At 31.8% G+C, this 72,089-nt stretch overlaps 4 protein-coding genes across 8 annotated transcripts; all 4 read right to left on the bottom strand.

Annotated features, from left to right (window-relative positions):
* Positions 1-10,919: 10,919 nt before the first annotated feature.
* On the bottom strand, positions 10,920-33,215 carry LOC109804511 (guanosine deaminase). 2 transcript variants are annotated; one of them, XM_083059803.1, is made up of 6 exons: positions 33,075-33,215; positions 32,917-32,972; positions 32,302-32,361; positions 32,030-32,220; positions 11,316-11,420; positions 10,920-11,221 (listed from the first exon to the last, which is right to left on the bottom strand). In XM_083059803.1, the coding sequence occupies exons 2-6, from the start codon at positions 32,942-32,944 to the stop codon at positions 11,033-11,035; spliced, it is 573 nt and encodes a 190-aa protein (XP_082915929.1). In that variant the 5' UTR covers positions 32,945-32,972; positions 33,075-33,215; the 3' UTR covers positions 10,920-11,032. The 2 variants fall into 2 exon arrangements, with proteins under 2 accessions (XP_082915929.1, XP_029125900.1); XM_029270067.2 differs by having other exon boundaries at positions 32,917-32,958; positions 33,075-33,108.
* A 537-nt stretch (positions 33,216-33,752) lies between these two features.
* LOC109795138 (guanosine deaminase) lies at positions 33,753-36,282 on the bottom strand. Of its 2 annotated transcripts, none has more exons than XM_020354561.3 (4): positions 36,123-36,282; positions 34,870-35,060; positions 34,265-34,369; positions 33,753-34,175 (listed from the first exon to the last, which is right to left on the bottom strand). In XM_020354561.3, the coding sequence occupies exons 1-4, from the start codon at positions 36,145-36,147 to the stop codon at positions 33,969-33,971; spliced, it is 528 nt and encodes a 175-aa protein (XP_020210150.1). In that variant the 5' UTR covers positions 36,148-36,282; the 3' UTR covers positions 33,753-33,968. The 2 variants fall into 2 exon arrangements, with proteins under 2 accessions (XP_020210150.1, XP_020210151.1); XM_020354562.3 differs by lacking the exon at positions 36,123-36,282 and adding an exon at positions 35,861-36,083.
* Positions 36,283-41,428: 5,146 nt separating this feature from the next.
* On the bottom strand, positions 41,429-43,313 carry LOC109789871 (Ribosomal protein S24e family protein). The gene is made up of 5 exons (XM_020348916.3): positions 43,158-43,313; positions 42,819-42,860; positions 42,494-42,664; positions 41,808-41,894; positions 41,429-41,714 (listed from the first exon to the last, which is right to left on the bottom strand). The coding sequence occupies exons 1-5, from the start codon at positions 43,227-43,229 to the stop codon at positions 41,673-41,675; spliced, it is 414 nt and encodes a 137-aa protein (XP_020204505.1). The 5' UTR covers positions 43,230-43,313; the 3' UTR covers positions 41,429-41,672.
* An 8,527-nt stretch (positions 43,314-51,840) lies between these two features.
* Positions 51,841-55,755, bottom strand: LOC109814649 (serine/threonine-protein kinase WNK1). 3 transcript variants are annotated; one of them, XM_083059804.1, is made up of 8 exons: positions 55,056-55,755; positions 54,935-54,972; positions 54,523-54,750; positions 54,197-54,417; positions 53,861-54,018; positions 53,347-53,776; positions 53,042-53,245; positions 52,840-52,935 (listed from the first exon to the last, which is right to left on the bottom strand). In XM_083059804.1, the coding sequence occupies exons 1-8, from the start codon at positions 55,128-55,130 to the stop codon at positions 52,850-52,852; spliced, it is 1,440 nt and encodes a 479-aa protein (XP_082915930.1). In that variant the 5' UTR covers positions 55,131-55,755; the 3' UTR covers positions 52,840-52,849. The 3 variants fall into 3 exon arrangements, with proteins under 3 accessions (XP_020234716.2, XP_020234723.1, XP_082915930.1); XM_020379127.3 differs by having other exon boundaries at positions 51,841-53,245; positions 55,056-55,734; XM_020379134.3 differs by lacking the exons at positions 54,523-54,750; positions 54,935-54,972; positions 55,056-55,755 and having other exon boundaries at positions 51,841-53,245; positions 54,193-54,334.
* Positions 55,756-72,089: the final 16,334 nt, after the last annotated feature.

The following is a 72,089-nucleotide window of genomic DNA, read 5'->3' on the forward strand; positions in this document are numbered from 1 at the left end:
TTTGTGTCTGACTTATTTAGATCATTGCCCTACCCTTGTGTTGTGTGGTGATCTAAAAGATAAATGAAGGGACCATTCATTTTGTTTTCAGACTACTTGGTCCATGCATAAGGGGTTTGAGAAGGTGGTCCGCGAGGCTTGGATTAGGAGCACCCTTATCCTTGCTCATATATTGAAAGATGTTAGGACTAATGCATTAGAGTTTATTTGTGTGTTTAGAAATATTACAACCTGGAAAAAAACTGTAAAGGCAAGGTTGAAAGGGGTTTAGTTAGAGCTTGAGAAGAGGGGGTTTGAGAGCCTTTCCTAGCTGGAAGGTACTCTCCAAGTTGAGTTGGAGGAGGTTTTATTGCAAGAAGAATTTTTATAGTTTCAAAAGTCTATAAAGAAGAAGGTGAAGTTTGGTGATAGGAATACTAGCTATTTCCATGCTCAAACCCTTGCCTAGAGAAGAAGAAACAAGATTCGAAGCTTGTTTCTACCATATGGCACGTGGTATACAAATCTAGATGTCCTTAACAACGAAGTTTTTCGCTTCTATTAGGAGCTTTTCAAGAAGGAATCACATGGTGCTTTTGTGGACATGCATTTAGGTGTTCCTTCGATTTTGAGATAAGAGGTTGTAGCCACCTTCTTGGCTTTGGTATCTAAAGAAGATGTTAAAAGGGTTGTTATGAGCATGAAATCTTTTAAGGTGCCTAGGCTAGATGAATTTCAACCGTTCTTTTATAAAACAATATTGGCACATTATGGGTGACAAACATTGGATGACAGTGTGTGAAACATTTCTCCATGACTTCTCAGATGGATCTTTTCTTGAACGTTAATCGTGCTCATCTTGAAGATAGACAACCCGTCTAACCTTGAAGACTTTCGCTTGATCAATTTGCGTAATGTAGCGTATAAGGTTATATCAAAAGTGATAGTGATACAATTGTGTCCTTATCTCTATAATATCATTGGACCTTTCCAAGGAAGTTTCATACTAGGAAGAGGAACACTTGATAATATTATCCTTACACAAGAGACTTTTCATTTTATATCCGAGGATAAAACTGCTACGAGAACTATGACATTGAAAACCAACCTTAAGAAGGTGTATGATTGTGAGTTAGGATTTTCTTTAGGCTACCCTACATAAATTTGGTTTCTTGCTCGTATCATCCAATTGATCAGTGGAGAGTTGATAACTCTACATTGTTAGTGCTTTAGAATGAAGAAAAGTTGCAACCCTTTCAACCTTCTTGGGGTCTTAGGTACAAGGATCCTCCCTCCTCATATCTTTTCATGCTCTACATAGAGAGACTTGTTCTTTGCATCCATGAGCTAAATAAAGAAGAGTCTTAGGAAGCTATTCAAATATCACAGGGAGGTCCACCTTTGTCTCATTTGTTATTTGCAAACAATATTTTCTTATTTTGTTCTACCATGGAATAATAGGTGCAACTGGTAGCTTCAATCTTAGAGGTCTTCTATGCTACGTTGAGTTTGAAGGGAAATTATGACAAGTCTAAATTCATGGTGTCTAAGAAGGTGGGAAGCCCAAGAATAGAGAGGTTTCAACAAATTCTAAATATGTACGATAATAGTTGCATGAGGAAGCATTTGGGTATGCCAATGATTCAGGGAAGGGCTAAGTTGCAAATTTATAACATGTTGTTGATTGTATGGGTGGGAGATTAGTTGCCTGGAAATGAAGGTTACTGAATAAAGTTGGTGAGTTATGTCGCATCAAGTTCACATTAACCTCGATTCCTGTTTATAGTATGCAGTCTTTGTGGTTCCTGCAAGGTATCTATAACATTATTAGCAAAGTGTGTCAATCGATGCTATGGGTGAAAGATTGCATTTTTTGGTTATGGGCTTTGGTGGGATGGTTCATGGCCACTCAAATGCTTGTGCATGGTGGATTAAACATACGAGGATTACAATTGGTGAACATAGCCCTTCTTAGTAAGTTGATCTAGGAGCTATTGAGTTCACCATATATGCCTTAGGTGCAGTTCTTATGGAATAAATATTTGAGAGGTCACTCAGTGTTGTCTAAGGTAGAACAACACAAGCAATCTTATGTTTAGAAATGCATTCTTAAAGCATTATCATTTATTAAGGATGGCTTTACTCCTTGTCTTGATTTAAAAAGTTCCTCTTTTTAGTATGAAAATTGGTTGGGAGTGGGATTACTATGTTAGCTGGTTCCCTACGTACACATTAGTGATTTTGAGATCAAAGTTGCTGAATACTGCCATGAGGGTTCTTGGAACTTGAACAATTTGTATACACATTACTCCCTCAAGATGTGGCTAATTGCATTTTACAGGTGCATATACCTATGAATTCGTTAGGGGTTGTCATGTTTGATTAGATGGATGACCCATCACATAACTATACTGCAATAATGGGATTCCAATCATTATGCATGGAGGGACAAGTTGGGAAAACTTCAGATTGGAAACATCTTTGGAAATTGTCTATATTGGAGAAGATGAAGTTCTTTCTTTAGTATGGTCTGCATAATTCCTTTCCAGTTAATGAGGTTTGACTATGAAATAATTTAGCTGAGTGGAGTTTGTATGAGATGTTCACACGGGATGTAATCTATACTACATGTTGTGCATGACCATCCTCATTCGAGAGAAATGTGGATGCAGATAAGAATTATTATGGCTCAAGAACTTAGTTAATCATCTAGATGTAGCGAGGTTAACAATTAGGACATGATGGATTTGGCATTTTAATATTAGAGAATTTTTAGCTGGTCATTGACAGATGTATTGCGAAAATATTCCTAAAGAAAGTAATGTTGTTACTCATGGGTTGGTCGGATGAAGAGTAAAATTTTGTTCGATGTTTGTTAATTAGAGAAGTCCTCCAAATTTCATTTTGCATGAAGTTGGTTTTAATTTTATGTATTTCTCTTTGTTTATTTTTATTCATCAATATACCCAAAAAATTATCAATATTTAAAACTAATTTATAATATAATTTAAATTATTTATTATAAATATAAAATAAAAATAATATATTTTAAAAATACTATTCATTAAGTATTTGAATTATGATATAATTTATTTATTATATAAAAAAACATCTATTTTAAACCATTTCAAAACTAAAATATTAGTTTAATGACATTAAATATTAATCATAAAATATAATTAATATTTAATGTCATTTATACACTCAAAATTATATATATATAAAATAGAGAGAAAAAAATGGAAACTCGGCTACGATGGAAGGAACTTGAAACCTTCCCTGATTTTAAATTTGTTGTGTTGCGTGTGTGCATGTAATAGTGTGTCTATATCAAAATCCAGATGGTAGCAGTTGAAACTTCAAACCTTCAAACATTGCCGAAACTCCGTGCTTTTTAGATTTGAGCAATTACCTGGTGACGTTTTCCGTTCACGTAATCAAGTTACCTAATACCTTCTTTATATTTATCGGTATTTTAATACGATCAATATACAAATTAAATGTATGTTATATAAATTAAATTATATTTTTTTATTTTATTTATTATATTCATTTTGATCTTTTATTTTTTTAAATGTTCAATTTGGTCATCTATTTCCTAAATTTGAATAAATTTAATCCTTTTAAAATAATAACAATTTTTTAATTTTGAGACATAATTTTGAATTATTTTTTTTATTAATTTAAAACTTGAAATTTATCTCATTAGATTCACTTATATAAAAAGATATTGAATGCAGTGGAAGTTTAAACAAAAAAAAATTATAAACAAGTGAAAATCATATAAAAATAAGTACAGAAAGTAATTGAATTTTTTTAAAAAAATTAATTTCACATTATTTTTTAGTTGCTTGTGTGATAGTTTATATACAATTTTCATTATGTTAATAGTCTTTTTTGGATACAAATATCAATTTAATTTCATAATTTTCATATAGGTAAAGTTAATGCTAAAAGTTTCACATATTAAACTAGTCATAAATTGAATCAAAATTATGTCACAAAATTAAAAATTATTATTGTTTTAAATGCACCAAATCAATTCAAATGTAAAAAATAAGTGATGAAAATGAATATTTTAATAGATAAGGGATAAATATGAATTTAAAAATAAGATAAAAGAGGAAAAGTATAATTTGACATATATAATAAATTATATACAAATAAATACTATACATTTAAATATATAAGTTATATTTAAAATTTGTATAAAATAGATATTTTTAAAATTAAAAATTATATTTTAGATTTATAATAAACTATTCATATTATAACATAAAATTATTTTTATTAATAATTTATTTTAAAATTAATTAATTATAAAAATTAAATTAGATAAAAGATAAAAAAACGTTTAAAATAATTTTCTCAAAGATAACCATTTATATTTAATATTAAAGTTTATTTATTATTTAAGTAAAGGAACATTTTGGAATGTGACGTTAGTCCTTAATTTCGTGTAACAAAAAATAATCCCTAAATTTAGAAGTCGTTTATCACGTTAGGGTATCTCCAATGGAAGCACCTCATTTGAGTTGCTTCATGCATTGAAAAATGAAAAAAGTGATCTCGAGTGTGCCATGTCAGTATTAAGCAACTCAAACACAAATTTACTCCAATGGTAAGAAATTTTAAGAAATTCAACTTTTAGAATTTTTTTTCTAATCATTTATGAACCAATTTTAAATTTTTATTAAAAAGGATAATTGCACTACAATGAAAGAAAATAAATTACGAGAAAAAATACACAATAAGTAGATATTAAAAATAAAATAAAATAATAATAAATACATAGATATTATACGAAATTAATTTTCATCATTATTATTTTCGAAACGTTCCCAAATATGTTCAATAAGATTTGCTTGAAATCTCGTAAGGAACAGTTGCTTGAGGAAGCAACTCTCTCTCTTCTTCAAGCAACTCATGGTGCCACGTCAGAATCCTCCAATAGTAAGAAATCGGGGCTTGAGTTGCTTCATGGGACAAGCAACTCCCGTTGGGAAACGATTTTATTTACGTGGACTGTTAAATGTGGACCTACCATTGAGTGAACATAAAACAAGACACGTACTTCTCCAAATTAATGGACATCAAAGTGAAACTACAAATTTTTATTTCCAGCTTTTTAGAGGGTTTAACGTAGTCCTTTCTGCTAAAAAAAAGAAGACGTTAGTCCTTTCATGTGAATATTCGATACTCTCTAAACCTAATATCCTTCGAAGGAAAACCATGGGGTTCTTCCCATTTTTTGCTCGTTTTATGCTACAGTGGCTGAAGTTTCTACACAAACCAAGGTTCAGCCTTTCGAAAGCGAAGACATAAAATCAATGTGTGTGAACATACGTTTAGTTAAATGATCTAGATGCGACAATTTTGATGGTGTTAAGATGGTGAAGATTATCAGTCCTATATAGAAGAGCAATGAAGACATCTAATCAATATTTTAAAAACTGGTATAGTAGGTTAGAGGTTAAATTGATGAATCATTAATTAAATTGTATGATTCAATCTTTATTAATTTTTTTAAAAAAATATTTATGCTATTCAAGGGAAAATCGCAGTCCAGTTTCTCTAGTGTTCTCTTTTTGTGTATCCATTTTCTAGATTCTGTTCTCTTTCTCGTCCAATCCGAATACCATCATGGAGGATGCTGCTACTGCTAATGGTAAGTAAAATTCTTCATACTTATCGCTTTTGTTTTAGGTTCTGCTTCCCTTTACTTAATGCTCTTCAATTGTTGTCGTTAGTGTTCAAGTATTTAATGTTATATTGTCAACTTGCACTATGGAGGCAAAACCATATCCTGATCTCTGCTGTCTCATCTCCAAAAACACCAAGCTTTTTATCAAAACATGTTCTCCGCTACTTATGCAAAAAACACCACCATACTCCAACTGACAACAAAATAAATCGTGATTCCAGGAAAGTCAGTAAAACATGCCTTTGAATCACAGTACCAGATTTACATCTTATGAAAACCTGAATATGAGTTTCTTATCTTTGGAAATCACACCTTAATTAGTAATATGGTAAAAATAGAGTATAGAAGTAAGTGTAATCATTAACTTACAACTTAATTTTGTAAAGTTGAATTATCAAACTCACATTTTAAAAAAAAATATAAGAGTCTATCTTATCAATTATTTTTATGAGTATCGATCCATCCCACTTGCTTTTAGGCCTTTATAATTAGATGGGATATAATGTCTAGTGAATTCAACACTCAAGTGCTTCGTATGAGAGAGTGTGTAAGAAATTTTATATTGAGTGACTAGTGATATAACCAAAATAAAATGTATAAGTGAAGACAATTATCTCTCCTTACAAATTAAATTTGTAAGGTTGGGTTGGGACTTCGATCGAAAATTCACATTCTTAAAATAGTATTAGAATTTATTTTAATTATTGTTGTTGGATCTATTGTGTCATGAATTATTTACAAATGTTAAGTCTCGCAAATTTTAACATCATATTCAAGATATTTAATCCTCAATGTAAAGAGTAGTATTGAAAATATCATATCAACTTATTATATGACAAAAATAGAGTATATAAATGAGGATAATTCTCACTTTAAAAATCAGTTTTATAAGATTGTGTTGTGCCTAAAAATCACATGCTATTTTACCTGTGTCAACATGTGATATTGTTAAAATAGAACATATAAATGTTAATATGCTATACTTGAAATTGTGATTCAATTCAAAGAGTTTGATGCACATCTTGAGTGATGATTCCTCAATTTTTCTCTACAGTATGTAATAAATTTATTCGATATTTACCAAATTTGTGAGTGGTTGCTTAGCAGTAGACACGTTCTTCCATTGATTATCTTATTGGTGTTATTTTCTCTTGTTATACCTGCTGCGGAGGATAGAAAAGACAAGTTCCTAATAATAGCAATTGAAGAAGCATATAAGGCAGTTGAAAGCGGAGATGGTTTTCCATTTGGTGCAGTTATTGTTCAAAATGATGAAATAGTTGCAAGTTGCCATAACATGGTTGTAAGAAACACTGATCCCAGGATTCCCAGTGCCCATGCTGAGATTATTGCTATTAGAGGTTAAATTAATAATTATTATTTTTTCCGTTATTAATTTTCTTGTTGATTTCTGAAATCTTTCGTGTATTACATATTCACATACCTAAAGAATGAACGGAATATCAAAGCAAAGAGGCCTTGAAATTGTAATCTTTATATCCTGCCATTCGGATAGGTGTCTAGATTTAGTACCAAACCATGCCTTTAATAGGATTGCTTTTGAAGGAAGATAAATGTGGAAAACAAAAAAATCGAAGTATCAAAACAAATAACAGGAAGTTTGAGCATTCTTTAATCTTTAGTTGCATTCCTTAATCAAAATTGTCAAACCTTGATTAGGTTATTTGTGAGTTTACATTGTTAGCTTTAATAATAAAGGTTTAAATATGTTTTTAGTGTTTCAAATTTAGGATAAATTTTATTTTGGGTCTCTCAAATTTAAAATTATTGTTTTTAGTCCCTGAAAATTTAAAAAAATCGTGTTTTAGTTGTTTATATTACTAGTAACACTTTATGTATGAGGCCTATGGTTATTTTTATATGGGAAACCACATTTATATTTCACAAACCATATCACTTTTCTACTGTTTTTCTTTAATATACATCATTTTGCACCTCATGTTATAACTAACTGGATGCCATCTGCTCTAAAGCTGAATCAAGTTCAACTTGCTGACTGTGAAATCTATGTTTCTTGCGAGCCTTGTCCAATGTGCCTTACTGCAATTCATTTTTCAAATATTAAGGTGAGCATGCCTCATTACTCATATTATCCTCTCACCACGTTTTTATTAAATTGATCACATTGTTCATTCTGTTTACGTTGAAACAGAAACTGATTTATGGAGCTAAAGCAGAAGCTGGAGTAGCAATTGGATTTGATGGTATTATTGCTGTGCACTGAGAAACACTGGTTTTTATGAGCAGTTCAACTTAGAGATCAAATAGGCTGATGGCAGTGTTGCTGAAATGGCAGAACAAGTATTTGAGAACACCAAAGACAAGTTTAAAATCTGAATGCAAGTTTCCATTGTTTAGGAAAACATAAATTTCTTACTATAAGTAGGTTCATGAATTCGAGAAATAAATTGTACTTGGTGTTCATCTGCTCATGTAGTATTTGTTTAAGGCGTCGGAAACGATTATTGATACGTTAAATTTATGAATGATCTCATTTTTACAGGATACAGTTTTTAAAATAAAAAGTGAGAAGATAATCAACCAGACTTTTAAGTAAACTGATTTTGAATTGTTTAGATTTCATTTAAATTTGATTAAACAGAAAGTTTACAATAGTTTAGTTCACCGAAAGTCTACTATCATATTAGTTTTGTTGTTAACAATACTTGGTAATCTTTACTTTAATACAGTATTTTGTGAATAAAGCTTAGAAAAAAAACTATTTCATTTAAAACTTAAAAGGCTAGAATGTACTAGAACTTGCAAGAAAGTTTCCCGTGTTATTACATGCATGTGGAGTTTTAAAATGACTTGAAATAGATGCTCACAAGTTTTGAATAACATAAGTGATTTAACCATTAACATTGGGATAATAATAAAAAAATAAAATAAAAACTTAGATAGATTGAACGGATCAGTTGTGAGTAAAAAATGGAAAATGGATGAAAAGTAAGAAGGAGCATGTACATAAATGCTTCTCAATACTAATAGTTAATAAGAAAATGAATCACCGCCAAATTCTTTGACATATTGACAAAATTTAAACAATTAAAGTATTAATATGATACGAGTAACCTTATCAATACCGATTACTATTCAAAATATATTAAGATAAATATAACGTTGCAAACTTTTTTTATGTTAAATAAATTATTTCAAGAGAAAATACTCACTTTATATATGTTTATTTTATATATATTTACGGTTCGTAATAAAAATTAGTCATTATTTTTTAATTTTTTATAGTAAATATTTCGTATTAAGATTATTTAAAAAAAATAAAAAATTATACTTTCTTTTTACTTATCACAAAAAACCGACAAAGACTGTGAAGCAGCAAAAACGGAATGTATATTTATAATTATTATTTTTTGTAATAAAAAAAAAATTGGGGGAACATAATTTTTCTAGTAAAGACATGCAAAAATTCTAAAAGAAACTAATTACAGCAAACTGGTAGAAAGTCTATAGAAATATATATGAGAAACGCAAGTTTTGTTTTAGGCCGAATGACTGCGTTAGTCAACAAATCATATTTGAAACAAAATCGTAATATAAATGATTTTCTAACATGATATTTTGTTGTTGCTCTTTAATTAAAAGAAAAATAATAAGTCGTGAATCTAAAAGGAGATGTTTCTTTTCCCTCAGGTTATAGGCAAAGACATGCATCGTATTTATAGTAAATGCATAACTGCCATAAACGAAGAAACGGCTACCTTGATACTCTAATATGCGCAAAAAGGAACTCTGCTTTCTCCTCAACAATTATGCTTTCCTCCTTCGTTTCTTGGATCTTGTCACCCCCCTCTTCCTCCTCCTCTTCCGAACAAGAACAAAATCTAGTTGATAATGATGACGACAATAACAATGATATTAACCACCAAAGGTTCAATGTGCAAGATGATGAAAACGACCATTTTCTAACTTCATACGACGTGGATGACACCATTCCCATTGCTCTTGCCGTTCCCAATGCCTCCCCCGCCGTCACGGTCGCCTTCCCGGCCGAGGATGACAGAAACACAGCTGCAGCCACCGCCAGCGCCACCACTATAGTAACACGGGCCAAAGGACAGCGGACTGCCAAGTATTCCGGCATGGTGAGACAATATCATAGGCTGTGGACAAAGCAGGATGAGATGGAGCTCTTGAAGGGATATCTTGATTACCTCAAGCAACATGGGGGGGCAACCACTTCTCTCCAAAACGACGTAGCCTCGTTGTATGATCACGTTAGGCCAAAACTGAACGTGGATTTCAACAGGCACCAGCTTGTTGAGAAGCTGCGAAGGTTAAAGAGAAAACACAAGTTGGCTTTGGACAAAGGTAGGGACAAGGAGGTTTCCTTTAGGAACCCCCAGGATCAGGCCATTTTCGAAATTTCGCACAAGATTTGGGGCAATGATGCAGATAATATAATGGACCATGATTGTTTGGATGGTTATGAGTCAGGACGCACTCCTGAAAGTCATCATCATGTTGGCAATGATGATGTCAAGGTGGTGAGGATTGAACAAGTTGACAACAGTGATGAAATGGACAATAGAGTGGCAAAGCGGTTGCGGCTTGATGCAGATTATGTGGACAGAACAAATGAGCAGAATCATGGTGATACTGCTACTGCCATTCAGGGCTTCGTTGAGGAGACAATGAGGTCCTGTTTCCCACCATTGCTGAATGAAGTGTTGGATGAAGCACAGGAAGGGCCACTTCCTGAGCTAGCACCAAACCCAATGCCGTTGTGCCTGGAGGAAGTGGACCATGAGCAATGGAGGAAACGGAGGATTTTGGAGCTGGAGGTGTATTTGAAGCGGTTGGAGTTGTTGCAGGATAAGATCAAGGCAAAATTGGAGGAGTTGCGATCTAGCTGATGGTGACTCAAGTTTTATACTACTCACAGATGTGCAGAAGCAGTTGTGCTTTCTTCAATAGCAACAATTGCAATGAATAGTAGAATAGCTGTAGCAATTCTGTAATCTTATATAGAAGAGAAGAAACTTACTTATATATATATATATGAACGACAAGCTTGGATTCTTGTGCATGACAGGCTTGTCATTTGTAGATTCAGTGTCTCTCTCTCTGGTTTGAATTACCTTCCCTCCTCCTACACAACTCTTCAACAATCAAACAGATCATTCATAAATTTAATGTATCAATAAGCATGTGCAATGCCTTAAGCAAACAATATGAATAAACGAACACCGACATAGGAGTACGTAAATAGTGCATTTATTGAATTCATGAATGTAGTTATAGCAAGAAATTGAAATTTTCCTGACCAATTGTATATTGTGTTAACTATAACAAGACTATCGAAGCAAATCAATACATAGGAAACTTGGCTTTTGTCTTCTCAAATACTTGTTCTGCGATAACAGCACCGCTGCCATCAGCCTTTTTTATCTCTAGCTGGGCTTTCTGATAAAAACCAGTGCCCCTCAGTGCATCGGCTATGAAATCATCGAAACCAATTGCTATTGCAGCTTCTGCTTTAGCTCCGTAAACCAGTCTCTGTTTGATGTGAACAGAATGAACAATGTGATCAATTTAATAAAAACTAGAGAAACGTGGTGAGAGGAAAATATGAATAGTGTGGCAGGCTCACCTTAATTCTTGAAAGATGAATAGCACCAAAGCACATTGGACAAGGCTCGCAAGAAGCATAGATTTCACAGTCAGCAAGTTCAATTTGATTCAGCTTTTGACAAGCCTACAGATGATATCCAGTTATAACATGAGGTCCAAAAATCAAAAGGATGTATATTAAGAAAATAAGTAGAAAAAGTGATATGGTTTAGGAAATATAAATGTGGTTTCCGATATAAAAGTAATCAGAGCCCTCATAGTCATACATATATTATAGACTAATATATATACCAGGATGAAGGGAGTCAAATGATTGCTTTTAATGTTAGCAAACAATATAAACTTTAAGCAGCATGAACTCACACACAACGTCTTCAAGGTACCGAACGGTGTTTTTCAAAACTCCCAAAGTTTGAGATCCAAATATGTCTGAGACAACCAGAGCCAATAATAGATGATTGCAATATAAAATTAAAGAATGTTCAAACTACAAGTTCTTTGGTTTGATACTTTGATTAAGAAAATTAAAACGCCAATGTTTTTATCTGTTAGGTCCAGAGTAGGCTTAATAGTTACTCACAACTAAAACAAGAGATGAGTAAAAAGAGACAAGGGAGAAAATAACCACAGTAAAAATATTATTTACTGAAAGGGAGGAAATTACAACACTTCTCTCTCTATAACTTACTCCTTTGAATTAGGAGACTACTACTACCGAGAACAGATCTCAAGGTGTATAAGAGAGGAAGAGAGAAGAGAAGAAGATTTGGGATGAAAATTATGATTTTCAACTTCCCTATTTATAGGAAAGTCCCAATGGCATTTTCGTAATTTCTCCTAAACTTTTAATATTATTTTATTATGTGGGACCCGCTTTTTAATTAAAAAACCACCGAAAGTTTTTCCTTTCGGTGCAGCTGTACCCAACATTTCTCCCACTTGAAGATTATGATTAAGTTAATCATATCTTCACACCATTGATACTTCATGTTGCTTATGTCTCCAATAGGCCAAATAAGGATCGACACCATGTAAACTTGTCAGTGTTGACAGGCTTTGTCATTACGTCTGCTATGTTGTCTTTTGTATGGATCTTCTGCATATCCACTTTTCCTTCTTCTACTACTTCACGAACAAAGTGATATTGAATTCCTATGTGCTTTGTCCTGGAATGAAAGGCTGGATTCCTTGCAATGTGCAAGGCACTCTGACTGTCACAATACACAGTAATTTTCTCCTGCTTGTGCCCGAGTTCTTCCAATAACCTTTGAATCCAAATTGCTTCCTTGCATGCTTGCGTAGCTGCCATGTATTCAGCTTCTGTAGTAGATAGAGCTACAACAGTCTGTAACTTAGACAACCAGCTCACTGCTCCTCCAGCAAGTGTAAACACATAACCAGTAGTAGATTTTCTTTTATCCAGATCTCCTGCAAAATCTGAATCAACATAGCCTCTGACAAAAAACTCCGATCCTTCAAAACATAATGCAACATCTGAGGTTCCTTTGATGTATCTAAGGATCCTCTTTACAATACTCCAGTGCTCTCTACCAGGATCTGCCATAAACCTACTGATCGCTCCCACTGCTTGTGCAATGTCTGGTCTCGTACAAATCATGGCATACATAAGGCTTCCCACCGCTGATGCATACGGCACTCGAGACATTTCTATCCTCTCTGCTTCGTTGCTAGGACTCATACTTGAGGATAATTTGTAATTGACAGGAAGTGGGGTCGAAATTGGCTTACAGTCTTGCATGTTGAAGCGCCGCAAGACTTTCAATAAATAATTCTTCTGAGAAAGCCAAATCTTCCTATCCTTTTTATCTCGGTGAATTTGCATCCCTAAAATCTTGTTTGCCGGTCCCAAGTCCTTCATATCAAACTCCCTAGCCAATTGTGCCTTTAATTCTTGGATCTGATCTTTGTTGGGGCCTACCACCAACATGTCATCCACATACAACAACAAGATGATGAAATCATTGTCATCAAACCTATTGTAGTACGTACAATGGTCTGAACTCAGTCTGTTGTAACCAAGGCTAATTATGAAGGAATCAAATCTCTTGTACCAGCATCTTGGCGCCTGTTTTAGACCATACAGAGATTTGGTCAACCTACAAACCAAGTTTTCTTTTCTTTTTTCTTTAAAGCCTTCTGGTTGGAGCATATATATTTATTCTTGGAGTTCCCCATGAAGAAAAGCAGTCTTTACATCAAGTTGCTCAAGATGTAAATTAAATGCAGCACACATAGCTAGAACAACTCTGATTGTGGTTAATCGAACAACTGGCGAGAATATCTCGTTAAAATCAATGCCCTCTTTCTGAGCATATCCCTTAATCACCAATCTTGCACGATATCTCTCCACTTGATCATTGCCATCACGTTTGATCTTATAGACCCATTTGCAACCAATGGCTTTTCGACCTTTTGGAAGATCAACAAGTTCCCATGTTTTATTTCTATGTAAGGCCTCCATTTCTTCATGCATTGCTGCCATCCACTGAGAAACATCAGAACTCCTCAACGCCTCTTGAAAGGTTGATGGTTCTCCTTCTTCAATTAAGAGACAGTACGCATCATGACTTGCCATAACATAGTCTGAATGCCAAGATGGTTTCTTCGTCTGACGTGTTGTTCGTCGAACATCTCCATCATTGTCCTCATTTGGTTCTTGTTCATCGTGCTCTTGTTCTGCTTCAGAGGTGTCATCTTCTTTAGATTTTCCTCCTATCTCCACTATACTAGTGTCTTTGATAGTGCTGTCATTCTCCTGCTCCTTTTGCAGTTCAGTTTCTGCAAACACTACATCCCTGCTAACAACAACCTTGCGGGCAGTGGGATCCCACAAGCGATACCCCTTAACATTGTCAGCATAACCCAAGAATATACATTTCCTGGATTTTGGGTCCAGCTTTGTTCTTTCTTGGGAGTTGTACATCACGTACACAGGACATCCAAACACATGTAACGAAGAATAATTAGGTGGTTTTCCACTCCACATCTCCATTGGTGTCTTTAAACCAATTGCTGTTGATGGTGAGCGATTGATCAAATAACAAGCAGTTTTGACTGCTTCTGCCCAGAAAGACTTGGCTAATCCTGCAGTTCTCAACATAGCTCTTGTCCTTTCTAGGAGAGTTCGATTCATCCGCTCTGCTACCCCATTCTGCTGAGGTGTATGAGCAACTGTAAATTGCCTCTTAATACCCTCTTGCTTGCAGAATGCCAGAAAATCACCATCTATATATTCTCCTCCATTATCTGTCCTCAAGCACTTAATCCTTTTTCCAGTATCAAGTTCCACTTGTGCTTTAAATTCCTTGAATACTGGTAACACATCTGACTTCTTCTTGATTGGGTACACCCACAATCTCCGGGAATAATCATCAATAAATGATACAAAATATTTTGCTCCTCCCATGGAAATTTCTGGTGATTCCCAAACATCAGAATGGATCAAGTCAAGTATGTGTTTGCTCCTTGTAGTTACTTTGGCAAATTGTAATCTATGTTGCTTGCTTGTCACACAGTGCTCACAAAATGGTAAGGTTACCATTTTAAGCCCTGACAAGAGATTACGTTCTGCAAGAATTTTCAGGCCTCGTTCTGACATATGTCCTAGTCTACGATGCCACATCATCGTTGCCTCTTCTTGACTTATTGCTGCAACTGATGCATCTGCTTCTTGCAACGTTTCTCCCAAGAGCAAGTATAGATTTGATGTGATCTTCTCAGCTTTCATCACCACCAAATTGCCTTTAACTACCTTCAAGATTCCACCTTCAACGTGGATCTTGCACTTGAGATCATCTAGTTGCCCAATGGACAATAGATTCTTTTTCAAGCCCTTCACATGTCGTACCCCTTGAATTGTACGAATAGTACCATCATACATTTTTAATTTGATAGTACCAACTCCAGCAATTTCCAAAGCATGATCATTTCCCATAAATACGGATCCTCCTGAAATTGGTTCATAAGTACAAAACCAATCTCTATTTGGAGTCATGTGCCAGGTTGCACCTGAATCCAATATCCAACATTCATGGAGTTGTTTTTCGCCTCTAGAACTTATTGCTTCACTGTACAATATTTCTCCATCTTCTTGGGTACTAGCAACACAACCTTGAGAGGTTGACGCTTCAGAATTCTTCCCTCCTCCACTCTTCTTGTGCCAACAATCTTTCTTCATGTGCCCTCTCATGCCACAATTATAGCATTTGAGGTTCTTCCTTCCTCGAGATTTTGATCTACCATGATTTTGACTCCCACTGGAGCCACGTTCCATTGATCTTCCTCTCATCATCGTCAAAGCTTCTGCTTGCTTTGAACTTTCCAGTCTGTCTTCCTTATTCTTTCGCCTGGACTCTTCTTCAAGAATAGCTCCGGCAACATCCTCAAAGGATAGACGACCAACAACATTATTGTTTGTTATGTTGATGATGAGTTGATCATATGAATCTGGTAAACTCTGAAGTAGAAGCTCCGCACGTTCATTTTCCACTATGTTGAAATCAGCTGTTGAAAGCTGAGCAAATAGCGTATTCAGATTGTTGATGTGGTCCGTCACTGCTGTGGACTCACTCATTCGAAGAGTGTAGAGTTTCCTCTTTAAGAATATTCTGGTGTGAAGTGACTTGACCTCGTATAATTTTACGAGCGTGTCCCAAATCTCCTTTGCAGTTGTCTTCTCTGTTATGCTCGACAAAACTGAATCAGCCATTGCTAAGTGCAAATTGGCAACAGCATTGTCATCCATTTCTCTCCACTTTTCATCAGTAATATCTGATGGCCTGCCTTCAATTGCTTTAAGACAGTTGTCTTTTCTCAAAATTGCTGCCATAATTTCTTCTATTAAACCGACTTAAGTAACTTCCACTAGAATAGTACCGCCTACTGGAACAATGATAAAATCCAGTAACAAGAATAATTCTTTTCTGATGTGACTGATCAGACAATATTGCAGCCACAGAGCATACTAAGAATTTTCTCCGATACTATACCAATGTACACCACAGCGGAATAATAAACAACCTAGTGGTAATGTTGGGTACAGCTGCACCGAAAGGAAAAAACTTTCGGTGGTTTTTTAATTAAAAAGCGGGTCCCACATAATAAAATAATATTAAAAGTTTAGGAGAAATTACGAAAATGCCATTGGGACTTTCCTATAAATAGGGAAGCTGAAAATCATAATTTTCATCCCAAATCTTCTTCTCTTCTCTCTTCCTCTCTTATACACCTTGAGATCTGTTCTCGGTAGTAGTAGTCTCCTAATTCAAAGGAGTAAGTTATAGAGAGAGAAGTGTTGTAATTTCCTCCCTTTCAGTAAATAATATTTTTACTGTGGTTATTTTCTCCCTTGTCTCTTTTTACTCATCTCTTGTTTTAGCTGTGAGTAACTATTAAGCCTACTCTGGACCTAACAGTGGTATCAGAGCCACTAGGTTGTTTATTATTCCGCTGTGGTGTACATTGGTATAGTATCGGAGAAAATTCTTAGTATGCTCTGTGGCTGCAGTATTGTCTGATCAGTCACATCAGAAAAGAATTATTCTTGTTACTGGATTTTATCATTGTTCCAGTAGGCGGTACTATTCTAGTGGAAGTTACTTAAGTCGGTTTAATAGAAGAAATTATGACAGCAAAGTTTGAGATAGAGAAGTTCAACGGGAACAATTTTTCCCTGTGGAAATTGAAGATAAGAGCAATTTTGAGAAAAGACAACTGTCTTAAAGCAATTGAAGGCAGGCCATCAGATATTACTGATGAAAAGTGGAAAGAAATGGATGACAATGCTGTTGCCAATTTGCACTTAGCAATGGCTGATTCAGTTTTGTCGAGCATAACAGAGAAGACAACTGCAAAGGAGATCCATACAAAAGACAACATAGCAGACGTAATGACAAAGCCTGTCAACACTGACAAGTTTACATGGTGTCGATCCTTATTTGGCCTATTGGAGACATAAGCAACATGAAGTATCAATGGTGTGAAGATATGATTAACTTAATCATAATCTTCAAGTGGGAGAAATGTTGGGTACAGCTGCACCGAAACGAAAAAACTTTCGGTGGTTTTTTAATTAAAAAGCGGGCCCCACATAATAAAATAATATTAAAAGTTTAGGAGAAATTACGAAAATGCCATTGGGACTTTCCTATAAATAGGGAAGCTGAAAATCATAATTTTCATCCCAAATCTTCTTCTCTTCTCTCTTCCTCTCTTATACACCTTGAGATCTGTTCTCGGTAGTAGTAGTCTCCTAATTCAAAGGAGTAAGTTATAGAGAGAGAATTGTTGTAATATTTTTCCTTTCAGTAAATAATATTTTTACTGTGGTTATTTTCTCCCTTGTCTATTTTTTACTCATCTCTTATTTTAGCTGTGAGTAATTATTATGTCTACTCTGGTCCTAACAGTGGTATCAGAGCCACTAGGTTATTTTATTCCGCTGTGATGTACATTGGTATAGTGCCGGAGAAAATTCTTAGTATGCTCTGTGGCTGCAGTATTGTCTGATCAGTCACATCAGAAAACAGAGTAGACATAATAATTACTCACAGCTAAAATAAGAGATGAGTAAAAAAGAGACAAGGGAGAAAATAACCACAGTAAAAATATTATTTACTGAAAGGGAGGAAATTACAACACTTCTCTCTCTATAACTTACTCCTTTGAATTAGAAGACTACTACTACCGAGAACAGATCTCAAGGTGTATAAGAGAGGAAGAGAGAAGAGAAGAAGGTTTGGGATGAAAATTATGATTTTCAGCTTCCCTATTTATAGGAAAGTCCCAATGGCATTTTCGTAATTTCTCCTAAACTTTTAATATTATTTTATTATGTGGGACCCGCTTTTTAATTAAAAAACCACCGAAAGTTTTTCCTTACGGTGCAGCTGTACCCAACATTTCTCCCGCTTGAAGATTATGATTAAGTTAATCATATCTTCACACCATTGATACTTCATGTTGCTTATGTCTCCAATAGGCCAAATAAGGATCGACACCATGTAAACTTGTCAGTGTTGACAGGCTTTGTCATTACGTCTGCTATGTTGTCTTTTGTATGGATCTTCTGCATATCCACTTTTCCTTCTTCTACTACTTCACGAACAAAGTGATATTGAATTCCTATGTGCTTTGTCCTGGAATGAAAGGCTGGATTCCTTGCAATGTGCAAGGCACTCTGACTGTCACAATACACAGTAATTTTCTCCTGCTTGTGCCCGAGTTCTTCCAGTAACCTTTGAATCCAAATTGCTTCCTTGCATGCTTGCGTAGCTGCCATGTATTCAGCTTCTGTAGTAGATAGAGCTACAACAGTCTGTAACTTAGACAACCAGCTCACTGCTCCTCCAGCAAGTGTAAACACATAACCAGTAGTAGATTTTCGTTTATCCAGATCTCCTGCAAAATCTGAATCAACATAGCCTCTGACAAAAAACTCCGATCCTTCAAAACATAATGCAACATCTGAGGTTCCTTTGATGTATCTAAGGATCCTCTTTACAATACTCCAGTGCTCTCTACCAGGATCTGCCATAAACCTACTGACCGCTCCCACTGCTTGTGCAATGTCTGGTCTCGTACAAATCATGGCATACATAAGGCTTCCCACCGCTGATGCATATGGCACTCGAGACATTTCCATCCTCTCTGCTTCATTGCTAGGACTCATACTTGAGGATAATTTGTAATTGACAGGAAGTGGGGTAGAAATTGGCTTACAGTCTTGCATGTTGAAGCGCCGCAAGACTTTCAATAAATAATTCTTCTGAGAAAGCCAAATCCTCCTGTTTTTTCTGTCTCGGTGAATTTGCATCCCTAAAATCTTGTTTGCCGGTCCCAAGTCCTTCATATCAAACTCCCTAGCCAATTGTGCCTTTAATTCTTGGATCTGATCTTTGTTGGGGCCTACCACCAACATGTCATCCACATACAACAGCAAAATGATGAAATCATTGTCATCAAACCTATTGTAGTACGTACAATGGTCTGAACTCAGTCTGTTGTAACCAAGGCTAATTATGAAGGAATCAAATCTCTTGTACCAGCATCTTGGCGCCTGTTTTAGACCATACAGAGATTTGGTCAACCTACAAACCAAGTTTTCTTTTCCTTGTTCTTTAAAGCCTTCTGGTTGGAGCATATATATTTCTTCTTGGAGTTCCCCATGAAGAAAAGCAGTCTTTACATCAAGTTGCTCAAGATGTAAATTAAATGCAGCACACATAGCCAGAACAACTCTGATTGTGGTTAATCGGACAACTGGCGAGAATATCTCGTTAAAATCAATGCCCGCTTTCTGAGCATATCCCTTAACCACCAATCTTGCACGATATCTCTCCACTTGATCATTGCCATCACGTTTGATCTTATAGATCCATTTGCAACCAATGGCTTTTCGACCTTTTGGAAGATCAACAAGTTCCCATGTTTTATTTCTATGTAAGGCCTCTATTTCTTCATGCATTGTTGCCATCCACTGAGAAACATCAGAACTCCTCAACGCCTCTTGAAAGGTTGATGGTTCTCCTTCTTCAGTTAAGAGACAGTACGCATCATGACTTGCCATAACATAGTCTGAATGCCAAGATGGTCTCCTTCTCTCACGTCTTATTTGTTGAACTTCTTCATCATTGGCTTCATCTGGTTCTTGTTCCTCATGCTCTTGTTCTGCTTCAGAGGTGTCATCCTTTTTAGACTTTCCTCCTATCTCCATTATACTAGTGTCTTTGATAGTGCTGTCATTTTCCTGCTCCTTTTGCAGTTCAGTTTCTGCAAACACTACATCCCTGCTAACAACAACCTTGCGGGCAGTGGGATCCCACAAGCGATACCCCTTAACATTGTCAGCATAACCCAAGAATATACATTTCCTGGATTTTGGGTCCAGCTTTGTTCTTTCTTGGGAGTTGTACATCACGTACACAGGACATCCAAACACATGTAATGAAGAATAATTAGATGGTTTTCCACTCCACATCTCCATTGGTGTCTTTAAACCAATTGCTGTTGATGGTGAGCGATTGATCAAATAACAAGCAGTTTTGACTGCTTCTGCCCAGAAAGACTTGGCTAATCCTGCAGTTCTCAACATAGCTCTTGTCCTTTCTAGGAGAGTTCGATTCATCCGCTCTGCTACCCCATTCTGCTGAGGTGTATGAGCAACTGTAAATTGCCTCTTAATACCCTCTTGCTTGCAGAATGCCAGAAAATCACCATCTATATATTCTCCTCCATTATCTGTCCTCAAGCACTTAATCCTTTTTCCAGTATCAAGTTCCACTTGTGCTTTAAATTCCTTGAATACTGGGAACACATCTGACTTCTTTTTGATTGGGTACACCCACAATCTCCAGGAATAATCATCAATGAATGATACAAAATATTTTGCTCCTCCCATGGAAATTTCTGGTGATTCCCAGACATCAGAATGAATCAAGTCTAGAATGTGTTTGCTCCTTGTAGTTACTTTGGCAAATTGTAATCTATGTTGCTTGCTTGTCACACAGTGCTCACAAAATGGTAAGGTTACCATTTTAAGCCCTGACAAGAGATTACGTTCCGCAAGAATTTTCAGGTCTCACTCTGACATATGTCCTAGTCTACGATGCCACATCATCGTTGCCTCTTCTTGACTTATTGCTGCAACTGATGCATCTGCTTCTTGCAATGTTTCTCCCAAAAGCAAGTATAGATTTGATGTGATCTTCTCAGCTTTCATCACCACCAAATTGCCTTTAACTACCTTCAAGATTCCACCTTCAACGTGGATCTTGCACTTGAGATCATCTAGTTGCCCAATGGACAATAGATTCTTTTTCAAGCCCTTCACATGTCGTACCCCTTGAATTGTACGAACAGTACCATCAACAACAACAACAACAACCAAGCCTTTATCCCACTAGGTGGGGTCGGCTATATGGATCAAACGACGCCATAAGGATCTATCATAAATCATCTCTCTTGATAAGGCATTGATCTCCATGTCCTTTAGCACTGTTTCCCCTATAGTTTTCCGAGGCCTTCCTCTCCTTCTAGCTCCAACAGTAGCCTCCATCTCATCGACCCTCCTCACCGGTGCGTCAGCCGGTCTCCTCCACACATGCCCAAACCATCTAAGACGGGACTCAACCAACTTCTCCACAATAAGTGCAACCCCCACACTTTCTCGGATGCATTCATTTCTAATCCGATCTTTTATCGTGTGTCCGCACATCCACCGTAACATCCTCATCTCGGCTACATGAAGTTTATTCTCGTGTTTCCCCTTTGCGGCCCAACACTCGGTCCCATATAATATAGCCGGCCTAACAGCAGTACGGTAGAACTTTCCTTTAAGCTTAAGAGGCACCTTTTTATCACATAGCACCCCGGACGCCCTCCTCCATTTCATCCAACCCGCTTGGATCCTATGATGCACATCGCCTTCCAACTCTGCATCTTGCTGAACAATAGATCCCAAATACTTAAACCTTGGGACTTTTGTTATTGCTTGCTCTCGAATCTTCACCTCCTGAGTTGCCCTTGTGTTCCGCATGCTAAACTTACACTCCATATCATTCATTGATGATTATTCCAGCAATTTCCAAAGCATGATCATTTCCCATAAATACGGATCCTCCTGAGATTGATTCATAAGTGCAAAACCAATCTCTATTTGGAGTCATGTGCCAGGTTGCACCTGAATCCAATATCCAACATTCATGGAGTTGTTTTTCGCCTCTAGAACTTATTGCTTCACTGTACAATATTTCTCCATCTTCTTGGGTACTAGCAACACAACCTTGAGAGGTTGACGCTTCAGAATTCTTCCCTCCTCCACTCTTCTTGTGCCAACAATCTTTCTTCATGTGCCCTCTCATGCCACAATTATAGCATTTGAGGTTCTTCCATCCTCGAGATTTTGATCTACCATGATTTTGACTCCCACTGGAGCCACGTTCCATTGATCTTCCTCTCATCATCGTCAAAGCTTCTGCTTGCTTTGAACTTTCCAGTCTGTCTTCCTTATTCTTTCGCCTGGACTCTTCTTCAAGAATAGCTCCGGCAACATCCTCAAAGGATAGACGACCAACAACATTATTGTTTGTTATGTTGATGATGAGTTGATCATATGAATCTGGTAAACTCTGAAGTAGAAGCTCCGCACGTTCATTTTCCACTATGTTGAAATCAGCTGTTGAAAGCTGAGCAAATAGCGTATTCAGATTGTTGATGTGGTCCGTCACTGCTGTGGACTCACTCATTCGAAGAGTGTAGAGTTTCCTCTTTAAGAATATTCTGGTGTGAAGTGACTTGACCTCGTATAATTTTACGAGCGTGTCCCAAATCTCCTTTGCAGTTGTCTTCTCTGCTATGCTCGACAAAACTGAATCAGCCATTGCTAAGTGCAAATTGGCAACAGCATTGTCATCCATTTCTCTCCACTTTTCATCAGTAATATCTGATGGTCTGCCTTCAATTGCTTTAAGACAGTTGTCTTTTCTCAAAATTGCTCTTATCTTCAACTTCCACAAAGAGAAATTATTCCCTTTGAACTTCTCTATCTCATATTTTGCTGCCATAATTTCTCTCTATCAAACCGACTTAAGTAACTTCCACTAGAATAGTACCGCCTACTGGAACAATGATAAAATCCAGTAATAAGAATAATTCTTTTCTGATGTGACTGATCAGACAATACTGCAGCCACAGAGCATACTAAGAATTTTCTCCGGCACTATACCAATGTACATCACAGCGGACAGTCTATCCTTTGAGGAATAAGAATAAGGAAGAGTCCAGGCGAAAGAATAAGGAACAATCCCTATGTTAAGAATAATTCTTTTCTGATCCTTAAAATCTGAATCAACATAGCCTCTGACAACAAACTCCGATCCTTCAAAACATAATGCAACATCTGAGGTTCCTTTGATATATCTAAGGATCCTCTTTACAATACTCCAATGCTCTCTACCAGGATCTGCCATAAACCTACTGACCGCTCCCACTGCTTGTGCAATGTCTGGTCTCTACAAATCATGGCATACATAAGGCTTCCCACCGCTGATGCATATGGCACTCGAGACATTTCCATCCTCTCTGCTTCATTGCTAGGACTCATACTTGAGGATAATTTGTAATTGACAGGAAGTGGGGTAGAAATTGGCTTACAGTCTTGCATGTTGAAGCGCCGCAAGACTTTCAGTAAATAATTCCTCTGAGAAAGCCAAATCTTCCTATCCTTTTTATCTCGGTGAATTTGCATCCCTAAAATCTTGTTTGCCGGTCCCAAGTCCTTCATATCAAACTCCCTAGCCAATTGTGCCTTCAATTCTTGGATCTGATCTTTGTTGGGGCCTACCACCAACATGTCATCCACATACAACAGCAAAATGATGAAATCATTGTCATCAAACCTATTGTAGTACGTACAATGGTCTGAACTCAGTCTGTTGTAACCAAGGCTAATTATGAAGGAATCAAATCTCTTGTACCAGCATCTTGGCGCCTGTTTTAGACCATACAGAGATTTGGTCAACCTACAAACCAAGTTTTCTTTTCCTTGTTCTTTAAAGCCTTCTGGTTGGAGCATATATATTTCTTCTTGGAGTTCCCCATGAAGAAAAACAGTCTTTACATCAAGTTGCTCAAGATGTAAATTAAATGCAGCACACATAGCTAGAACAACTCTGATTGTGGTTAATCGGACAACTGGCGAGAATATCTCGTTAAAATCAATGCCCTCTTTCTGAGCATATCCCTTAACCACCAATCTTGCACGATATCTCTCCACTTGATCATTGCCATCACGTTTGATCTTATAGACCCATTTGCAACCAATGGCTTTTCGACCTTTTGGAAGATCAACAAGTTCCCATGTTTTATTTCTATGTAAGGCCTCCATTTCTTCATGCATTGCTGCCATCCACTGAGAAACATCAGAACTCCTCAACGCCTCTTGAAAGGTTGATGGTTCTCCTTCTTCAGTTAAGAGACAGTACGCATCATGACTTACCATAACATAGTCTGAATGCCAAGATGGTTTCTTCGTCTGACGTGTTGTTCGTCGAACATCTCCATCATTGTCCTCATTTGGTTCTTGTTCATCGTGCTCTTGTTCTGCTTCAGAGGTGTCATCTTCTTTAGATTTTCCTCCTATCTCCACTATACTGGTGTCTTTGATAGTGCTGTCATTTTCCTGCTCCTTTTGCAGTTCAGTTTCTGCAAACACTACATCCCTGCTAACAACAACCTTGCGGGCAGTGGGATCCCACAAGCGATACCCCTTAACATTGTCAGCATAACCCAAGAATATACATTTCCTGGATTTTGGGTCCAGCTTTGTTCTTTCTTGGGAGTTGTACATCACGTACACAGGACATCCAAACACATGTAATGAAGAATAATTAGATGGTTTTCCACTCCACATCTCCATTGGTGTCTTTAAACCAATTGCTGTTGATGGTGAGCGATTGATCAAATAACAAGCAGTTTTGACTGCTTCTGCCCAGAAAGACTTGGCTAATCCTGCAGTTCTCAACATAGCTCTTGTCCTTTCTAGGAGAGTTCGATTCATCCGCTCTGCTACCCCATTCTGCTGAGGTGTATGAGCAACTGTAAATTGCCTCTTAATACCCTCTTGCTTGCAGAATGCCAGAAAATCACCATCTATATATTCTCCTCCATTATCTGTCCTCAAGCACTTAATCCTTTTTCCAGTATCAAGTTCCACTTGTGCTTTAAATTCCTTGAATACTGGGAACACATCTGACTTCTTTTTGATTGGGTACACCCACAATCTCCGGGAATAATCATCAATGAATGATACAAAATATTTTGCTCCTCCCATGGAAATTTCTGGTGATTCCCAGACATCAGAATGAATCAAGTCTAGAATGTGTTTGCTCCTTGTAGTTACTTTGGCAAATTGTAATCTATGTTGCTTGCTTGTCACACAGTGCTCACAAAATGGTAAGGTTACCATTTTAAGCCCTGACAAGAGATTACGTTCCGCAAGAATTTTCAGGTCTCACTCTGACATATGTCCTAGTCTACGATGCCACATCATCGTTGCCTCTTCTTGACTTATTGCTGCAACTGATGCATCTGCTTCTTGCAATGTTTCTCCCAAAAGCAAGTATAGATTTGATGTGATCTTCTCAGCTTTCATCACCACCAAATTGCCTTTAACTACCTTCAAGATTCCACCTTCAACGTGGATCTTGCACTTGAGATCATCTAGTTGCCCAATGGACAATAGATTCTTTTTCAAGCCCTTCACATGTCGTACCCCTTGAATTGTACGAACAGTACCATCAACAACAACAACAACAACCAAGCCTTTATCCCACTAGGTGGGGTCGGCTATATGGATCAAACGACGCCATAAGGATCTATCATAAATCATCTCTCTTGATAAGGCATTGATCTCCATGTCCTTTAGCACTGTTTCCCCTATAGTTTTCCGAGGCCTTCCTCTCCTTCTAGCTCCAACAGTAGCCTCCATCTCATCGACCCTCCTCACCGGTGCGTCAGCCGGTCTCCTCCACACATGCCCAAACCATCTAAGACGGGACTCAACCAACTTCTCCACAATAAGTGCAACCCCCACACTTTCTCGGATGCATTCATTTCTAATCCGATCTTTTATCGTGTGTCCGCACATCCACCGTAACATCCTCATCTCGGCTACATGAAGTTTATTCTCGTGTTTCCCCTTTGCGGCCCAACACTCGGTCCCATATAATATAGCCGGCCTAACAGCAGTACGGTAGAACTTTCCTTTAAGCTTAAGAGGCACCTTTTTATCACATAGCACCCCGGACGCCCTCCTCCATTTCATCCAACCCGCTTGGATCCTATGATGCACATCGCCTTCCAACTCTGCATCTTGCTGAACAATAGATCCCAAATACTTAAACCTTGGGACTTTTGTTATTGCTTGCTCTCGAATCTTCACCTCCTGAGTTGCCCTTGTGTTCCGCATGCTAAACTTACACTCCATATCATTCATTGATGATTATTCCAGCAATTTCCAAAGCATGATCATTTCCCATAAATACGGATCCTCCTGAGATTGATTCATAAGTGCAAAACCAATCTCTATTTGGAGTCATGTGCCAGGTTGCACCTGAATCCAATATCCAACATTCATGGAGTTGTTTTTCGCCTCTAGAACTTATTGCTTCACTGTACAATATTTCTCCATCTTCTTGGGTACTAGCAACACAACCTTGAGAGGTTGACGCTTCAGAATTCTTCCCTCCTCCACTCTTCTTGTGCCAACAATCTTTCTTCATGTGCCCTCTCATGCCACAATTATAGCATTTGAGGTTCTTCCATCCTCGAGATTTTGATCTACCATGATTTTGACTCCCACTGGAGCCACGTTCCATTGATCTTCCTCTCATCATCGTCAAAGCTTCTGCTTGCTTTGAACTTTCCAGTCTGTCTTCCTTATTCTTTCGCCTGGACTCTTCTTCAAGAATAGCTCCGGCAACATCCTCAAAGGATAGACGACCAACAACATTATTGTTTGTTATGTTGATGATGAGTTGATCATATGAATCTGGTAAACTCTGAAGTAGAAGCTCCGCACGTTCATTTTCCACTATGTTGAAATCAGCTGTTGAAAGCTGAGCAAATAGCGTATTCAGATTGTTGATGTGGTCCGTCACTGCTGTGGACTCACTCATTCGAAGAGTGTAGAGTTTCCTCTTTAAGAATATTCTGGTGTGAAGTGACTTGACCTCGTATAATTTTACGAGCGTGTCCCAAATCTCCTTTGCAGTTGTCTTCTCTGCTATGCTCGACAAAACTGAATCAGCCATTGCTAAGTGCAAATTGGCAACAGCATTGTCATCCATTTCTCTCCACTTTTCATCAGTAATATCTGATGGTCTGCCTTCAATTGCTTTAAGACAGTTGTCTTTTCTCAAAATTGCTCTTATCTTCAACTTCCACAAAGAGAAATTATTCCCTTTGAACTTCTCTATCTCATATTTTGCTGCCATAATTTCTCTCTATCAAACCGACTTAAGTAACTTCCACTAGAATAGTACCGCCTACTGGAACAATGATAAAATCCAGTAATAAGAATAATTCTTTTCTGATGTGACTGATCAGACAATACTGCAGCCACAGAGCATACTAAGAATTTTCTCCGGCACTATACCAATGTACATCACAGCGGACAGTCTATCCTTTGAGGAATAAGAATAAGGAAGAGTCCAGGCGAAAGAATAAGGAACAATCCCTATGTTAAGAATAATTCTTTTCTGATCCTTAAAATCTGAATCAACATAGCCTCTGACAACAAACTCCGATCCTTCAAAACATAATGCAACATCTGAGGTTCCTTTGATATATCTAAGGATCCTCTTTACAATACTCCAATGCTCTCTACCAGGATCTGCCATAAACCTACTGACCGCTCCCACTGCTTGTGCAATGTCTGGTCTCTACAAATCATGGCATACATAAGGCTTCCCACCGCTGATGCATATGGCACTCGAGACATTTCCATCCTCTCTGCTTCATTGCTAGGACTCATACTTGAGGATAATTTGTAATTGACAGGAAGTGGGGTAGAAATTGGCTTACAGTCTTGCATGTTGAAGCGCCGCAAGACTTTCAGTAAATAATTCCTCTGAGAAAGCCAAATCTTCCTATCCTTTTTATCTCGGTGAATTTGCATCCCTAAAATCTTGTTTGCCGGTCCCAAGTCCTTCATATCAAACTCCCTAGCCAATTGTGCCTTCAATTCTTGGATCTGATCTTTGTTGGGGCCTACCACCAACATGTCATCCACATACAACAGCAAAATGATGAAATCATTGTCATCAAACCTATTGTAGTACGTACAATGGTCTGAACTCAGTCTGTTGTAACCAAGGCTAATTATGAAGGAATCAAATCTCTTGTACCAGCATCTTGGCGCCTGTTTTAGACCATACAGAGATTTGGTCAACCTACAAACCAAGTTTTCTTTTCTTTTTTCTTTAAAGCCTTCTGGTTGGAGCATATATATTTCTTCTTGGAGTTCCCCATGAAGAAAAACAGTCTTTACATCAAGTTGCTCAAGATGTAAATTAAATGCAGCACACATAGCTAGAACAACTCTGATTGTGGTTAATCGGACAACTGGCGAGAATATCTCGTTAAAATCAATGCCCTCTTTCTGAGCATATCCCTTAACCACCAATCTTGCACGATATCTCTCCACTTGATCATTGCCATCACGTTTGATCTTATAGACCCATTTGCAACCAATGGCTTTTCGACCTTTTGGAAGATCAACAAGTTCCCATGTTTTATTTCTATGTAAGGCCTCCATTTCTTCATGCATTGCTGCCATCCACTGAGAAACATCAGAACTCCTCAACGCCTCTTGAAAGGTTGATGGTTCTCCTTCTTCAGTTAAGAGACAGTACGCATCATGACTTACCATAACATAGTCTGAATGCCAAGATGGTTTCTTCGTCTGACGTGTTGTTCGTCGAACATCTCCATCATTGTCCTCATTTGGTTCTTGTTCATCGTGCTCTTGTTCTGCTTCAGAGGTGTCATCTTCTTTAGATTTTCCTCCTATCTCCACTATACTGGTGTCTTTGATAGTGCTGTCATTTTCCTGCTCCTTTTGCAGTTCAGTTTCTGCAAACACTACATCCCTGCTAACAACAACCTTGCGGGCAGTGGGATCCCACAAGCGATACCCCTTAACATTGTCAGCATAACCCAAGAATATACATTTCCTGGATTTTGGGTCCAGCTTTGTTCTTTCTTGGGAGTTGTACATCACGTACACAGGACATCCAAACACATGTAATGAAGAATAATTAGATGGTTTTCCACTCCACATCTCCATTGGTGTCTTTAAACCAATTGCTGTTGATGGTGAGCGATTGATCAAATAACAAGCAGTTTTGACTGCTTCTGCCCAGAAAGACTTGGCTAATCCTGCAGTTCTCAACATAGCTCTTGTCCTTTCTAGAAGAGTTCGATTCATCCGCTCTGCTACCCCATTCTGCTGAGGTGTATGAGCAACTGTAAATTGCCTTTTAATACCCTCTTGCTTGCAGAATGCCAGAAAATCACCATCTGTATATTCTCTTCCATTGTCTGTCCTTAAGCACTTAATCCTTTTTCCAGTATCAAGTTCTACTTGTGCTTTAAATTCCTTGAATACTGGGAACACATCTGACTTCTTTTTGATTGGGTACACCCACAATCTCCGGGAATAATCATCAATGAATGATACAAAATATTTTGCTCCTCCCATGGAAATTTCTGGTGATTCCCAGACATCAGAATGAATCAAGTCTAGAATGTGTTTGCTCCTTGTAGTTACTTTGGCAAATTGTAATCTATGTTGCTTGCTTGTCACACAGTGCTCACAAAATGGTAAAGTTACCATTTTAAGCCCTGACAAGAGATTACGTTCCGCAAGAATTTTCAGGCCTCGCTCTGACATATGTCCTAGTCTACGATGCCACATCATCGTTGCCTCTTCTTGACTTATTGCTGCAACTGATGCATCTGCTTCTTGCAACGTTTCTCCCAAAAGCAAGTATAGATTTGATGTGATCTTCTCAGCTTTCATCACCACCAAATTGCCTTTAACTACCTTCAAGATTCCACCTTCAACGTGGATCTTGCACTTGAGATCATCTAGTTGCCCAATGGACAATAGATTCTTTTTCAAGCCCTTCACATGTCGTACCCCTTGAATTGTACGAACAGTACCATCATACATTTTTAATTTGATAGTACCAACTCCAGCAATTTCCAAAGCATGATCATTTCCCATAAATACGGATCCTCCTGAGATTGATTCATAAGTGCAAAACCAATCTCTATTTGGAGTCATGTGCCAGGTTGCACCTGAATCCAATATCCAACATTCATGGAGTTGTTTTTCGCCTCTGGAACTTATTGCTTCACTGTACAATATTTCTCCATCTTCTTGGGTACTAGCAACACAACCTTGAGAGGTTGACGCTTCAGAATTCTTTCCTCCTCCACTCTTCTTGTGCCAACAATCTTTCTTCATGTGCCCTCTCATGCCACAATTATAGCATTTGCGGTTTTTTCTTCCTCGAGATTTTGATCTACCATGATTTTGACTCGCACTGGAGCCACGTTCCATTTGTCTTCCTCTCATCATCGTCAATGCTTCTGCTTGTTTAGAAGTCTCTAGTCTATCTTCCTTATTCTTTCGCCTGGACTCTTCTTCAAGAATAGCTCCGGCAACATCCTCAAAGGATAGACGACCAACAACATTATTGTTTGTTATGTTGATGATGAGTTGATCATATGAATCTGGTAAACTCTGAAGTAGAAGCTCCGCACGTTCATTTTCCACTATGTTGAAATCAGCTGTTGTAAGCTGAGCAAATAGCGTATTCAGATTGTTGATGTGGTCCGTCACTGCTGTGGACTCACTCATTCGAAGAGTGTAGAGTTTCCTCTTTAAGAATATTCTGGTGTGAAGTGACTTGACCTCGTATAATTTTACGAGCGTGTCCCAAATCTCCTTTGCAGTTGTCTTCTCTGCTATGCTCGACAAAACTGAATCAGTCATTGCTAAGTGCAAATTGGCAACAGCATTGTCATCCATTTCTCTCCACTTTTCATCAGTAATATCTGATGGTCTGCCTTCAATTGCTTTAAGACAGTTGTCTTTTCTCAAAATTGCTCTTATCTTCAACTTCCACAAAGAGAAATTATTCCCTTTGAACTTCTCTATCTCATATTTTGCTGCCATAATTTCTCTCTATCAAACCGACTTAAGTAACTTCCACTAGAATAGTACCGCCTACTGGAACAATGATAAAATCCAGTAATAAGAATAATTCTTTTCTGATGTGACTGATCAGACAATACTGCAGTCACAGAGCATACTAAGAATTTTCTCCGGCACTATACCAATGTGCAGGGATTGTTATGTTTGCATATTGGAAAAGAATAACTTCCTCTCTTATACACCTTGAGATCTGTTATCGGTAGTAGTAGTCTCCTAATTCAAAGGAGTAAGTTATAGAGAGAGAAGTGTTGTAATTTCCTCCCTTTCAGTAAATAATATTTTTACTGTGGTCTTGCTTAATAATTACTCACAGCTAAAATAAGAGATGAGTAAAAAAGAGACAAGGGAGAAAATAACCACAGTAAAAATATTATTTACTGAAAGGGAGGAAATTACAACACTTCTCTCTCTATAACTTACTCCTTTGAATTAGGAGACTACTACTACCGAGAACAGATCTCAAGGTGTATAAGAGAGGAAGAGAGAAGAGAAGAAGATTTGGGATGAAAATTATGATTTTCAGCTTCCCTATTTATAGGAAAGTCCCAATGGCATTTTCGTAATTTCTCCTAAACTTTTAATATTATTTTATTATGTGGGACCCGCTTTTTAATTAAAAAACCACCGAAAGTTTTTCCTTTCGGTGCAGCTGTACCCAACATTATCTGCCTAACATGCCAGGTTATACAGACCTAGATGACATGATGTTCCTTTAAACAGTTTTTTGCCACACTTATAAAAAAAATTGTATAGTCAACCCATCGCTTAATCTGTCTCCATGATTGGAAACCAAATGGCAGAATTATCATGATTACAATTCCACAACCTCTTGTTTTGATAATCCATTCATTCTTGAGGCATGTGATAGACCTCAGATTTCACTAATCAACAATAAAATTCTTAATGGAAAGAATAGCTGTTAATTTAACCTCTCTTATAGCAGTAACCTCAGCATGGGCAGTGGGATCAGTGTTTCTTAAAACCATGTTATGACAGCTTACAACTACTTCATCATTTCGAACAACAACTGCTCCAAATGGGCCACCATCACCACATTCAACCCCCTTATACGCTTCTTCAACTGCTTTTGTTAGGAACTTGTGGTCTCTATCCTGTACAGCTGGTATAACGAGAGAAAATAATGTTTGGAAAAAGAAAAATGTAGGAGGGAGGGGGGGAGATGAGACAAAAATTACATTACCTTCTTGATGACCAGGGAATGCTGAAGCAACAGAAATAGTTCCGTCTTTGGTGTCCAACACTATAACAAAAGCCAGGTAAAAGAAAGTATCAAACAATCAGATCCTTCCAGCTCTAGAAGCAAAATCAACAAAGAGCATTATTATACTAAAAGAGCAAATCAAATGATATAAAAACAGATATACACAACAAGCAACAAGCCGTGACCCTAGCATAGCTAAATCTGAGTATACTTTAAAAATAACAAATTAACAACAAGAATTAGGGTCAAATTTTCTTGTAAAAATATCCCATGCGAATGGGATAAGGGAAATGATTTTAGCCTATATATGCATACTATCTCTCATATTAACTGCATAAAATGCGTTTGGAGTTTGTTCAGTCCTGCCTTTACACTAAATAAATTCTGCTCTGATCTCTCTCAACTCAGATTCTTACTTCCTTCAATAATGTAAAGTGTAAACATTTAATCTGGTTTTCACCCATAATGAAAGCACATAGTTGAATTGAAGACACTAACGACACCAATTAAAGAGGACAGGAATTTAGTGTATAATGAAGCATAAGGGAAACAGAATTAGCTAGAAGCAAAAGCGATAATTATGAAGAAATTTACCATTAGCGGTGGCAGTAGCATCCTCCATGATGGTACTAGGATCTGACAAAAAAGATCTAGAAAATTGGAAGTGGTGGAAAGTAAAAACGATAGAGAAAATAGGACACCAAGTTCCCTTCAAAAGTGAAGCAAAGGCAGAAAAAGTGGTAAGGACGCACAAGTACACAGTGTTGTGTTGTGTTGTGTTGTCAATGTTTCTATCTCATCTCTTTTAGGACTGTAACCCAACCACGCAATTTCGCTATTCCAATGGACCCAATACCCAACCCGTTTTCGCTGCGCTGCTCTACATAGTCTCTGTCGGTTTTTTTGTGCCAAATAAAAAAATATGTTTACACTGTTAGATTTATCTTACTATTTTTAATGGATATTTGTTATTTTTAATGTTTACTCGTGTCATATCAATATTTTAATTGTTTAAATTTGTCAATATGTGAAAGAATTTGGCGGTGGTTCATTTTCTTATTAACTACTAGTATTGAGAAGCATTTATGCACATGCTCCTACTTACTTTCCATCCATTTTCCATTGTTTTACTCACGACTACGTTCAATCTATGGAAGTTTTTAATTTTTTAATATTAGCCCCATCTTAATGGTTAAACCCTTATGTTATTCAAAACTTGAGATCGTCAATTTTAAGTCATTTGAAAACCCCTCATGCATGTAATAACACAGGAAACTTTCATTCAAGTTGAAGTAAATTCCAGTGTACTAAAGTAATGATTATCAAGTATTATTAACAGCAAAACTAATATGATAGTAGACTTTCGGTGAACAAGACAATAGTACATTTTCTGCTTAATCAAATTTAAATGAAATCTAAACAATTTAAAATCAGTTTACTCAAAGTCTGGTTGATTGTCATCTCACTTTTTATTTTAACAACTGTTTTCTGTAACAATGTGACCATTCATAAATTTAACGTATCAATAATCATTTCCAACGCCTTAAGCAAATACTACATGAGCAAATGAACACCAACATAAAAGTGTACAATTTTTATATTGCTCGAATTCATGAACATAGTTATAGTAAGAAATTTAAGTTTTCCTAAACAATTGAAACTTGCGTTCGGATTTTAAACTTGTCTTTAGTGTTCTCAAATACTTGTTCTGCCATTTCAGCAACACTGCCATCAGCCTTTTTGATCTCTAAGTTGAGCTTCTCATAAAAACCAGTGTTGCTCAGTGCATCAGCAATAATACTATCAAATCCAACTGCTACTGCAGCTTCTGCTCTAGCTCCATAAACCAATTTCTGTTTCAATGAGAACAGAATGAACAATGTGATCAATTAATAAAAACTAGAGAAACGTGGTGAGAGGAAAATGAGTACTGAAACCTCACCTTAATATTTGAAAAATGAATTGCAGTAAGACACATTGGACAAGGCTCGCAAGAACAATAGATTTCACAGTCAGAAAGTTGTACTTGATTCAGCTTTAGACAAGCCTACAGATGATATCCAGTTATAACATGAGGTGCAATAAATAAAAACAGTAGAAAAGTGATTCGGTTTGGGAAATATAAATGTAGTTTCCTATATAAAATTAATCATAGCTCTCATACAGAAAGACTAATATATACAAGAATGGAGTCCAATGAATGTTTTAATGTTAGAGCTAAAAATTTAAACTCGCACACAACCTATTCAAGGTTTGATACTTGGTTTAAAGAATGCAATTAAAGATTAAAGAATGCTCAAACTTCCTGTTATTTGGTTTGATACTTAGATTTTTTTTCCTTCAAAAGCAATCCTATTTAAGGCAAGGTTTGGTACTAAATGTAGACACCTATTTTAATAGCAGGATATAAAGATTACAATTTCACGACCTCTTTGTTTTGATAATCCGTCCATTCTTTATGCATGTGAATATGTAATACACCACAGATTTCACAAATCAGCAAGCAAATTCTTAACGGATAAATTAAATAACAATTATTAATTTAACCTCTCTTATTGCAGTAATCTCAGCATGGGCACTGGGATCAGTGTTTCTTAACACCATGTTATGACAAATTGCAACTATTTCATCATTTCGAACAATAACGGCACCAAATGGTCTACCATCGCCTATTTCAACTGCCTTATATGCTTCTTCAATTGCTGTTATTAGGAACTGATCTTCTCTATCCTTTCCAGCTGATATAAAAAGAAAAAATGACACCAATAAGATAATTAATGAAAGAACGTGCCTACTACTGAGCCACCACTCACAAATTAGGTAAATGTTAAATAACCTAATTAAATACTGTAGTGGAAATTTCAGGAATCATTATTCAAGATATGCATCAAATTCTTTGAATTGAATCACAATTTCAAGTTTAGCATATTACATGATCTACTTTGACAATACCACAAGTTGATGCAGTATTTTCAAATTTTGTCAAATTATAATTCGATACAAAATCTCTAATACAATCATTCACATTGAGAATTGGAAGTTTCGAGCTAAGGTTGAAATTTTTAAGATGAAATATTTAATCCAATAACGAATGATATAATAAGTTCTAACAATAATCATTGATACCATTTTAAGAATGTGAATTTTAAGTATAACTCAACCATACAAAGTAAATGATTGTCCTCACTTCATATCTCTAATTGATCAATATAGGATTACCCACCAACACATTTCTCACACCAAGGAGACAACATGAAGTTGACATCTGCAGATAATATAATAATGGCTTGAAAGCAAGTAGACTGATACTCCTAATAATGATTGCTAGGATGGACTCTTATATGTTTTTAAGAATGTTTGTTTGAGCTTAATTGAAGCATACTAAGGTCAAGATTACACTCACTTATATATATTTATTTGATTTTGATCATATTTCTAGCTAATTGATAATTGATGTGTTATTTCCAGAAATAAGAAACTCATATACAGGTTTTCATAGGATATAAATCTGGTACTGTGATTCAAAGGTGAGGTTTACCGGCTTTCCTGGAGTCATGATTATTTTGTTGTCAGTTGGAGTATGGTGGCGTTTTTTTGCACAAGTAGAGGAGACAATTTGTTGATAAAAAAGCTTGGTATTTTTGGAGATGAGACAACAGAGATCAGGATATGTTTTTGCCTCCATAGTGCAAGTTGACAATTTAACATTAAATACTTGAACACTAACGACAACAATTGAAGAGGCATACATTTTTACAATATCATTAAGCATAAGGGAACATAAGTATGAAGAATTTTACCATTAGTAGTGGCAGCATCCTCCATGAGAGTGATAGAAAATGGGAAACGGTGGATAGTAAAATGGATACAGAAAATTAGAACGCCAGAGAAATCGGTCAACAATTTTCCCTTGTAAAGAGAAGCAAATAAATACAAACAAGAAAGTTTCTTTTCCCATTTCTTTCTAGACGCATGAAACACGTTTTTATTAAACAAACCCGTGACCAATTTGCAAATTGTATTATTTTTATATATACTAGAAGGAAAAATGATGTCTCATTATATTTATTCCGAATAACACGTATAATGTATAGATAATATAATCTACCAAACTCGCAATTACAAATATTTTATCTAGAGATGATGTCTTAAAATATTTTAAATGTGTAACAGTGAGACAGCGTTAATTGGTTGTGTGCTTTTATTATTAACCCAATCTTAATGGTTAAATCATTAATCTTAACTTACACTTGTGGTCATCAATTTTAAGTCATTTGAGCGTATTATATGCCTGTAATGAAATCCTCAACGGTAAACTCTCATGAAGCAGTGGCATATTCTATCTATTAGGTTTTAACCAAATAGTTTTTCTATTAAGCTATGCTCACAAAATAATGTAGATTTAATATGTCACAAGTCTAAAAAGAATTTTGAGAATTTTTAATTAAATTTCAAAATTTTAAAAATATTATTAAGGCTTTAATTTTTTAGAATTTTTATAATTTAGTCTCTAAGTTAATTTATGGTGGCCTCATACAGGGTCGTATCAAGAAAATTTAAGGTCTTAAACAAAATTTTGAATTATGTTTTAATATATTTGATGTATCTATTTACTTATTTTAACTTTTTAAATCAAAATTTTTAATTAAATTTTAATAATCAAATAATTTTAAAATTTTACTTAGTGATAGTTCATTTGATCATTATCTTGTAATATATATATATATATATATATATATATATATATATATATATATATAATTTATATGAATTGAATATAAAAAAATATATATTACAGTGACAATGATTACAAATAATTTAAATTATTCAATAAACATTAGATGGATGTAATTTTTTTAATATAGTTTAATATTTTTAATAAGACATTAATTTTTTTCTTGTTAGTGTTTCTTTTAATACTTTCAATTTAGAAAATAAGTTAATACTACTAATATCAAATTAATAATTATTAATCAGTATTGGTTAACACAAATGTTAGCAACTTGTGCTCCTTAGCCAAGATATCTAGGAGAATATCATGTGTATAGAATAAACTATGTTGGAAGAAAAATATTTATCTTGTATGTATTGACTGCTATTTAAATTGATATAAAAAATTTAATTTGATTTTATATTTTAAAATTTGTTAAAATATGCTATGAGTATAAGAAAATAAAATTATTAACATATATAAAACAATTAAAAATAAAATATTTTTCATGAGAACAGAATATATTAATTTTTAAATAATATGTGATTTTATCACTATCGCTTTCATCAAAATATTTTTTACAAATAATATTATTTTTATGAAATTCAATTAGTATATTCATTTTATCATTTCTATGTAATTTTTATTTTGAATTTAAAAAAATAAACTAATTTTTTCTATAATTTTTAAATGAAAAAAAAAATTCCCATTAATATATATATATATATATATATATATATATATATATATATATATATATATATATATATATATATATATATATATATATTGAGGGTAATGGCCTCAATGGCCTTGCCACTGCCACGGCCCTAACCTCAAACCACCACAAAAATAATAATCTATGACAATTTTACAAACTCCGAGTCCAAATAAAAAAAATGTAAAAAATTAGTCAAATTATGATTTTTTTTAGTTTAGGAATTTAATTTAAACTTCTCAAGTAGTAAACCAATTAAAGGTCAAAGGAAAGATTAGCTAACATTATTAAAAAAAAATGCAGTGGCAGACTTTGAACTGGACAATTGTGTATTTGCTGCTTAATTTAAACTAAATGAGACCTAAAACCCCCAAAACTAAGTACATGGTAGTTCAGTCTTTTCCAAAGGTATAGATCAATTAGTTACTATTTGCTTAATTAGTATAAATCTGTTAGAGATAAAGTTAGTAGGAGATCAGTTATTATTTGCTTAATTAGTTACTACAAAGTAAATGCCTATAGATGACTTAATATATTTATGTAATCTCTCTTACTTATTCAATCAAATAAAAAAAATGATTAATCCCAAGCGTGTGGTTCAGCAGTAAGGGTTGATCCACGCTTAAGTAAGGTCAGGAGTTCAAATCCTGAATATTTCCTAAAATAATCTTAACACCCGTCACCCCACCCCCGTGTATTATTCCATTATATCTTGCTTGTATGAGCTTTAAGTGAGTGTTTGGGTGAGAATTGATTTTAGTTTAAATTAAGTTTGAATGAAGTAATTTATGTTTAGATGATTTTATTCTAAAAGAAAGAAAGTTAATAATAAAATTCAATATTTTTTTGTCTAAAGTAAAAGCCTCCTAAAACAGATTCAACACAATCAATTTTTGAACAAATTAAATATGTGAATATTTATTTATAACTTTGCTGCTATTTTAATAGAGTTTTATAAATTCCAATGTGCAGTGACGGTCCCAGCAGATCAAAGACAATGGTAAGTGAGAACAATTTTTTTAAAAAAAAATTAATAATAATAATAATTATATATATTAAAAATAAAACATAAATATTGAAAACAGTTATTAATAAGTTTAATATATAAAATTATTAAATACTAAATATAAGGTTTTTATTTGTAAAATAAAGTGAAGGATGCATTGTCCACCATTAAATTAGTGTAGGTCCAACACAGCCAATGTGAATCGAAACATTTATTCCTCTAAACCCTAAACATTTAGGAGGTGAAAAATGGCAAGTGCCTTGCAGCAGATAAATGTCATTATTCCTCTAAGCATTTAAACTATGGACCCGTTAATGGTTTTTAGTCATATTTTGGTTCGTTCCTGAAGTATTCACTACCGATAGCAGTGACTAATCTCCTCGCTAGGTTGGAGGCACCTCAAAGGGTGGGATAGCTGGCCCCAAGATTTAACGCGACTGCATACACAAGACAGGATTCAAACCCCTAACCTTGTTTAAGTATGGATCAACCCCTACCGCTGAACCACACGCTTAGGATTTTACACAAGATATTAGATAATATAAAATATAGCCACTTCTAATACCAAAAGAATAAAAAACGTGCCACCTTCGGAACTTGGTTCCTCTTGAATTGTATAAAGAATAAATAGAGATTGGTACTTACGGACAAATTTGGATATTCAGCCCATATCGAATCAAGTTTATAATTAAAGTTTGGATATTCAGCTAATATCGAAGCAAGTTTATATTTACTTTAGTTCAAATTAAGAAATAACACGTGTATGCATGGATATTTTCTTTTTCTAATTATTTATTAAATAAGAATTATTAAAATAATTAATTTATATATATTAAATATAATTTTCTATCTTACATAAGAGTATTTTTAGGAACTTTTTTTTTTAATGAGTTTTTAAGAATTTTTTTAACTTCTTACACTTTACTGATTTTATATTAAATTAGAATAAAATAATAAAATAAAAATGTGTACAAAGAAAAAAAATATAATACGACACAAATTTTATATTAGACACAAATGAATTCATTTAATAGGTCATTTTACCTTTGATTAAAATCATTTAATTAAAGAATACATAATGTCATATAAAATATAAATACCATACTCTATCTAATTGAATAAATGAATTATATAAGTCTATTTACAAAATAATTGAAATCATTTTATTCTTCAGTTAACTATTTTAAAATTAAACTATGAAAAATACATAATAATTGAACTTAAACAAAAAGTTTCTTTCTTTTTAATAGAATTATCTTCAAGTGAAATAGATTTACAAATCCCGTAATTATTTTTATGATTAATTTGTAAGTGACATTTAAAATTTAAAATTTTTAGTTTAATGTTTTTTTATAACTATCATTGTTAAAATTTTTAATTTGTAGATAATTTAATAAATTAAAAACTAGTTTTATAATAGAATTATCTTCTGATGATTTTTTTTAATTAACGTACAAATTTTATAATTTTTAATTATAGATAATTTGATTATTTAGATGATTGTTTTTGTAACTAACATATTTAAAATTTAAATTTTTAAATAATTTGATAAACTTAAAATTTTATAAAAGAATTATCTTTATGTAAAAAATTGCAAATATCATAATTATTTTAGTAATATTTTATTGGTGGCAGGCATGTTTAAATTTTAATTTTTTTTGGATAATTTAATAAATTAAAAACTAATTTTATAATAGAATTATCTTTTGGTAAAAAATATTTGGAATTGACATGTAAAATTTTAATTTTTAACTTTAGATAATTTGATAAATTAAAAACTTTAGAAATAACTAACAAATTAGTAAAAAGACTATAGTAATTTCAATCAATGAATCAATCCATAAAAAATCCTAGAAACCCTAAAATAAAGAATCCCTAAACTCCATTAAAATATATTGAGAAGAACAAAGAATCTTAAACTCTTTAATCAAATCAAATAAAAAAGAAGAGTATTTTTAACACTATCTGTAGCAATGAAAGAAAAAGTAAACGCTAAAACTATTAAACGCAAATCTATCTGTGTGATTGTGAACCACAAATAAAATACATGAATATAATATGAACATCAAATAAAAATAAAGAAGATGAAAACAAAACCGAAAGATTGAGAAAAAAGAAATAGAGAATAACTAAGAAGAAAAGAGAAAGGAAAAACATTGCATCTAAAAAAAGCTTATTGAAAAAGCCTTTTGTGTGAAAATGTAAGAAAAATAATAAAACATCTGAAAATTAGAAAATGATAACTATTAAAATGGTGGTGGTGACTTTGAAGGAAACAAAGATAAAAATTTAGATTATAAATTTAGTTATAAAATAAAATACTATCTTTTTATTATAATTTCAATTAGAATTTAACAATTTTTATTTTTTAAATTAAAAAGGATTAAAAATTAAAATGAAATATAACTAAAAAGACTTTATTAGCTCAAATTTTTACACGAAACAAAACTTACACGGTATTGAAATTGTGTTCGTGTGTGCAATACTGCACAATCATATTCAATGCGAATTACGAGTTCATGCCAGAAGACCCTCCACATTCCAACAGATAGTCACTCCCCAAAACAAGTAACATTTCATATATTTCTGTAGATAGACAGAAGAATGTTTTCAACGAGACATTAAAAAATTAAAATCCTTTTCTATCAATATTTGACTGCTCCATCCAAAATCAAGCAACATTAGAATTCATTATCACAATCTACTAAAAAAATGAAAGAAACAAAGTGTTCAACTGAATTCTCAAAATTGATCATTCCAGTACTCGATCTCAAGTTATAACTGAGCATCAATTAAAGTAGGATAACACTTACAGCAAAATATCTCATTCTAGAAAAGCTATTAGAAAATAAAATAACCATTAGAAAATACCAAAAGCAAAAGAACCTTGAAATCAGAACACGATGTCTCAAAACTCATTTCTTTTTTCCACCCTTACCAGCATCGGAAGCCTTGGTCTGCAAAAAAAAAAAAACACCATCAGTTATTCTTTTATAAAACAATAATGATAAAAGAAGTAAACAATAGTTAATAATACACAAGTGTATTACCTTCTTTACACCACGAATCTTCTTAGCTCTGTTCTTTCTCTCCTTCATTTGCTTCCTCGACTTCTCTACTTTGGTATCAAGTCCATTCTGCAATGAAAGAGAGTTTAGTTGTGTTCATACCAAAGAAAAACCACACAAAGAAACCAAAATAAAATGTAATTCTCAAATATCATAAAGAACACAAGCATTAGTGACAGGATATAAGAATGGTAAGACCTGAGCTACTAAAGTCACAACTTGCAAGCACAAAATTTTGTAAGCACCAAGAAAAGGGCACCATTAGTCACAAACATACATATTAAAAGGATCCATTAATAGTTAATACCCACAAAACACTCTGAGCAGACGTCAACAATACAGAGCAATTTATGATGTCTTCAAAACTAATAAGTAGAAAAGGAATTTAGTTTTGTTTGTAGGCACATTCATTCAACTAATTCTCTTGAAAATCCTTCAATGTTACAGCTTATAACAAAATATGAAATACATTTTGTCCACTAGCACTTACAAACTTACAAGTTCACAAAAGATCCAACTCAAAAGGAAAAGCCAACAGAACAGTATCAGCAGGGATGATGGAAAGGAATTGCTACATTATTTCTAAACAAACAATCTAATAAAACATTATTTGAACAAAAGGGGCAAATTATAATCATAATGAACACAGAAAGTTTTAGTGAACTCACCCTGATAAGCCTGTACTTAGGCTCATACTTCTTTGCGTTGTCAACTGTATCATAAATCAAGCCAAACCCAGTGGACTTGCCACCACCAAAATGAGTTCTGAACTTGAAGACAAATACAGTGTTAGGGTCCTTCACCTCATACATTCTTGCCAGTTTCTCCTTCAGTTCAGCCTTCACACCAAACACAGCAAATTAAAAACCACAAGGCAACACAATTTTCAACCAATAATAGATCAAATACATAACATTCATCTGCTCAAGTAAGAAATTAGCAGCTTCAGAATTTCTATCATCACACACAAAAAACCATAAAAGAAAATTATACCTTGGAAACATTAGCCCTCCCTGGATGAAGGACATCAACAACCTGCATCATACAACTAAAAGGTTAGCCGCTAAAACCCTAGAAAACAATGCCAGCTCGGATCAAGAGGTTCAAGTTCAACACTCAATATTCCGTATCACAATTAGGAGTGTTCATAATGACACAATTATCTAGCTGTGATTGAATTAAATTGTATATTATTCTGATGAAACAGCAACCTAATTGCGCCTCGATTGAGACAATAAAGGGAACTCTACAAAAATTAGATGCATTATGTGATGCGAAGATCCGAAATCGAAACAAGAAACAAAATAAGAAAAAAAAAATGAAAAAACGTACGAATTGCTTCCTAGAGAGAAGCCTATTAGTCATAAACTTTCTGGTTCTGATTGTGACTGCCTTGTCCGCCATGTCGTTCAGCGCCGGCTATGGAAGCAACTCAGAATCTAAGCTCGACAGCGCAACGGAGGGGACGAATTCAAGTACTTAACCCTACTTTTTATAAACCCTAGTTTAATGTCCTTCTTCTGTTTGGGCTGGCCCAATTTTGACCCGTATTTTCATTCAGCTTTTGTTATTTATATTTGGCTTTTACTAACTACACCTCTTTGAATATCTAGGTAACACTGTGGATAAATATATGGGAGCAACATTTCCACGAGTAAGGAAATTCGACAAACAATGAGTATTTAAAAATAAATAAATAAATAAAAATATGTAGATATTATATTAGTATAGCAAAAAAATAAGGTAAGAGGGTGTATTTAGTAAACAATGACTGTATAGCGAAAAGCCTTTTTATTCTTATTTTGAGAGTCCAGATGATATGCATACAGTACAGGGATATTGGTTTGGTTTATGATATATACACCTCCTTTTTTCTATAAGTATACCTCTTTTTTTTTAAAAATAATTAAAATTTAAAATATTTTTAATTTTTTTAATTTTGCATTTTATATTTTTTAATTTTACATCCACAATATTTAATTTAATATATTTTTTTTCATATTTTATTTCTCTTTTTTTCAATTTTTACATGCACCCCCTTACTTTTTCTTCACCTCACCTATTTTGGTAGCATATAAAAACTAAAAGAGAAAAAAAAGTATGTGAAGAAAAGAAGAAAGTAGCAAATTAAAAGTTAAAGATATAAAATTAGAATTTAGAAAAAAAAATTATAATATTTTATAATTTTTTTTTTAAATTTAAAGGAGGTATACTTATTAAAAAAAGGAGGTGTATATATCATGAGTCTATTGGTTTCAATAGTTTTGGGCTCGATTTCGGCTATCTTTGTGCGGGCCCTTGATTTATATCCTCATAACCCAAAAAAATAGAAATAGTATATTTGTCCCTCCCTTAAGATTTAACAACTAAAAATAGAACGAATGTTTTAAAGGAAATCATTTCACAAAAAGTGAACGAATATTTTAATGACCAAATATTAGGAAAAAGGTGTCAAAACCTCCTTGTTAAACATGCTGCATGCAGCGTGCATGATGCATGACAAATCTCTTTTTAAGATAATAATATATATAATATAACATATAATGATGTAACAGTTTTGAGAAGGAAAATAAGATAGAAGAAATTGGAAGCAAATCCCTCGATTATAACATACATTAGATTCAACTTACTTTTCTTTATATTTTCTTTTTAAGAATACATATATTCTTGGTGTTATATGCCAATCATGTACTACTTGCTAGTGGTGATATAGGTTCTTGTACGAAATCAAGAGATTTCTAATAAAGAATTTTGAAATGAAAGATCTTTGTGAAGTCTACTTTGTAATAGGCGTTAAGATACTAAAAAATCGTTCTCATAGTATTCTAAGGTTATCATAAGAGAGCTATGTCAATAAAGTTTTGGATAGATTCAACATGAAAGATAGTAAATAAATAGATGTTCCAATAGCCAGTAGAACAAAAAGGTACATGCTCACTTATCAGAAGGATGATAGTTTAAAGATCATTGGATATTCAAACTTTGTTTTTGCTAGATGTCAAGATAGCAAACACTCAACATCTAGTTACACCTTTATGTTGGTTGGAGGAACTATCTTTTGGAAATTTGTTAAATAAACTATTATAGTTTCTTTAACCATGATTGTGTAGTTTATTACTTGTGTTGAAGCATCCAACCATGGGATATGACTACGAAATTTTGTCATTAATTTATATGTGATTGATGGCATTGAAAAGCCACTGAAAATTTATTGGGACAATAACTTAACAGTTCTATATTCCAATAATAATAGGAGTACAACCAAGTCAAAATTCATTGATATCAAGTTTCTGATTGTTAAGGAAATAGTTTGGAATAAGCAAATTTCAATAGAACATATGGGGATTGACTTTATGCTAGTAGATTCACTTAATAAGGGTTTAGTGTCTAGAGTTTTTCATGAGCACATTGCTCATATAGATGTAGTTTCTTGTAGTACCTTAATTTAGTGGAAGCTCCGATTATGTTCACTGTTTTGTTCTTTTACATGCATTTTGTATTGATTAGATTTTTTGTAGAAATAAATAATGTTATTTATTCAATTCTGAACTTGCTTTGTGTGCAATATTTATGTTGCATTTGAACTGATCTCTATAAAGAATAAAGTTTGAACCAATTGGAAGTAGACATGACTAAGATCACATTGCTTGTAATTTTCATATCACTTATTCATGTTTGATCTATGTCATTGAGTACATACAATTATGGTAATCATTGTGGTTTAATCACATTGAGTTATAACGAAAGTTATAGTGATGCTCTATTGTTGTGCGAGATATATCAGATTGTTTAAGAGAAGTCTAAAGATAAATAACATATGGTTGTGCGTCTAAAATTTTTTATGATATAAATACTTAAATGAATATGAAGTAAAAGTATGAGATTATTAGAAATTTTACATCTAATATTTAATATGTGATATATATATTATTTGTAGCATTTATATTAGTTGTTTACATTTAGTTAGGCTCAATAAAAGTAATCTAATTTTAGTAAATCTTTGGACTACTAATAGGAAAAACTCATGTGGACTCAATAAGTATAAATCGGATTTGGTTCAAAACCTTAATAGATTTAAAATTGCAAAGATGATCTTGATCCACAATAAAATAAATTAAAAGAATGTCTCTCTTTTCATCACAAGAGAAACATTTAATCATATTTACAGAATTTGATGAGACTAAGAAAAATTATTGTACTGCAACCTCTAATTAACGTTAATGAATCCAAATATAATTTAAACTCAATAATCTTAATAATCTAATATGATATATATATTATTTATTGTTTGATAATTGTCAAAATAAAAAAAATAATTAAAAAAAAAAGTAGTAGTAAAAACTGTAATAGTGGCAATCCTGGTCCAAAGCAAAATGGATCAGTTGATGAACATTCTTGTTGCGTCAGTGTTAGTTGTCTAAAGCATGGGATGTTGAAGACCAAAATTTTAAGGGGAGGAGATTTGCTGGCTATTTGGAGTACATGATTGGAGTTTCATTTTAAGAAGGTCGAATGCATGCACACGCTTGCTGTAATTAATGTGCAGCTGAAGCAGAACATCCGCAGGCGGGTTCCACCAAACAGGTTTCTCAACATCAAATATTTTTATCATTTCGTAGCCACTCTCTACTGCACCTTCCACCCTATTATCTGAGTAAATTTAGATGCCCTATCAACAAACACGATACCAATTAATACTTCTTCTGTCAAAAACGGGACACTGTCACACTGATAGCAACAAATTGAAATTAACTTTGATATATCTTTTTCCAACTACATGTATGTCTGCAACCTAGTTAACTTATTAAGAGAACTAGTCCAACAAGACTTTGCTTAAAATTACTATTTAAGGAATCAAACAAAAAATAATTAAATGGAACGCAAAGCGAACATTTTAGTTTTAACATTATATTGTATAATATAGGTGATTAATTAGAGACTTTTTTTTAGTTTTTTATTGAAGACTTGGAGAATAAATTAATAATATCATGAATAAAATATGATTTCAATTTTGGATCATTTTGGTCGTAAAAAAATTGTTGATCTCAATCTTATAAATGATTCTTATCACTATTAAAGTATGCATATTAGCAACATTTTTTATTTCCTTCTCACTTTTGATCTTAAAAAATGTTTTTTTTAAAACATTTTCACACCACTAAATAATTATGGTTCATTTGTTTAATTATTAAAATTGACTTCGTGATGGAAGGTTAGATAATATGTATAAAATTTTAAATTTAAATTTTGGTGTTATTATTATAAATTTAATGCATAAAAATGGTTTGCTTTTTCACATAATTTTGGATGTATAGATTCACAATAAAAGGGAAAGTAATATATATATATATATATATATATATATATTTTGAAAATTCTTTACTCTTAGATCATATATACAAAATTTTATATTAATCTAAGATGATTTGATACTTTATTCTTATAAAACAAAATTAACGTAATATATTTATTTCAAAATATACTAAAATATAAACACTTTGATTACCCTCAAGTTATTGTTCAATTTTAACAAAATTTGATATACACATATAAAGTGATATGAACTTTTAACCCCAAGCGTGTGGTTCAGCGGTAGGAGTTGATCCATGCTTAAGCAAGGTCAGGGGTTCGAATCCTGCCATGTGTATGCAGCCGCGTTAAATCTTGGGGCCAGCTATCCCACCCTTTGAGGTGCCTCCAACGTAGCGAGGAGATTAGTCACTGATGTCGGCGGTGGATACTCCAGGGACGAACCAAAAAAAAGTGATATGAACTTTCAATCTAACGGTTAGATTTACAAAATTAATTTAATTTAAAGTTATTGAGCACTGTAACTTTTATCAAGTGTTACACCGCTTAATAACTTTAAATTAAATGTGAATTTTGTAAATCTAACCGTTAGATTGAAAGTTCATATCTCTTAGATCATATATACAAAATTTTATATTAATCCAATATGATTTGATACTTCATTTTTATAAAACAAAATTGAAGTAATGTATTCATTTCAAAATTCACTAAAATATGAACACTTTGATTACCTTCAAGTTGTTGTTCAATTTTAACAAAATTTGATTTACACATATAAAGTGATATGAACTTTCAATTTAACGGATGAATTTACAAAATTCATATTTAATATAGAGTTTTCAATTTAACGGACGAATTTACAAAATTCTATTTAATATAGAGTTATTGAGCGGTGTAATACTTAGTAAAAGTTACATCTGTATAATTATAACCCGCCTATATATATATTTAGGGTTTATATATATATATATATAGTTTAGGGTTTAGGGTTTATATATATATATATATATATATATATATATATATATATATATATATAAACTCTAAATATATATAGGGAGTTATAATTACACCGGTGTAACTTTTACTAAGTATTAAACAGCTGAATAACTCTATATTAAATATGAATTTTGTAAATCCAACTGTTAGATTGAAAGTTCTTTACTCTTAGATCATATATAAAAAAATTTATATTAATCCAAGATGATTTGATACTTCATTATTATAAAACAAAATTAACGTAATATATTGATTTCAAAATAGTCTAAAATATGAACGTTTTGATTACCTTCAAGTTGTTGTTCAATTTTAACAAAATTTGATATACACATATAAATTGATATGAACTCTCAATCTAACGGTTGGATTTACAAAATTCGCATTTAATATAAAGCTATTGAGCGGTGTAACACTCAGTAAAAGTTACACCGGTGTTATTATAACTCCTCTCTCTCTCTCATTTCTATATAACCCCTCTCTCTCTCATTTCTATATATATATATATATATATATATATATATATATATATATATATCCTTCTTATGACAATAATAAATGATGAAAACAAAAGACTTATTAAGTTTGTGTTCAGTAGAGAGGAAAGAAACAGGTAAGAAATAGAGAAAAGAGAAATAAAAAGTGAAGAGAAATATATAAAAAAAAATAAAAAAATTTGATTATTTGGTTGAAGAGAAATGTGTGAGAAATAAAATATATATATATATAAGAGAAAATAGAGATAAATAAAAATAAATAAGAAGGTGGAACCACCATCTTTTAATTTCTTTTTACTTTATTTCTCCTCAATCAAACAACTTCACTTATTTCCACTCTCTCAACCATATTTTTTACCCATTTCTTCTCTACTAAACAAGGCATTAGTCACTTTATGTTTTATAAACCTAATAATTTTAAATGGAAGAAAGTTGAAAAGACAATTTTTTAACACAATGATGATGTTATATTTTATTTATACTAGTGGAGAAATCGAGAGACATTTTGTATACCCCTAAAATTTTATTTGAAAATAAAATAAGGATAGAAATAGTATAGATTAAATAAAGGTGAGTGATTTGTAGTTGAAGGTGTAAGTTGTTTGGAATAGTTAAAGGTCAGGCAAAATATAAGAAGAAAAAAAAGATTATACAAAAATTATGTGTTTCCTTTTATATGTTTGGAATAGTTAAAGGTCAGGCAAAATATAAGAAGAAAAAAAAGATTATACAAAAATTATGTGTTTCCTTTTATATATATATATATATATATAGAGGAGGGTTCAAACGACACCGGTGTAACTTTTACTAAGTGTTACACCGTTTAATAACTTTATATTAAATATGAATTTTGAAAATTTAACCGTTAGATTGAAAGTTCATATCTCTTAGATCATATATGTCAAATTTTGTTAAAATTGAACAACAACTTGAAGGTAATCAAATTGTTCATATTTTGGTATATTTTGAAACATATATATTACGTCAATTTTGTTTTATGAGAATGAAGTATCAAATCATCTTAGATTAATATAAAATTTGATATATATGATTTAAGAGATATGAACTTTCAATCTAACGGTTGGATTTTCAAAATTGACATTTAATATAAAATTATTGAGCGGTGTAACACTTAGTAAAAGTTACACCGGTGTCGTTTGAACCCTCCTCATATATATATATATATATATATATATATATATAAGAGTTTAAATGATATCAATGTATTTTTTATTAACTATTACATTTTTCAATAATTTTTAATTAAATGTGAATTTTATTAACTTCGTATTACCTTGTATATATATATATTAAATTTTGTTAAAATTGAATAATAATTTAAATATAATCAAAATGTTCATATTTTAGTATATTTTAAAATGTTTATATCACATCAATTTTGTTCTATAAGAATTAGATATTAAATCATCCCAAAATAAAATTTCATATATATGATCTAAGAGTAAAAAAATTTCAATCTAACGGTAAGTTTTGAAAATTTTGCATTTAATTAATAATTATTAAATGGTGTAATAGTTGATAAAAATTATATCAATGTCATTTAAATCTTCATATATATATATATATATATATAATTAAAAAAAATGAGATATTATGTACCTTTATATTGCTTTAAATATTAATAATTTTTTTTTACCAAAATATCGCTTAATTATTTTATAAATTTGTGGTCAATGAACACCAAATTCTATGAATTAGTAAGATAATTTCATCCGAGAGTTGAAGAAGATAACTACCTAATATTAATTAATCAAGTAAAAAAGTGAGATGATGAGTCACAATAGTCTCAAGGATAATTTTCAAAAGAGAATCCAAAATAATAATAAATTTAATGTTACTAATAACATTAGCCAACTTTATTAATTCTCATAAATTAGTTAAAAAAATCATATATAAAAATGAAAGTAACATTATCTTTAGTCTTTTACATAATAAACAAATGGGTATATTTTTTGTCCCAAAGTATAAAAAAAACATAGACTCATTTTCAAATGGATGTTAATTTTCTTTTATTTCTTTAATTTATTGTAAAGTTCATTAATCAAACATCCGCTCCTTATCAAAATAGAACAACACTTATAAAAAAATAATAAAAAAATCAAACATCCGCTCATTTCCATATTTATAAATGTATTTAAAAACCTATTAACTATATAAACATTTATTGGTGAGAAAAACTATCTCTTAAATTACAAATAATGTTATTAAATGTATTCATCTCTTAAATTAATTGATTTTTTTTGAGTTTTTGAAATAAAATTTAAATTTATAATATTATCAAATAAAGTTAACTAATTTAACTATTTTCTTTAATCGTAATAAAATTAATTGTTTATTTGTTATATAAAACGCCTAGAGCTAATACTAGTACTCTATTATCTAAGAAAAAAAACCGTAAGATACATTTATTACACAATTAAATGGTTTGCCAGTTGGTGGTTCCTTGGAGAAGTAAGATTAATAAATTGAGTATATGACTTTTGATGATGAAGAAAATTCAAAATTTTCACATTCTGAAAGTCAGTTTGAATGAGGTCACGAAGTGGACTGAAAAGAAGATCCTTAAAAACTAAATTAATGACATTTATCTTAGTTAGCATAAACATGGAATTTGATTTTTTTGGTGGGCCTTCTTGCACTTATTCTTGCTATCCAATTAATTGATTGCCTTTAGAAAACAACCTCTTCATCTATGATTGAGGAAAAAGCAAAGGGCCTCCGTGAGGCTGAGCAAAAAGTTCAGAAAGCACCCCATTCACCAACGCCAAGTCAGAACTGTCATGCCAAATTATTTATGGACCATGACAAATAATAATTCATTGCCATGTCAACGTAACCTTCACTCCCATCCCTTATCAACTCATACTCAATTATCATGCTCGTGCTCATGCATATAAATAAATATAATTAATTCAGTTTCACCCCTTTAGCACTAACTTTAACACCATAATCATGATGCAACCGCTGATTCAACATTTCAAATTTGACACTATGCTCTTGGATTTGGTAGTAGTATAATCTTAGAAGCGTGCCAAATGGATGAATGAATATCCACGCGCTTTACTTGGACCCGCTCACAAGTGGTTTTAGTGTAGATTTGACCAAATTGCTAGCTGCACTCAATTATTGCATGTCTATTCAGAGAGGGAAAAAAAAAAGAAAAAAAAAAAGAGCAACTTAACACGCTAAGATCCATCATATCAATATTTGTTTCATAACGTGGGAGATACAAGAAAGTTTGACAGATTTACATAGACTCAACTACTTCATATTTTACATGCCTCAATTATCAAATTCACCATCACTAACATCCGTAGCCAAAATCTGATTTTCTTTTTCCTCGATAAATAACACTCAAGTGTATTTGTTGATGCCCTTATAGGCTTATAGCCAGTAACTACCGGTTTCCATGTGGTAAATTGATATTCCTATTTTTAAAAAAAGGTGGGAGGGATAAAGAAATCAGATAGGCTCTATATGGGGATTTATATATATATAATCTACAAAAGAATCCAATGAGTGGCTCACAAAATTATATATCAACAGCATCAACTGGGAGGGAAACTGTCCTGTGCAGAGAGTGTGGAAGCAATGAACCTGTGTAGAAACTCTTTGCAGTAACCATACCTTCTCCAGGGGATTCTAACGCCTCACAATTTGGGGCCCTTTGGGTGTCCGAATTGGGGCTGCTTTCATGGACATGAGGGTGGCTACTGGAATCACAATTCCACTTATTAGTAATGGGTTTCAACTGAGTCGCATTGTTGCCTCCTTTTGATGTTTCTGTCAGTGAAGGTGACAAAAAGCCATTTTCTGTTTTGTGCTCTCTGTTATTACTCTGGGAAGATTGTCCAAACTGTCGATCCTTGTGTTCCCTTAACTCCATTTGGTACTTGGCTCTGAGCCATCTAAGTTCCTTTTGGATCTCTTTCTCATAGTCATCCTCAAGGTTACAATAGGTAGATCGGATAGTAGAGAAATCATGACTTCCTGATAAGTTTCTTGGAGAATTTGCTGCATTGGAGGGAAACTTATTTTCCCAAACATCTTGTACTTTAACCTTAGCTGGTATTGATTTGTCTACTTGTTCATATTGTTCATCAGAATGGCTTTGATCAGACTCTACTGGACTCAGTTCGCGACTTTCGTGCTGATTCCATAACTCTTGATACTGCAAGCTCTCTAATTGGTTTGATATGTTCAGATCCCCTCTAGCATGATTGTCATACTCTTCTGATTGGAAGGTAATCTCCTCAAACCGCCCATGCATTGAAGCACATCCATGCCTACAACACTCAAGAAGTTGCAAGTTCTTGTTATCTGGATTGTGTGAAAGAAAATCCAGAAAAGAGCCGCTAGAAGTATGATTAGACACACAATTGTGACAGAAACCTTGATTAGCAAAACGGGGAGTTTCATCAATTCCTGGTCCTGGTCTCCATTCAGGTACCAAGGAAGCAATTTCCCCGTCTATCATATCCGCTATTCTGGTAACATCCTGATCAGTAATGTCGAGCTCTGCAACCATTTCAGTTGCCACACTTATTGCTGTGTCCATCTCTATGTCAAATGGGAAATAAATATTTCGGATGCGACCTGTGACAATCAATTCAGACTGTTAAGCTCAAAATCCATAATGAAATATACAATCACATGTTTAAAAGGACACAATAAAAAGTGGCATCCCAATTCCCAACCTTCTTTATCAGCAATTCTTAGTCTCAGAAAGATGCCACCATCATCTTTCCTCTTGCCCTTGATGCTTATGTCAACATCTTCAGATGGTTCATCATCATGGTACTCAAAAAGTTCAATTCCATTAGGTTCAATCTCAGCCGGATGAGGACACCAATCTCCTTCATAACCAAAACCATTGGAGTAATCATTACTGAAGTTACTATAGCTTCGATGAAGATCAAAGAATGGCTGTCTCGTGAGAGGACCAAATTCATCCAAGTCCCCACTGTCTACAGGTCTCAAATCATATTCATAATCCTCAATTCGAAGAAAAGGGTCATCTAGAAGCTCCCTTGCAGAAAGCCTCAGAGACACTGTGGCCAAGCATTTCTCAACAAATTGTCTCACTTCCGGATCCTTCACTCTATATAAAGCATCTGGCTTTTTCCCCTGGAGATAGAAAATGCCAATGAAATTTCACCACCACAGAAGAATACCTTATCAAAAAGACATAGAGAAAGGGAACAAACTTACAGAAATAACTTTCTTATAGATTTGAGCCGAATGAGTACATTCACTATAAGGATATTCAAAAGTGACCATCTCTAATATGCACATCCCAAAGGAATATATGTCAACTAACTCATTATATGCCTCCTCATATACTTCTGGGGCCATGAACTCAGGCGTCCCTGTGAAAATAGAAGAGAAACAGATGAAGCCCCAACTAGAATCACGATCCTTATTATTAAATCATTTCCAGAAGGCATCAACTAAAGCAAACTAATTGTGATTGGATTCTGAGCTGGCCACATCTTTTCTTTATACCTTTTTATATGATATTAACTGGAATTAAATAAACATACCTACCTACACAACGAGCAGCATGAGATTTCCGGAGAATTGCTGCCAAACCAAGATCCCCAATCTTCACTTCCCCTTGGTTTCCATTGACAAAAATATTGTCACATTTTAGATCTCTATGGATCACAGGCGGGTCGTGACTATGAAGATAGAGAAGTCCACTCAAGATCTGTCTACACCAATGCTTCACCGCTCTGATGTTAACTCTCTTGTGCTTTAGCCTATACCTATTAGACAATTGAAACAAGTGAGAGTCTGGAACAAGAAGAAAAGAATCGAACCACACAAGATCTAGAATGCACAAAAAACGAATGATGAATTTAAGAACTTACTGTCTAAGTGTACCAGAGGTGAACATTTCAGTCACGAAGTTGATATTCCTATTCGCAGTATCGACCCAAGAGGAGTAAAACTTCATAATGTTCCTGTGCTTCAATGTCTTCAGGAGATGAATTTCACAGTAAAGTCTCTCAAGATCTTCAGGGCTTTGCAGGAAATCATACAGCTTGACCTGGTTCCAAGCAACTTCAATCCCTTGATACTCATCGAATGCTCTATATCTGCATCCATCGAGAAGCCAAAAAAAAATCAAATTTTTCAGATGCCCTTTTCTACAAACCAAAAGAAAAAAAACATAGAGAAGCTCAGATTCTACCAAATCAGTACTGAGCCAGAAAAATAATAAACAAAAACAAAAAGACACCAAATTTGAGAAAATTGAATAGGATGAGTTTGTAAGCATACACTGTCTTTGAAGCTCCTTTGCCAAGGATTTCATTGTACTGCAATAAACATGGAAAAGGAAAAGAATCATGAAACTGAGGCATAGGAGGGAGAAGAAGAGATGGAGAGAAAAGTTGTATACTCTTCCATATCTTCCAGTTGGATCAACTTCAACGAACTCAGAGTCATCTGGTTCAAGGTGTGTGACCCCATTCATCCTCTGAATTTGCTGCACTTGATGCTTTCTTTTCCTATGATATGATTAGATTTCTCCTACGCCCTTCCTCTTTTGTTATGACACACGAACACAGCCCAAAAGGGAGGAAGAGGGGGGAATAAATTTATTTTTTTTAAATAATACTTTTTCCGCAACCTTTCGAGGAAATTTTTTAATAGAAAAAAAAAACCGTCAAATAATTCACGAGAAAGAGAATAAAAACGGAGAGAGAAAGAGAGTTAAACATAAACAGAAGAAGGCAAAACAAAAGTGTTTCTGTGCCACAATTTTTGAAGGGATACAAACAGAAGCACCCAACCCACGACGGAACGTGACAATTAGACAAGGAGAGAGACGTGCACAGTCATCACAATTCACAAATGTTTTTAGTTTTAATCCGTTTATTAATTAAGCAATAAAATTACAATAACTATGAGGTTAATCAATTGAATCTATCGATCCATTTTCTACTTTACTCGTTCAACCCCAAATTTGTTTATTAATAATCACAACAGGACAAGCCCAGCACAGACAGAGCTGGCCTGTAAAGTGAGAAACAACGCCCCTACGATTACGAGACTCATGCTGCTCAAAACTGAACTGCCACAAAAATTAATTCTTAAGCTTTTTTTTTCTTTCTTTTCTTTATTATGCTAACAAAATTGATGCACCGTGTAGGTGAATCGTTTAGATTAGGACACACTTTACAAACGCATGACTAGACATAAATTTGATGCACCGTAAGAGTGTACCATCTTCCCATTTTTACTTATTTAACAAAGTTTGGATCCAATCAAGTTCAACATAGGTACTTTCTTTTCTTTAACATTATTTTTATATAAGGGAGGAATAAATCATCAACCTCTTTAATCATTTTATGTAGAGAGACAAATTGTTTCATTTCGATATAAGTTCACGTGAAAATATATAAAATATAAAGAAAATTAAATTTGATTTTAAGTTCTAATTAATAGAAGTGAATAATTTAATCAATTGTATCACTTTTGTTATGGCCATATCTAGAAAATTTGAAATCTTAGCAAATTTTATATCATATTATTTTTTCATATTTATAAAAATTGAACACAAAATTTAAAAAAATTTATGACAACTCACACATGGTACTTAACTAATTGAATTAAACTATCTTATATTTTGAATAATAAATTTGTTGATTAAGATTTAATAATTAAATAATTTCAACATCTCTTTCAATGGTAATTCAATCGATCATTAACTTGTAACATAATTGGTTTGAATTAATTCTAAAGATTTAAATTTTGAAAAAAAAATTAGTTGAAAATAACAATTATTATATTTAAACATTACATGCATGTAAAAAAGAATCGTTTTAATATAATTTAATATTTTTTACCAGGCATTAATTTTTTTGTTACTATTTCTTTTAATATTTTTTATTTAAAAAATAAGTTAATACCATTAATATCAAATTAATGTATACTAAAACTTAAATTTATTTGAAAATTAATATAATATTTTATTTCTCAATTCATTCTCTTGTATTCTCCTGTGCTGAAATTGATATAAAAAGTTCGTATTGATTTCTCATCTTAGTTTTTGTTTAAATAATATATATGAGTGTAAGAATATTAATTGATTTGGTATGTGTATAAAATGATAAATAATGAAAATATTTTTACAAGAACTAAAAGTATTAATCTCTAAATAAAGATATGATTTCATATACGGTTACTTTTACCAAAATATTTTTTTATTTGTCATATTATATTTGTGAAATTTAATTCTGTCATTTTTCTAATTCAATTAAAAATTTGAAATAATATTTCTATAATTTTTAAATAAATAACAAACTTTGCAAATAACCTATAATAATGTTTATGTATATACGTATTCTTAAATTGTAAAATTTTACTAATGGTCAAACTTAAAAAAAAAATACAACAAAATATATTATCTATTAATTTAAATTTAAATTAATTTTTAATAATTAATACATGTATATATATATATATATATATACTAAAATAAACTTTAAAAGGGCATAAGATAGTAGTTAGAGTTGTTAAAGTGGATAATCTGACTCGATGGACCTGGTCTACTATGAGTTGGACAATAGGTAGGTCAATACAACTTAGCTCACTTTCAGGTAAGTTAAAACAAAACAATACGATGAATTAGTGAGTTCAATGAATTAACTTACTTACATTAAAAAAATATTATAAATATAAAAAAAATTATTAAACTTTATAAAAATACATATTATAATCTTATATTTTAATAGATAGAACAAATAAAATACTAAAAAAGAATTAAACATTATCCACAACCAACTTAATCAATTTAGAAAATCAAAATTATTGTATTTAATATTGATAAATAATATTAAATTGACACTAAATATCATATTTCACAACTAGTATATACAAAATTTAGTCATAAGATACATACATAATAATCCTACTTTAAACTAGCAAGAAAAAAAACACTTTATGTCTCATTCAAAAAATATATAAGTAAATAATAATTATTTTTTAAAAATATAGTTATTTTTTTTGTATATATGTATATTTTATTTTATTTTATCCTTATATATTATATAAATACATGCTCCTTGATTACTCGTTATCTAATATTCAAAGTGTCTTACATATATTTCATCCAATTTGAAAAATTTAGAGAACTCGACCAAAGTTAAAAAATATTAATGTACCTGGTATTTAGCACGTACAGTCATCTTTGATTTATAAAAATAGAATACATATTATATTATGTACGAACAAAACACCTAAGTATTGTGAATCAAGCCAGATTATAATATATTGTGTTTTATTTTAATTTAATAAATTTATAGTGAAAATTATAACATAAATTTTCATACAATAGCAGTACATACAAGACTGCAGTTTGATGTAAGGAAAAATAAATGTTACAGTATTTTTTAATAAAAAAAAGAATGTTATTTTTGAAGTGTTTTACAAATGCATGCAATTCTTTTTTATAGTGAATTTATACAAATGGTTCGTGATTTGGTTTAAGCTTGCATTCCACATGAGATAAGTTTGATATAAATAGTTATTTGTGATTAGATGTCCATATAAAATTATTTTAGGTTAGTTTTTCTCTTCTTATATAAATAGTATTAACACTAACTTTTTTTTTTTACTTTATAAGGAAATTATTTTACAGGTAAATTAAATCAGATTTTTTTTTTATATTTTACATTTTATTGGTAAAAAAATATTAATTTATTTTCATATTTTCAAGTGATATGTTCTATATTATAATTCTATTACATTAATTAAAAAAATACAACTCTTTATTATTTATATTTTATTACTTTAATTATAATTTTATTTTTAAAGAAATATAATATTTAATGGTAAAAGATATATCTTTCATCACTGTCTATAGATGTAAAACATTTTAAGATTTTAAGCTTGATTTCTTTCCGTAGATGTCGTACACTTAAGAGTAAAAAATAAACTTTAAAGCATAATCTCATTTTGAGGCCAAAAGCTGGCCAACACTGAATAAAACAAACAGCCAAAAAAAGAAAACGAAAATCATCTTTGACGAATGATTAATAGTCATTGACGTTTACAATTATTATAGATATGAATCCATCTGACATATGAATATAACTTATTAGACTAAAATAATTATTCGGTTATCATCTAAAATAATTTGTGAATAATATGTCACATATTTTAACATATTTTTTTAATTGAATATTTTGTAATAATATTTAAAAATAAATTTATTAAATTTGTTTTATCAAATAACTAATTTTCTATCTCATATTCATTACATTTACCAACACAAAGCATCGATAAAACATAAAATGTTTGAACTGTAGCAATCATGTCATAAAAACGTATCAAACACCCGCAGTTATGTACATATCTCTTAGGGTGAATTTCATCAACTAAGCTACACATTCGGATATCGCAATCTTGGGCACACATATCAAAGTGAGTTGACAAAATCGAAAGAGTTTAATTTCATTATTTAATATCTTTTGTTTTAATTTATCTTTTTATAAAATAAATACATATCAACAATAACGAAGGTCATTAATAAAATATTGTTTTGGCATAATAAGTAATATCGAGTTCTAATTTTAAATATAAAATTATATTAAATACTTGAAAGAATATATCAAATTTTGATTATAAGATTGTATTAAATCTTGTTCAATTTAAATATAATTACCTCAAATTAAAGATGACAAAATGAAATATATTCATCCATCTAGACTTGGTCTCACAAATAAAAAATGGATTAAAACACTTTGATTTGTCTCATTTAAGGGTGAGATGATGGATTGACTGACTAAAAAAATTATTAAACAAAAAATTACATGTTTATTTTAAATACTTATTTTAATATATTTCTTTCTTAATATCAAAAAAATTTATATAAATTAATGTACCTAAATAATAAAATAGATACATATTATAATAGCTCTTTCGACATATTTATTATACAATAAAACTCAAATTACATATAATAAAACAAATTAAATGGATAGATTTGTTACACAACAAATCATAATAACACATGTAACTTAATTAAATTTAACATTAAAAATAATGAATAAAAGTTAAGAAAGCATGCAAGCCAACTAGTCTCAACTCATCATTTGGCCTGATGAACTGATATATTCGACAAGACAAGTTAATTAGGTTGACAGACTATGAAACCTAACTTTGTTCTATCAATTTTTAGTGATTGACAAATTGCGACTTATTTTGACTTATTTTGTCATTCGTACCTCAAATAGAGAAATATATGAATATTAAAAAAAATAATGACAAAGTCTTATCTTTTGGTGTGTAATATTATGTAATATATTATTTTGGTGTGTATAATAATTTTTTTGTGTGTACAAGCTATTTTAATAAAAAAAAAATTGTCAATGTTAAGATGAAACTATTTAACTAAATGATAGATATTAAATACAAATATGCACATGCACACATAAACACACAATCTTGTAACTTTATTTTTACTAATTTAATTGTGTAAATTCTTTTTAATGTAAATTTGAAGAAGTGAAATTAATTAGCTAAATGGTAGTTATTAAAAATTACTTTTAATGAAAAATTAAACTTCAATTACAATTAATTTTTTTCTTTCAATAAATACAATTTTCATTTCTGTTCATAAATATGATTGAACTATACTTGCTTGTATACATATATAATCTCAATTTTTTCTTAGTTATAAAAATTGTCTTAAGTTTGTAAAATTTATTTAGGATATATATATATATATATATATATATATATATATGAAAAATAATTAATATGTCGGTGCACAAGTGATTGTTATATATAAAAAATAAATTTATTTTTATAAATAGCCTTTTGAATTATTAAAAACATATTTTATCATTTTTTTATATTCATATTGGTGAATGAAATTTAATATTGAACAATAAAATAACATGTAAAATGATATAAAGTATTCAATTTCCAAACAAATATTAGATGAACAATATTTTCTTTTTGTAGTTTTAGCATTTGAGAAATGTCTCAAAAATAAGTGATATTTTTTACTTTTCAATGTAATATTATTTTGTTTTATTTTAATTTTTTATTATAAATTATTCAACCATCATAATTAAAAAAAATGTATTTATCAAGAAGGAGGATAATTTTAGTTAAATTATATCAAAAAATGATAAATATATTTTTATTTTTAATATGTTTATAAAATTCTTAAATCATAGTAATTATGGACTAAGACAATAACTATCAAATACCCTTTCTATTCCATTTTGTTTGACATTTAAGGTTTTAACACAAGACTTGAAGAATATAGTTAATATGTTTGAGTTCATAAAAAAAATTATGTAATTTCTTAATATACATTTAAACCTTTTGAATTCTCACCAGTAATAAAATAATGTATTAAAAATTATTAAAAGTATAAGGAAACAAATTAACATCACATTGATATTGCAAAATGACGATGAAATTAAAAAAAATGAAGAATGACTAAAACATCTGACAAAATAGAATAGAGAGATTATAATCTTACAAAACACAAATCACTATTTCCTAAATTTAAACTACAATTGTAACACTGTTTTTTTTTATATTTTGTATATTTGTGGTTTAAGTAATTAAGAATGATGTTTTATGTTATTTTGGGCCTAGGTAAAGTGGAAGTTAGAGTTGAGATAACTCTTGTAACAACGTGTTGTGATTTATTGTTTATTTGTTTTTTAATAATTAAAAGGTTTATATTGATTTGTTGTTTTAATGTTTTAAAGCTTTAAGGATTAAATAATTTTTTATGAGTTTAATTGTTTGGGGGTTATTTTGTGTTGAGGTCAAAGTTGACAAAGTTTAGGAAAAGGCATACAAGATTTTCTTAAAACTTGAATTTCATAAGTTCATTTCTTCTAAAAGTTAGAAAAAGATTTTAGAGAGATAGTCTTTGGAGCGAAATGAGATATTCTTCCTTTTGACTTCCATGAGAGAGATTTGATCCTTCCCGGGAGCATCGTTTCTAGGAGTTGAGTTGGACTTAAGGCCTGGGAGCTAAAAATCAAATACTTATAGTTTCATACGACAAAAGCTCAAAAAGTCTCTTTCTTCACCATTTTTCCTTATTCTCCTCGTTTATGGGTGAATTGAGGTAAGAGAAACTTGTAGTTTGATCTTTTATGTTGTATAAATTGATTTTACTCTGTTGATTCTTGCTTTGGAAAACATTTAAGTTGAAAATTAAAAGATAGAACTTTGGTGTTCTTGTTCTTGTGGCTTCTTGGTGAAGAAAGAAAGAAATGGATGATCTTGTATTGCATTGTTGTTGTATGTTGTATTTCTTTCAAATTATAAGTTGTATGATGCTAGTAGATGGTGAGTTTCTAAGTTGAATGCATGAATTGTATTAGAATAGAGGATTTTGAGTTGCTAAGTTGATTTCTTGAGTTGTTGATCTTGTCCTTTAAGCATGCATATTTTTTGGGCTTGCTCACTTAAAGCGCCCATAGAGCTTACTCAAGTGAGCTGGTGCAACCATTTCAGAGGTGTTCTCTAACTTGGCTCACTTAGAGTGCTCATTGGCCGCTCAAAGTGAGAACTTACTTACTTAATCAAATGGATTATATCTCCTAATGGTGTTTTCCATCTAAGCTCACTTAAAGTAAGTTGTGATCACATGGAGCAAAATTTGTTTGCTCAAAGCTCACTGTTCATGGCTTGAAGCTCTTGTTTCATTTTGAAAATTTGTAATCTTCTAAGTAATATCTTGTGTGTTGGTTGATTTCATGAAGATTGATGGTAAATGAATATGGTTCATCGTATGTTAGTTTATGACAATGTATGATGAAGATTTAAGTCGTTTAAAGTTGAAAGCAACTTGTTGTTTAAAGTTGTAAGATGCTAAGTTGTGATGTGCATGAGACATGTTGTTATGTAAAGTTGTATTGTGAATGCATAATGCATGATGTTGAATTGTATTGAAAACTTATGATTATAGAAAAAGTGTTGTTTTAAAATTTGAAATATTTCATTGTGTGAATTTGTGTTGTAATGTTCAGAGAGCCTAATTATTGAAAAATCCTTTTTGAGTATTGTTGTTTCTTAAAATGGAGTCTTGAGTCTCCTTTAAGTCCTAGAAGATATAGTATGGGGCCCAAGTCGAGCCATATTGATTTAGAAACGACCAAAATTGAGTGAGGTATGAAGTTTAGGAGTAAAATCTTTCACTAGTTACTAGAAAAGTGTGCAGTATTTAGAGAGTAGTTGCTGAGTTAATTTCGTATAGGCTTAGTTGACGAATATTAATGTCATGGTAGGCACACAACCAAGTTGTTTTATCTTTGACAAAGGTACTAAATTTTCTTAGTTCAAGTGACGAGATCTGAGAAATCATGTTATGTTGTGGATTGATATTCAAATTTGTTGTTGATCTAACAAGCCAACAAGACAGTATTGTTGTTGGCTCGATAAGGTCATATCACTTAGACTGTTCACATGTATTGTAAGATATCTCTTAGTTAAAATGTGTGATGATGCATCATGTTGCTTTGTTGTTAAGTTATTGTGTTGTTAATATGTTGTGTTGATAATTTGTGTTATTCATATGCTAAGTCAATATGATAATGAGTTGAATAATTATGTTTTAAGTTGAAAAAATGTTAATTTGAAAAGTTGTGTTGATATGTTGATTTATGTTGCTAAACTAGGCCTTGGGTTGTGGTTGAGTTGTGTTGACGAAGTTATTTGTATAAATATTTTATTACATCTATACTATGTTATTTTCTTAATTACGAGTTTACTCTTGTTTTTCCTTATTGTTAGACTACAACAATCACATTATTATGGGAGCGGGGTAGGATTAGGCCATATGGTAAGCAAGTTGTGATGTCATGTTGGAGATGACAGTATTTTAGGTGGTGTTGTTTTGAGACAACATATGTGTAGTTGTTGTTTGACTAACAACCTAAGACATTATTAAGGGATTTTATGTTTTCAGTTATTTATTTCCTTACATATATATTATTGTATGAATATCCAAGGATTGCTTGCATGATACGTTTACGTTAGATTATATTTATGTTTTTTATTGTTTAGTTGCCAAGCTATAGTAAGTGTAGGACTTGTCGAGTCATTACAACTCTAGGCTTATGTTATAAAAGATATAACTTAAGTGTGTGAGAGTTGGTCTGATGAGGACTAAAGTATATAAGGTAGATTCTGAAAAATAAACTTCATAAGTTCATAACTCTAGAATCTTAAAAAGAAGTTAGAGAGGTTCTTTAGAGCCAATGTAGTCCGATCCAATTCCGCTGGAAGATCTCTTTTCTTCCCTTGATCGATAGTTATGTTGTAGAAGTTGAGATTTAGGCTAAAAAGCCAAGAATCTTATAGAGAAGTCTTCATACGGAGGGTTTTGAGGTTTCTTTTTTTTCTTCCTTCCTTTCCTTGATTTAGGAGCAACTAAGGTAAGAGAAACTTGTAGATTGATTCCTTTGTGTTACATGTGTTTATTTTTGTGTTGTTTGACCCATTAGTGGCATTTATGTAGAGAATGGATGAATTTCATGTTGTTGGGTTTTGGGGCTTTTGAAGGTTAAAGATGAGTTGATGATTTTTGAGTTTTATAGTGGTTGCATGGGATGTTTTTGGGATATTTTGAGTTGTATAAGGTATGGAGAACAAGAATCATGAGTTGCATGCATTGTATTTGATGTAGTTAGTTAGATGTATTGAGAGAAGGTGATTTTCATGAAGGAACTTCACATTCTCGTTCAGCTAGAAGTGTATATATAGTTACTTAATGTTCATGCACAGATGAAGAACACCATTTCAGTCTTCATATTTTTTCTCAAGGGTAAGTTTTGGTAGCTCAATGAGGAGCCACGGAATGCTAAGCTCGCTTAGTGAGAAAATGAATAGTAGATGGTCAAATTAGGCTTTGTGATCTTTTCAATGGTTTTGGAATTACGCAAAAAGAAGGTATAGAACTTAAGTTGTGACCTTTTTAATGAGCAAAGGTTAAACTGACAACTTTAAGCTAAACTATTTTAGTTTTTTTTTATTTTCAGTATAGTATATATTTTAATTAAAATTAGAGGTCAACATAATAATTGTAGATAATTTTCTTAGCTTTCAAATAGATAAATATGAGCTCAATAGGATCGATATGACTCCCTTATGTGTTATTTTATGTGAAAGTCGTCATTGTATGGTAGTTGATTATGAGAACTTGAATGTTGCTTTATAAAATGAATAATAATTATAAGTTGTATAATATTAAATATGATAATTTAGTTAATGATATAATAAAGTTGATGAGGATATCCAAGATAATGTAATTTATGATATTGAAATGATGTTATTTAGTTTGATATAAAGTGAATAGGTGGTGATTTACAAGTTTCATGTTGAGATTGCAGAGTATAATGATTGGCTCTGAAGTGATAAGATAATTTTCTATGGGTGAAAATCCCATTCTCTCCTAATGCTTATTTATGAACTAATGAACACTTGCCCAAAATCATACTTTTGCTCAATTATATATGTGTCACCCAACAAGAGGATGATTATGTGGCTAAATTTTCCCGACAAGACATATTGCGCTTAGCGAGAAGACCCACAGATAGTGTGGATCGCTCAACAAACTCTCAACCGTCCATTGACAAGCTCTAAAGGAATTTAGACGCTCAATGAGTTAAAAGTCCACCTAGAGAAAAAGGTTATAAAGTGTTTTTTTCACTTAGCAAGAGTAGTGTTGCTCAATAAAAAGCTTTAAAGAGCTCAACTCGCCCATCGAGAATACTTTACCCAATGAGAGTCCTGTTTCATGATTTTTTTGCTTAAGGCTTTTACTTAACATGTTAGGGTGATAAGTTTATATATTATAAAGATATAATGTATTATATTGTATGATTGATGAATCATGTTGTAGAAAGCTTAAAATGAAGTATATTAAGTTGTTTAAGTTAAACTAGAAGTTATTCTACATGTTGTATAGGTTGTGTTGATAAGTTGAGATGTTGTGTTGAGTTGAACTCTATTGTTTTGTGAATGATGCATGTTTATAAGTTGTGTTTTTAATTTAAGATTAGAGGATAAAATGTTGTTTTCGATAGCTGAAATATTTCATTGTGTGGATATGTGCTGTAGTGCTATAAGAGCTTAATGTTGAAAAATCCTTTTTGAGAGAGTTAGTTCTTGAAGTGAAGTGTTGCATCTCTTATAAGCCATTAGTTGATACCATATAAGGGCAATGTCATCAGTTTAGAAGTGACCAAATTGAGTAAGGTATAAAGTCGAAGGTTAAAATTCTTAATTGATTGTCAAAAAAGGGCACAATATTTGGAGGATAGTTGGCTAGTTAATCCCATATAGGCTTAGTTGATGCATACTAATGTCGTGGTAGACTCACATCCAAGTTATTTTATTCCTAATAGTGGTATTAGACTTTCCTAGTCTATCTAACAAAATCTAAGAAATCAACGATGTGTTGAAAATGGATTAATACCCAAACATTGTGTTGTATGACCTAAATATGAAAGGTTTGACCTTAAGGTGATGGGTCTTGTTGTGTTGTGATTTGGCATAATCAAGCCACTTAATCTACTCACTTGTGTTGTAAGAGAACTTTTAGTTGAAATGTGTGACAACACATTAAGTTATTGTATTGCAAAGTTGTTAAAGTTGTATATATTGAATGTTAAGTTGTAAAGTTGTTGAATTATATATATGTTGTGAAGTTAATTTGATAAGTTGTTTATTGAGATGTAAAGTTATTGAGTTGTTAAGTTATATGTTGTGTTGCCAAGTTGTACATTTTGTTGTAAATTTGTAAAGTTGTTGAGTTGTATATTGTGTGACGAAGTTGTTGAGTTGTATATTGTGTTGTAAAGTTTATAAGTCATTTGGAGATGTAAAGATGTTGAATTGTACTTATGTTATAAAGTTAATCTAATGATTGATTACTTGTATTATTATGCGTTGTTGATTTTAGCACATGATTGTTGTGGTGTAGTTGAGATAAAGTTGATTATATAGTTAGTTGATTGCTTCTATATTATATGATGTTTTCTTTGTACACGAGATTACCTTTACTTTTCAATGTTCTTAAACTGTGATGATCATATTAATATGGGAGTATGTCGGGTTTGGGTTAGAAGGCAAGCGTGATATTGGGTCATGCAGAAGATGACATTGTTTTGGTGGAGGTTGTTCTGATATAGTTAGTTGTTGCTTTTTGGTCTTTTGGAACTTGTATATATACAAGACTTGTATTCCCATTGAGGGTCAACTTTATGTTTTCAATGTTTTAAGTTTCATACTTCTTTACATATATTGTTGCATGTATATCCAATAATTATTGCATGAGAATCATAGGTTAGATAATGTTTATGTTTTTGGTTGCTTAATTGTTATACTGTAGTAAGTGTAGTGACATGTCAAGTCGTTATAATAATGATAATATTAGAATTTGAACTTAAAACCATGTGCATACTACCTTAATCTCTCATCAATAAGTCGATACTAGTAATGTTGACTCTAACTACTACCCCTATTTCTATATATAATGTGAAAATACCTAATGCTCAAAGATTAAAAAATGTAAACCCCAAGCGTGTGGTTCAGCGGTAGGGATTGATCCATGCTTAAGTAAGGTCAGGGGTTCTAATTAAATCTTGGGGCCTCTGTCAAGGAGATTAGTCACTGCTATCGACCCTGGATACTTCAGGGACCAACAAAAAAAGAAGATTAAAAAATGTAGTTAATATAATTGATAATTTTTTTTCCTATTGTATAATTTTTTCAAAAATTACTCTTATACTATTTTTCTCTTCCAATTAATACTATTTTTTTTCTCTAAATAAAGCGTTAGTCCTATATTACTCCCCTTTCTAATTATTATTGTTGTTTTCTCCAACTAATTAAAGTATATATCTTTTAAAAAATATGTAATCAATATATTTTACTAAATTATAATAATATATTTTAATTTAAAAATAATTAATAGATAAAATAATATGAATTTAATATTTTAAGCTGTCTTATGAATATAAATGATGAATAAAGTGCACAGTTTTAATTGTTACTTTGAAATAATAAGGTTGTTATTAAATTATAAGACAATGGTAGTTATCTATTTTACATATACTTATGAAATGACATGTCATCCATTAACATTCAATTTTAATAAGGAAAACAAAAGAAAAACCCAATAAATAAATACGGGAAAAAAGTAGTAAATCATTTTATGAAAACCAATTCATAAGATCAATTTTATAACATTTTTCATAGTTACTGTTCTAATAAATGTGAGTTTAAATTAATCCATTTTAAAACTACTTTTCTAGAAGTTAAAAAAAAAAATTAAAAGAAGTTCCAACTAAACATACACAAAGACAAAAAAATATTTGGATATTACCTTTAAACGTGTACGAATGATCTAAAATGTAAATTGAGCATGTGTGATGTATGGAGGTTAGGGTGCATCGATTATGAACAGCAGCACATGCACACATAAGTGGGATCCTATGCACCTCTTCACCCAATGTTTTGATTTTTATACTAATTTAATTAAACAGCCAGTCACTTCACAGCAAATCACTTTTTTCCTTTGTTTATTTGGTAGAGGATTTTGGAGCTTTCATAGGGTAGAGTGGAGGATCTAATTATTAAGTGTGTTCAAGATAATATATATATACAGAGAGAGAGTTTAAATGATACTGATGTAATTTTTATTAAGTGTTATATTATTTAATAACTTTATATTAAATGTGAATTTTAAAAATTTAACTGTTAAATTAAAAGTTCATATCATTTTATACGTGTATATATATATATATATATATATATATATATATATATATATATATATATATATATATATGAACATTTTTACTAAGTATTACACCACTCAATAATTTTATATTAAGTGTAAATTTTGTAAATCCAACCGTTAGATTGAAAGTTCATATCTCTTAGATTATATATACAAAATTTGATACTTAATTTTTATAAAACAAAATTGATGTAATATATTTATTTAAAAATACACTAAAATATGAACACTTTGATTACCTTCAAGTTGTTGTTTAATTTTAACAAAATTTGATATACACGTATAAAATGATATGAACTTTCAATATAACGGTTAGATTTACAAAATTTACAATTAATATAAAATTATTGAGTGGTGTAATACTTAGTAAAAGTGTTTATATATATATATATATATATATATATATATATATATATATATATATATATATATATGTATAAAATGATATGAATTTTCAATCTAACAGTTAGATTTACAAAATTTACATTTAATATAAAATTATTAAGCGGTGTAATACTTAGTAAAAGTTACACCAGTATAATTATAATCTCTCTCTATATATATATATTTGATTTTTTTATGTTAACAAGTAATATTTACAAAATAATTATTGTTTGAATTATCTTAATTTAAATAATTTATAAATATACAATTACTTTAAATTAAGGTGTGAGCATGAGGTATGTGAGTAATATGGTGTTAATATAATTTCAATATGCATAAAATGAGTAAGTTTTAATTTTGTTCTCTTCAATTTATTTTATCATTTTAAAAATTATAAACATTATTTTTTGTCTTTCTAAAAGGAATAAATTTTGATTCTGATTTTTGTAAAATATTTTTTTTATAAAAATCATCCTTTTTAAATCTTAAGTCATTATCTTTAGTCTCATCATTTATGATATAAATAATATTTATTTTAAGAATCTTTAAAAAAAATTTAAATGTATCAAACATTGACATGATATCACTAATAGATATGGATAACACATAGGATGGTTACTTAACATTTTAATAAATAAAAAGTGATTAAAAATGTTTATCTAAAAAATAAAAACTAAAAACAATAATTTAGATTTTAGAGAGATAAAAAATAAAATAATTATTTTTATAAGGATCAAAATCAAAATTTAAAAATAAAAGTATATTTAATCCTATTATAAGTAATAATTAAAATTTGTGACAAAAGCTTCAAAATATACATATAAATGTTTAAAATTGTAATTAACAATGAAGTTGTAAAATTATATCCCCGATAGATAAATATATAGTTTCGCAAAATATATGAAGATGTCTGAACCTTAAAATGTAAAGGGATGTCGATGTAAAAAAAAGTTTTACTATGCTAAAGTAAATAAAAGTAAGGTAAATAGTTTCAGTAGTTGATAATAAAATAAATAAATAATATTTTAATATTTTGATAATTTATTATATATGTGCACATAATATTAACGGCTAATTTTAAAATTAATGAATGAGATTATTTACTTTATCAAGTGAATAATTCATTATAGAGAAATTAAATTGCTTTTAAATCAACATAAATAATAATATACAACAATAAAGTACACTGATAAAATGTAATATAAATACACTATTGATTAAGTTTCATATTCTTTATATATAATTTGACTTGGATTATGACTCAAATAATATTTATCTCTATTGAAAAGACTAAATTAAGCTCATGGATAGATATAGATCGATCCTCACTAGTCACTAGCTAACATAATTGTCATCAACATTAACAAAGTTTTTAATTCATTTTCATAGTGATTGAATTCAAGATTTGTTTGAGATATTCTTCTAAAGAAATTAGGTATGGCAATTATATTGTTGTGGTAATTATTTCAAATCTTGAACTTAATTTGTATTAATGTAACATAAAATTAAATTACAAATTATTATTAGACATCTCATTATAATTTACAATAGGAAAAATCACGCATTTTTAACTATAAAAAGTCCTTTTTTTTTTCTTTTTTTTTGTAATTTTGAAAATTTTGCCCAGGAAAAAAAATAAAAAGTAAAGGGCGGCAAAACATATTGGCTGAACTTATTTTTGAAAACTGGTGAAAAGCAAGTGATGAATTGAAATCTGAATCATTGATTGAGCACCATAGAAATATTATCCAAACAAACATGTAATAAATAATGTTGAGTATTGATCGAGAAGTGAAGGAGGAGTGAACAAAAGTGATGAAGTTGCTAGACCTCCTTATATATCATTTTCATCTGTATATGTAGAATGCGAGAGGCGACTTGGCGATGGAATGGAACACGACACGATGAAGCAGTGGGTCGCGTGATGAAGGTGCAATCGCTTTGAGACATAGTTTCTATTATTTTGTTGCTCCAAGTAGATATAGATATACTCCTGACTGGGATTGCCGAGTCACGGTGGCGGAAAAGGAGGGTGTACGTGCATGTGAAAAATCAAGAATATACACCGAGTTCAAACTTACCACATAAAGATGAAGGAATAGAATTTTAAAAATAATTACGCATATACTTGTAAGGAATAATGACTTCTTAAAATGTTTATATATATATATATTACTACAATCATTAAAATCACTAAAGTCTACCACTACTAGCATGTTTGTATTATTCTTTTTTCTATGTTTAATGAGAAAGTTATGCGAGATAACTCTTCTATTTAATGGAGTTTTAGAATTTGAGATGACCTTTAAATAAACATATTTTATAATTGTCACTATCACCATCATAATTATTGTTACTATCACTATTATTGTTGTAGTTGTCGGTGATAATAATGATGATGTAAGTATCAATAACGATCACAATAGTATTAGTAATGTCACCAATATTATTATTGTTATTGTTTTTATCATTATCATTATTGTCATTGCCACATGTCACTAGTGATGATGATGACATCAATAACTAATATCATTACTATCATTATCGCTACTATTTTCATCGTTATTTTTTTAATATTGAGATAATAAATATATAATTTTCTCAAGTATAAAAGATAAAGTTTTGACATTCTCTGTGGAAATCTCATCATTAAATATTTTAAATCCTCATTTTTTATAATAAGAAAATATAATTTTTCAATAGCTATAGTATCTCATGAAAATGTTACCGGAGAGGATACATTTTCATGACAATAATATTCTTAAACAATTTGTTAACTATTACCTCGATCATTTTGAAAGAATTGAAAAATTAAAAAAATTAAAAAAATTAAAAAATATAATACTTAATATATTAAAATAAAATTAAGACAATTGTAAAATAATAAAATGTGGTAGTAATATATAGGAAGATATTAAAAATGACTGATTAATATATTGTAGGTTGAAATACTAATAAATAAATGTATTATTAGAAGAAAGTAATTAATAATTAATAATTTAAAATTAATTCTTATATATTAAATATATATATATATATATATATATATATATATATACATATATATATAACGCGAAAGTGTTTTTATATATTTTTTAATTTATTATTTAATTTTAATTTTTAATTATTATAATTATTTATAAATTTAAATTTTAATAATTTAAAAATAAATTATCAATAAATAAAAATAATATTGTATTATAATATAAATTATTTATTATAAATATAAAATATAAAATATATAATATTTATACAAATTTT

The sequence above is a fragment of the Cajanus cajan genome, chromosome 7, assembly GCF_000230855.2.
Source record: "Cajanus cajan strain Asha chromosome 7, NIPB_CcT2T_4, whole genome shotgun sequence".
NCBI classification, from domain to species: domain Eukaryota; kingdom Viridiplantae; phylum Streptophyta; class Magnoliopsida; order Fabales; family Fabaceae; genus Cajanus; species Cajanus cajan.

Excerpts from the sequence above, each read along its gene's own strand:
- LOC109814649 (XM_020379127.3), bottom strand. The coding sequence starts at position 55,130 with ATGAATGGGGTCACACACCTTGAACCAGATGACTCTGAGTTCGTTGAA. Across the intron at positions 54,418-54,522 it reads ACCTCTGGTACACTTAGACA|GTATAGGCTAAAGCACAAGA; the intron begins GTAAGTTCTTAA and ends ATTGTCTAATAG. Across the intron at positions 54,019-54,196 it reads TCATGCTGCTCGTTGTGTAG|GGACGCCTGAGTTCATGGCC; the intron begins GTAGGTATGTTT and ends CTATTTTCACAG.
- LOC109789871 (XM_020348916.3), bottom strand. The coding sequence starts at position 43,229 with ATGGCGGACAAGGCAGTCACAATCAGAACCAGAAAGTTTATGACTAAT. Across the intron at positions 42,861-43,157 it reads TTCTCTCTAGGAAGCAATTC|GTTGTTGATGTCCTTCATCC; the intron begins GTACGTTTTTTC and ends TGTATGATGCAG. Across the intron at positions 41,895-42,493 it reads CTAAGTACAGGCTTATCAGG|AATGGACTTGATACCAAAGT; the intron begins GTGAGTTCACTA and ends CTTTCATTGCAG.
- LOC109804511 (XM_083059803.1), bottom strand. The coding sequence starts at position 32,944 with ATGGAGGATGCTACTGCCACCGCTAATG. Across the intron at positions 32,362-32,916 it reads TGCTACTGCCACCGCTAATG|TGTTGGACACCAAAGACGGA; the intron begins GTAAATTTCTTC and ends CTTTTGTTATAG. Across the intron at positions 11,421-32,029 it reads AGGTTACTGCTATAAGAGAG|GCTTGTCAAAAGCTGAATCA; the intron begins GTTAAATTAACA and ends TATCATCTGTAG.
- LOC109795138 (XM_020354561.3), bottom strand. The coding sequence starts at position 36,147 with ATGGAGGATGCTGCCACTACTAATG. Across the intron at positions 35,061-36,122 it reads GGATGCTGCCACTACTAATG|CTGGAAAGGATAGAGAAGAT; the intron begins GTAAAATTCTTC and ends TTTTTATATCAG. Across the intron at positions 34,370-34,869 it reads AGATTACTGCAATAAGAGAG|GCTTGTCTAAAGCTGAATCA; the intron begins GTTAAATTAATA and ends TATCATCTGTAG.